The 72,089-nt window shown below is 36.6% G+C and overlaps 5 protein-coding genes and 1 pseudogene across 5 annotated transcripts; 3 read left to right on the top strand and 3 right to left on the bottom strand.

Annotated features, from left to right (window-relative positions):
- The first annotated feature begins 8,003 nt into the window (after positions 1-8,003).
- LOC106799969 (olfactory receptor 10R2-like) lies at positions 8,004-8,945 on the top strand. Its single transcript, XM_014797053.2, has one exon. It carries the CDS (start codon positions 8,004-8,006, stop codon positions 8,943-8,945), a length of 942 nt encoding a protein of 313 aa, XP_014652539.2.
- Positions 8,946-17,696: 8,751 nt separating this feature from the next.
- LOC101396159 (olfactory receptor 10R2) lies at positions 17,697-18,644 on the bottom strand. The gene has a single exon (XM_004442807.2). It carries the CDS (start codon positions 18,639-18,641, stop codon positions 17,697-17,699), a length of 945 nt encoding a protein of 314 aa, XP_004442864.2. The 5' UTR covers positions 18,642-18,644.
- A 14,725-nt stretch (positions 18,645-33,369) lies between these two features.
- LOC101405135 (olfactory receptor 10K1-like) lies at positions 33,370-34,311 on the bottom strand. The gene has a single exon (XM_004442755.2). The coding sequence runs from the start codon at positions 34,309-34,311 to the stop codon at positions 33,370-33,372; it is 942 nt and encodes a 313-aa protein (XP_004442812.1).
- Positions 34,312-47,073: 12,762 nt separating this feature from the next.
- LOC106799978 (olfactory receptor 10R2-like) lies at positions 47,074-48,015 on the top strand. Its single transcript, XM_014797013.2, has one exon. The coding sequence runs from the start codon at positions 47,074-47,076 to the stop codon at positions 48,013-48,015; it is 942 nt and encodes a 313-aa protein (XP_014652499.1).
- Positions 48,016-53,829: 5,814 nt separating this feature from the next.
- Positions 53,830-54,770, bottom strand: LOC101405387 (olfactory receptor 10K1-like). Its single transcript, XM_014797034.2, is given in 2 exon segments — positions 53,830-54,464; positions 54,467-54,770. Coding segments are annotated over 2 exon segments (939 nt in total).
- Positions 54,771-67,092: 12,322 nt separating this feature from the next.
- Positions 67,093-68,026, top strand: LOC106799965 (olfactory receptor 10R2-like; annotated as a pseudogene).
- The last annotated feature ends 4,063 nt before the right edge of the window (positions 68,027-72,089 follow it).

Raw genomic sequence — 72,089 nt, 5'->3', positions numbered from 1 at the left:
GTGCATCATATACTTCCTTTTGAAAAAGGGGAAAATGAGGCACATAGCAGTCACTGGTCCATAAATATTCTGAAATCCAGCTGGGCACACATTGCCAGTCCATGACTCAGGACCCAGTCCAATTTCCTGAGAATGATTCTCCATGGCTTTTGGCTCTAACCTGTGGAATCTTTTTCCAACTCTCTGATAAATCTTCCTTATCTATAATACATATGCAGTATTTGTAGAAGAATACTTTTCTGAGTCTGATTCCTGGATGTAAGAATGTTGGAGGACTTAAAGTCTTTTCCTTTTTGTTCTCTCTCTCCCCTTTACCACAAGTTGACATAATTTCTTTGAAGAACTTTGTGGATTTTCAATTTTATATACAGAAAACCCTAAAGAATCCACCAAAAAACTTTTAGAAGTAATAAATGAATATGGTAAAGTTGCAGGATACAAAATCAACATACAAAAATCAGTTGCATTTTTATACACTATAGAAAAACTATAACAAAATAGCAGAAAGAAAAATTAAGAATACAATCCCATTTACAATTGCAACAAAAAGAATAAAATACCTAGGAATAAACTTAACCAAAGAGGTGAAAGATTTGTACGCCAAAAACTATAAAACATTGCTGAAAGAAACTAAAGAAGACACAAAGAAATGGAAAGATATTCCATGCGTTGGATTGGAAGAATTAACATAGTTAAGATGTCCATGCTTCCTAAAGCCATCTATAGATTCAATGCAATCCCTATCAAAGTTCCAACAACATTCCTCATAGAAAGAGAACAAAGAATCCTAAAATTTATATGGAACAACAAAAGACCCTTCGTAGCTAAAGGAATCCTGAAAAAAAAGAACAAAGCTGGAGGTATCACGCTCCCTGATTTCAAAATATACTACAAAGCTATAGTAACCAAAACAGCATGGTACTGGCACAAAAACAGACACACAGATCAAAAAAATAGAATTGAAAGCCCAGAAATAAATCCACATATCTCTGGACAGCTAATCTTCAACAAAGGAGCCAAGAACATACAATGGAGAAAGGAAAGTCTCTTCAACAAATGGTGTTGGAAAAACTGGACAGCCACATGCAAAAGAATGAAAATAGACCACCACCTTAAACCATACACAAAAATTAACTCAAAATGGATTAAAGACTTGAATGTAAGACCTGAAACTATGAAACTTCTAGAAGAAAACATAGGCAGTACGTTCTTCGACATCCGTCTTAGCAACATATTTTCAAGCACCATGTCTGACCAGGCAAGAGAAACAATAGAAAAAATAAACAAATGGGACTACATCAAACTAAAACCTTCTGCACAGCAAAGGAAACCATCAACAAAATGAAAAGACAACCCAACAATTGGGAGAATATATTTGCAAACCATACATCTGATAAGGGGTTAATCTCCAAAATACATAAAGAACTGATGCATCTCAACAAGAAAAAACTAACAACCCAATTAAAAAATGGGCAAAAGACCTGAACAGACATTTCTCCAAAGAAGATATACAGATGGCCAACAGGCACATGAAAAGATGTTCAGCATCATTAATTATCAAGGAAATGCAAATCAAAACTACAATGAGATATCAACTCACGCCCATCAGGATGGCTATAATTAACAAGACAGGAAACAACAAGTATTGGAGAGAATGTGGAGAGAAGGGAACTCTCATACACTGCTGGTGGGAGTGCAAACTGGTGCAGCCACTATGGAAAACACTGTGGAGATTCCTCAAAAAATTAAGGGTAGAACTGCCATATGATCCAGCTATTCCACTGCTGGGTATTTATCCAAAGAACATGAAAACACCAATGCTTAAAGATACTTGCACCCTTGTGTTCATTGCAGCATTGTTCACAATAGCCAAGACGTGGAAGCAACCTAAGTGCCCATCAAGGGAAGAATGGATAAAGAAGATGTGGTATTTATGCACAACAGAATACTACTCAGCCATAAGAAACGATGAAATCCAGCCATTTGTGACAACATGGATGGACACTGAGGGTATTATACAAAGTGAAATAAGTCTGAGGGAGGTCAAATACTGTAAGATCTTGCTCAGTAAGTAGTAGATGATAACAACAAACAAACACATAGAGACAGAGATTAGATTGGTGGTTACCAGAGTGGAAGGGGAGAGGGAGGAGGGTGAAAGGGATAATTAAGCTCATGTGTGTGGTGATGGATTGTAATTAGTATTTGAGTGGAGAACATGAGAATATGATGTAATCCACGCAGAAATAGAAGTATAATGATGTACACCTGAAATTTATAGTCATAAACCAATGTTGCCACAATAAACCAAAAAAAAAAAAAAAGTACCATTTATAAAATTAATTCCATTACACAAAAGTCACGCTCACATTTCTTTTTTTATTGTGGGCTACCTGTAAGGCTGCTGTATGACAATTCCTCTAAGACTCTCATAAAGAGCTTGTTTAACTTAGAGGATTTATGCCTTTAGGATACTTAGTAACCTTACTTGGTATAGATGTAAATATATCTGAGTTCTAACCAAGAGTCTTAGAGTCACCGTCTTGAGATCTTTACCCTGAGGCAATGGCTTCCTGATATCATCTTGGATTTAATCTTCTCCCTGAAGCCATTTCTTACTTTGAGAATCTTTGTTGGGAGAGATGGGGGAAGGCATGAGAAACAACATTATTTTCAAATCCAGCAAGTTCTGGATTTTTTTATATTTCCTCTAAATTCCTCTCAAAAACCTAACAGCAGCTACTTTTGTTCATGTCTTTCTTCTCATATTTTATCATTGATTAGCACTTTCTATAATATTTCTAGAAATTTCTCTAGAAAGTTCCATGATTTCACTAAATGCTTTTTCTGTTTTCCAGGGTTGGTATACCAAACTTCCCCAACAGCATAATAAGTATCCTCTTTTTACCAAACTATAATAGCACTTTTCTCTCTATCGTTCAAATGCTTATCAAGAGTGGCCTCTAAGCTCTTCCACCTTTCAGTAACAAAACTTTAAGACTTTACACATTCTGTTACCATCAGTTCCAAAATAAATGCCAAATGTTTTAAGTTTTAATTACAATAGCATCCTGACTTTAGATACCAAATTCTGTGGTAGGTATTTATTGCTGCATAGCAAACGACCCATAACTTTAGTTGTTAAAATAACAACAGTTCTTTGTTTTGCACACAAATCTATAATTTTGGCGGGGCTCCGTGGGGACTGCTGGTCTTTGCACTTTGTGAGGTCAACTTAGACGGCTTACGTGGGACTGAGGGATCCACTTCCAAGATTGCTCACTTATGTGGCTGTAGCTCCTGTTAACTTTTGGCTGTTAGCTTATCTGGAGCTGTGTATTAAGAGTCTTGGTTTCTCACTATGTGGACTATCTGAGGGCTTTATGGGGTTCCTCAAAACGTGGAGAACGAGAAACCACCAAGTCCTGTTCATCGAGTTTTTACTTAATAGCTTGGGCTTTTCTCCTACTGTCCCATACCTGTAGCATCTCTAACATAATTCATCCAAGAGCAGTTCATATGATCATCTCATAGAGACATCCATGAGTGTCTATCATTTGCCCCATTTCTAGTCCAAGGGTCTAGACTCACTGGCAGAGGGAATAAATACAACCTGAAATTAGGAAGAAGTTCTACTGAAGGAAAAGTCTTGGCTAAATCCTATGCCAGGACACTATCACAGTTTTCTTCATAACTCTAATTTTCTTTCTTTATTTATCAAGCAAATATTTATCATGCTTACATTAAATTTCGGAAACAAATACGTTTCCCTGTATCTGAAGACTTATTCTGCCTCTTCCATTCTGATATACTGCCCTCTATTCTTTGTATCTTTCTTCCCGTTTTGGCTTTCAGAAATGAGAATGTGAAATAGATCTTTTTCTCCAACCTGAGAATAAAAATTGAGAGTCATTTCATAGGGAAACACAAAGGAGGTAGTTTCACTGATGTTTATTTTAACAAATGGTGCCCAGAAAACCTCCAACTCTCTAATGAGTACCCAGAGAATTTCTAAGAGCAAACCAACTAATTCCCTTGGTGTATTGGAAAGGGACTTCTCTTTGGCCAATTAATTCTGCTAGTGTCTTTCTTTCTCTCTCAAGCATAGAGTCTTGAAACACAACTTATATATATAGAAAACTGTAAGTATTTCAGTGCAATTCCTGTGTGATGAAGATTTTATTTTTTTCACAGGTAGGCTATAGTATTTCATTGAGAGGATGCAGAATACAAACTTAGAAGGAAAGAAAACAAAAATTTATAGAGAACCAGAAATGTACAGGGAACACAGAAAATATTTCTACTTAGAAGGCACATGGTGGTGCAACGGGGACCCATGTGCTATAAAATGAACTAATTGGAATCATTATTAACTCTTTAATGGACTATTTCATTTATTTATTCATGCAGTGCTTATATCTCACATATTTAAATATTTGAATAAGCTTTGAGGATACAGAGGGAATAGGGTATGGTCTTTATCATTGAGGCTCTCAAGTCTGTTGAGGAGACAAACAGGAAAAATAATTTTGATATAATATGTTGAGTATTTTGATAAAGACAAGCTTTGAATGTACTAAGCTTTAAATATATTAGGAACATAAAGTTCTCCCTAGACAGCTGAGAGAAAGTTTAACTGATGACTTTAAAAAATGTAAGGAATGGGTGGGCCATAAAAGAAAGAGATATTGGAGGCTGAGATATCTCTCTCCCCCTTTCTTTCTCTCTCAAGCATAGAGTCTTGAAACACAAGGTATATGTAGGAAACTGTAAATATTTCAGTGCAATTCTTGTGTGATGAAGATTTAGAGGATGAGGTTGTAAATATAGATGAGGATGAGAATTAGCAGTTTTATTAAGCAGCTTAAGGAAATTGAATTTACCCTATAGGACATGAAGAGTTAGTGAGCAGGATAATGAAAAATCAGTTCAAACTTTTCATTTGTTAAGAAGACAATTTAATTGCCCAATTTTTCCTTTTTTGTTTTTCATTTTTATCATTTTTCCAAATCTTTTCTCTGAACTTGTAATGCCCTCTTTTCCAAGCTCAGGATACTATCTCCTATTTACCAAATCTTTTATCCAGCATCCTACACTGGGTTAAGTGAAGTCAAAGTTTTCCATAGTGAATTTTTATTTTCAAACTTCAGTTCCCACAGAGATTCCAAGGATGAGCTTAAAAAGTAGATGGCACGTGGTGCAGTGGCAGGGGCAGGGTGGTCAAGGACTAGCCATTGAATAATGTGGCCTTTCTTTCCTTTCAGGAACTCCAACTTTCTTTGAATAACTAGTCACTATTCTTTCTGGAAATAATCTTATAAAAAAGAAAATACCCAAAGAAAGGAGACTGGGAAATTGGAAAGGTAAGGATGATATCTGAGGAAGAATGCTAGTGGGGACTTTGTTCCACTCAAATGCATGGTGTGTATTTCTTATTTATAAAGTTTAGCAATAAGGGAACTAAAGATATCAAAATAAGAGTTCAAGCCCTTGATTCTAGTCCCATTTTAAAATTTTGCTAAACTTTTGTCTAAGCAAAAGAGAAAACAATAATATACATTTTATTAATTGCAAAGAACTTCAACCAACAATGAAGTGTTTCTAAAATTAAAAAGTTTAGCTAAAAAGATAATGGAAGAGGCCACTTGATAATCAAAAATGAAAACGTGATAGCAGTAATTTTTAATGAATCTTATGTCTCTGCATTTGGAGACTGATGTCAGAGAGATTTTTCATTGCAAAATGTTGAAGCAGAAGGTTAATATTAAATGTTAGACTATTATTAAGGGCACAAGTTTGAAAAATCCCTGGAATCAAATGCCATCTACCTGGGATTTTGAAATAATTTAGAAGAGAAACTGAGATCATTGCTCATTTAGTTTTTCAACAAGTTTGCAATCACTTGGTGTATATTAGATACTATTGACTGTATTGAGATGCAGTTTCTGGTCTCTAGTAAGTTTTAATTTGTGGAGTCAAAGACAAATTTGTAACGTTAGTGGCAAAGCAAGTAAGAATTCTAGTGATTGCTCAGGAAACCCAGAGAAACTGATAAAGCACACTTAGGAAGTTGTGGAAAGGATTCAATGAGTATACTTTTTTTACCTGAGAATTTAAAGGAGGTTGCAAAATGAAAAGAAGAAGAAAAGCAACAACAAGCATAAAGCATGGACTATTTCCAGATTTAGGAGGTAGTATGAAAAATGACACCATTGTTCAAAATTTCTCAATGCTAAAGTGCATATGAAGAAATATATAATAGCAGTTATGAGTGGAAACAAACATTTGGGAAATTATTGGAGGAGGTCATCAAGAGGATGTGACTGCCAGTTGACCTGTGAGCTGGACCTAGGCAACTGGAGGCTCCTCAACCCCTCCCCTATCCTTAGAATGTGCATTCTGCCCATGGTTCCCACAGTGGGAGCTGTTTCAAGTGCATATCCTTGAGAGAGTAACGTGTTGTTGAGATCATCTGGACAACATACTTGATTGAACCCTGTTAAGGCCTCTACATAAACTTTTAAGATTCTGGTGGGCAGGTGAGGAAATCTACTCATCTTGCGGCCACCCAAGACAAATCTCATATGTAAGTTCCCTTGCTTATTAAAACTACTGTTTCCTAGTCTGGAGTCGTCTGTCTCCTTCTTTGATCTCTCCTTGCCCTCTGTACTGAGTCAGTTGGTAAATCAAGAGAAAAGTAGGAAAGACTGTGAATATAGTTGTTTTAACTTTATAGATAATTGAGGGGTTATATAATTTTTTTAATAATTTTGTATCTATATTTGCCTTATAGAAAGACAACTCTGCTACTATTGTGGAGAATGGCATAGAGAGGGAAGAGATAGAATCCAGGTAGTCTTCTTATAATGCTATTGTAATAGTCCGAGCAAGAGCTAATTTCTTGCAGAAAAGAAGAAATGGATGCTGGATGTATTGCAGATCAAATATAGATTGGATGCAGAGGATAAAAAAAATCATGCATTTAAACATGTCATAGAAATTTGTAGCCTGGATGACTAAGAAGATATTGAAACTTTTCATTGAGAAACAAAATCCAGGTGAAGGAAGAGTTTTTGACAGGAAGTGGAAGAGGATAAGAATGGTTGGGTTAAAATATATATAATCCAGTAACAATTATAATAACTGTGCCAGAGGCCTTAGGAAAAGTATCTGAGTCTCCCTACTAAGGAATTCAGAGACAGATCCTACAAACAATTGTTTATTGGGTCTCCAAGTCAGTTATATCAAAGGTAAGACATATAACCAAATGGACAACCAGTGAAGGCTGAAGCAAAACTGAATTATTCTAGCCTTGCATTTTCTGCAAGGGAAAATCAGGCCTTGTGTCCTATAAGAGTTTGTAGAGGAATCATAAAACTAGTTCTAAGGCCACAGCAGTAGTTCTAAACCAAATTAATTTTAATGAATGACTGCATGGAAATGGGGTATATGATTAGTAATATAAGAAAACTGTGTTCTTTAAGGGAAAGTAACACAAAGACAGATCAATGGATGCTTCTCTAAATGAGGAATGTACTAAAAGCAAGTGGGACGTAGATCTTCAGATATTGGTGCTATTGCTTATAGAATATATGTATCATTAATGTAGATAGAACTATGACTACTTAAAATCATAACTAATATAGATAAAGGTATTTTGGAGGATTAGGTTACCAAAAAATTAAGCAAAGACTACATAAGTCTGCAAGGAGGGCGCCTGAAGGATAGGCTTCATTTGAGCAGGTATCTGTACACTTCATATGAATACTCATCCTCAAATTTAATGTTAAAATCATTGGTAGAAAAGTAGCACTGTGGGTGCTTGCTAATTTAGATAATTTTTGGCTAATTTGCAATCCTTTTTTTCTCTCTCATGCCTGCTGTTTCTCATTCATACCAGATTGGTGCTATCTACTTTATGAAGGGTAAGTCTCCCTGATTTCTCAGCTCCAAAAGTTTTTGGACTTGATCATATTGGTTTTAACCCATAGGATCGGCTCTCCATGGCCAATTCCTCCTGTGTTACTGAGTTCCTCTTGCTAGGTTTCTCCAGCCTTGGGAAATTGCAGCTTGTCCTCTTTGTGGTCTTTCTCTGCCTCTACTTGATCATCCTGAGTGGAAACATCACCATCATCTCAGTCATCCGCTTGGATCGCAGCCTCCACACACCCATGTACTTCTTTCTATGTGTCCTCTCTACCTCTGAGATCTTCTACACAATTGTTATCCTGCCCAAGATGCTTATCAACCTGCTCTCTGCACTCAGGACACTCTCCTTCATGAGTTGTGCCACCCAGATGTTCTTCTTCCTTGGTTTTGCTGTCACCAATTGCCTGCTTCTGGGAGTGATGGGTTATGATCGTTATGCTGCCATCTGCCGGCCTTTGCACTACCCCATTCTTATGAGTTGGAATGTATGTGGACAACTGGCAGGCATTTGTATTGTTAGTGGCTTCCTAATATCTCTGGTGGGCACAACTTTGGTTTTTAGCCTTGCTTTCTGTGGCCCTAACAAGGTCACCCACTACTTTTGTGATATTTCACCAGTCATCCGTCTCGCTTGTGCTGAAACCTACATCAATGAACTAGTCATCTTCATCTGTGGGGTCTTGGCACTTATTATGCCCTTCATCTTCATCTGCATCTCTTATGGCTTTATTGTGCATACCATCCTGAAGATTCCATCAGCTGAAGGCAAACGAAAAGCCTTCTCCACCTGTGCCTCCCATCTCATTGTGGTCATTGTCCATTATGGCTGTGCTTCCTTTGTCTACCTGCGACCCTCAGCCAAATATACATCAGACAAAGACAGGTTGGTGACAGTGACCTATACTATCATCACCCCACTGTTGAACCGTATGGTATACAGCCTTAGGAATAAAGATGTACAGCTGGCCATTCAGAAAATGATTGGGAAGACAAGGTTTCCTCTTAAGACTTTATAATTAGAGCATTCTTCAACAGTACACACACGTTTCATAAATGTTTCTAGTCCATTTATCTGTATAACTGTGGCCTTGGATGAGCTTTTTGACTCTGTGGGGCCTTAACGTTCTCTTATGTAAAGAAGGCATAATATTATGTTCATCTCAAGGTTGTTGTAAAGATTAGGGGGGATAACAAAGGATCTGTCACTAAAGAATAACTCTCCTCCTCTTCGTCTTCTTTCAGACTTATAGTTCTCAAAAATGGTCTTAATAGCCATTATCTTTTGCCCTATGTTTTGTTTGCACAAAACTTCTGATTGTACTCTTTGTTTAAGGTTACATCCAGCTTGAAATGTAGTTCTCAGGCCTGAAGGTTGCTCAGTTCTAGGAGTATGACACAATGAGGAAAAAAGTTACTGTACTAATAATTAGAAGATTTAAGCTTGACATTGGTTAAGTCATGGCTTTAATAAAGCTACAATTTTTCTCTGAATCTAAATTTTAAAATACAGAAAATAGGGATAATATAATTTTCCTTTCTTACTTCACTGGGTTTTGTTTGTGTTTAATGGATAATATGAAAGAAAGTATATGTAAAATATAAAACCACACATAATGTAAGACTCATTATATTAATCAAGACTTTGCATATTTCTGCAAGGACCTTTATTTCTTTGATTCTCAAAAAAAATAATATTTCTGGATGCCGATTCTGACCACTGCTTTGAACTACACATTATGTAACATGGATGATATGCTATATAAATGAATAGAAAATAGTAACCATCCAGGCCCATGTCAGGCTAAAGATGTCTACATGGGCTTCCACACTGAGTTTATTAAGAAGAGGGGGGCCGGCTCAGTGGCGCAAGCGGTTAAGTGCGTGTGCTCTGCTGCAGCGGCCCCATGTTCCTCAGTTCGGATCCTGGGTGTGCACCCATGCACCGGTTGGCAAGCCATGCTGTGGCGGCGTCCAATGTAGAGTAGGAAGATGGGCACAGATGTTGGCCCAGGGCCAGTCTTCCTCAGCAAAAAAAGAGGATTGGCAGATGTTAGCACAGGGCTGATCTTCCTCACCAAAAAAAAAAAATAAATAATAAGAAGAGGGAGTTACCCAGTTTCAATTAATCATCAGACTATAAAATATTAGAGCGAGAATTACTTTGGTGGTCATCTTGTCCTACCTCACCTATACGGAAATTCCTTCATTTGTGGGCCCAAGTGGAATCAGCCTGCACCGACTGGATATCAGCGACTTCACAAAATGTACATTCTTGTTGTTTTCAGCTCTCATTATTATCTCCCCTCATTTTAGTTGATATTTGGCTCTTTGTGATTTTCCCACTTTCTGCCCCTTGTGTCATACTGTAAGTCTAATCTTGGTTCACAGATGTTTAGGACGGTTATGATGATAATCTGAACCTTTCCCATTACTCATGTGACCCGAATTTCAGACACCTCATCTTGTTGTGTGCAGTCTTCTGGATATGCTACAGCTTATCAATATTCTTTCTAAGGCATAATGAATAAAATAAAGTTCATATTTCATGCGCAACCTCCATTTCCAGGGTAAAATGTAACTGCTTTCTCCTTTGTTTGTTTTCTTTAGATTTTCAAATTAACTTGTATAAAATCATCAATAATGCTCTCCTATTTTTAAATTACTACCTCTATTCTTATGTTTGTCTCCCATTTATCACTTTCAGAGTTAAATACTTTAATATTATTTTCATTCTTACTACTTAAATAATTAAGGCATTTATTGCACTACATATCTCTTTAAGTACAGCACTGCCCATTTCCAATTTTGTTCTGTTCTCTTTTTGTTTCCTAACAGGTTTGCAATTGTCATTTATTGATCACATGTTTTGTGGGAATGAAAAATTTATTTATTATAGATATTTCCTTGCTCATATTTAAATAACTCCTGTTATTTACTTATAGAATCTTTTTTGTGTTAGTGAGCAAATGTGACTGGTGTAAGCTCTATATTTAGAATTTACTGAGTTTATTATAGGTTTACTCTGAATTCTTCCTGATGAAGTGTTTTCATTTAGATTAAAACAGTATGCATATTATAGATTTGATCTTAATTTTGTTACTAAACTATTTTAGTATGCAATATCATTATTTGTTTTGTGTGTATGTGGCCTGTCATGGTTTCATAGTGCTGAATTAAAATACTGCATGGCCTTTATGTTTATTAGCCTTTCATTATATTTCTAGCAATACTGACATTAATTTTGTTATTGAATCTATTTTTTTAGCTCTATGTAAACCTTTGGGATTTAATATATATATATTCTATCCATAAACCCACTAAAATGATAGCATGGGTAAAAAAACATAAAAACATTCATCAAGAAGGCAAATAGTAGAGGCCAGCACACAGGAGCTACAAAAAAATTACAGAGGCAAAAGTAAATGGTTCTAAGCAGAAGGGAGAAGGCTGAAAATACACCTGCAGAAGGTGGGAAACCACCAAAAGCAAACCAATTCACAGCTCAGAACCGTCTCTGGACATTCTCCTCACAACTGAGCCCCCCAAATGACACTGAAAAGAGCAAGACTGGTTTAATGTGTTAATAAGGAAGACAGCTTCTGGATCAGTGCTTCTCAAATCATCTGCAGAGAAGGACCAATTAGTTTTCTTTTTCCATTCATCACAAGCCCATATTTCAGTAAAATACAATAAAAATGCATTATTAGAAAAATGAAATGAAAAACACCTGAACTGTTCTATTTTCTGTTCCAAAATATATGTCCACTGATTGGATATCTCATTAATATCAAGTTCTATAAAAGTTGCCTAACACTTAACATTCAATTTCTATACCTGTCTCATCACCGGTTGATAACAAAGAGCACATAGATTGGCACCAGACTGCGGACTCTCCTCTGAGTAGCGTTGCTTTATATTTCTTCCACGCTAGGATAAGATTGGAGGCTTCTTTTATGGCAATTAAACCAGAGGAGTTCTGGGTTAGAGATTCCAGGCAGAACTGAGGCACGTGTGACCAGATGCACTTAAAACATAGGATTGCATATGAATGCTCTTATAGCATGGAGCATCACCAGTCTCTTTCCCACACTCAGCCCCTGGAAGGTTGACAGCCAGTCTTAAATAATTCCTTTAGGAAACAGGATGAATTTTTTCTGCAGGAGGTGACTGGAAGTTAGGCGTTACTTCAACAAAATGAGTAACCTTTCTCTACTTGACTCTCTGCATTGGATCCCACCAGTCTACAAGGTACACCCATGTACAGAGAGTTTCTAACAAGTTTCTTAGAACCACAGTGTAATGGCTTGCCAGACATTTGTAGAAGCCTTGAACATGAAACACAGAGATCAAAACATAAGAGCAAAATCTCTCAGAGGAAATATAAAAAAATGCATAGAATACAAACTATTATAAGATCCTCCTCTAAAATATATTGCATCCATGAAAGAAGAGTATATAATGTTCACTTTTTTATGGAAACAAAGCACACTGATAGAAAAGTGTACAAATCGTGATTGGGACATCAATACACTATCACAAAGTGAACAAAATTGGTCAAAAAATAGAATACAATTGTCCCTCGGTATCCGTGGGAGATTGGTTCCAGGAAACCTGCAGATACCAAATTCTGGGGAACATCGAATTCCTCTGTATGTCATCCATTTCTGCAGGTTCCGCTTCCGTGGATTCAACCAACTGAGGATCTTAATCACACAGGATGGCAGGATGAACTACATGATATGCAGTTGGTTGAATCCCGGGATGCAGATTCTGAGGATGCCTAAGGGTGAATGTATTAGAAGCACCTCATTACTCACTCCCTCTTCTCCAACAGAAACAACTCCTGTGGCTTCTAATATCATGCATGAGTATTCACCTGGTTTTAAACTTTATAACAATAGAACTTCAGAGGATGTATTCTAGAGAATTATTTTTATTCTTTTTCCAGTTTTTTCCTCTCTTCATATCTGCTTTTTCAATTATGGCCTTATCCATAATGTTCATTCAGTCTTGTGTTCCTCCAAGCTTAGATTTCATTTATGAAACGGTTTTAATTTCGTTTCTAACTTGCCTCCTGATCTATCTCCTCTCTTTCCAAAACTCCTCTTCCTCTAATCACTCATAAGGAAATTCTTTCAAATTCTTATCTTTGGTATGATTTCACATATTCTATTGCTTCTTTAATTTCTTTTAGGTTATTTGAAAATATTGGGTTAGAATTTTCACCCACTTGTGAGCATATCTTCCACGCTCTTACAGGTTTTGTTCCCTGGGAAGCACTCTCAGAGATAGCTGGGCATGTAGGATATTTATTAATAAATGCATGGGATTAACACTTGTGAAATAAGGGGGACGGTATTGGGCAGAGAGAGAAGTCAAGCTGAATGTAACACTAGTGACAGCCTCAGCTGGCCCAATAGTGAGCTCTGTAGTAGAATGACCATTCAGATGTGTTCTGAGTAGGGCCAAGATGGCCAGGACTTTATAAACCTGCATCAATCAGTGCTTGGGCGTGGGTTGCTACAGGAAATTGTGTCATATCTTGATCCTGGTGGTAGTTACATGGGTGTACATATTTTTCAAAACATATCAAACTATTCACTTAAAATGAGTGTCTCTTATTGTATATAAATTATGTCGCAATATATTTAGTTAAGAGATGAAACATAAACAAATGAACCTCACACCGTACATAAATCTAGTGCTATAAAGCTTCTAGAAGCAAATATAAGGGAAGGCTTCTTTAACCTTGCTTTAGGAAAATGTATCTTAGACAAGACACAAGAAGCACTAAACATAAAAGAAAAAAATTATAAGTAAATTTAATCAAAATTAAAAAGCTCACTCATTAAAAGACCCTTGAGAGAATAGAAAAGTAAGCTACAGACTTTGGGAGCATATTCACTATATCTATATGTATATATATATATATATATATATATATCTTAAAAACAACTTCAATCCAGCATTTATAAATAGCTACTAGAATTCAATAATTAATTCACATTCTTTCCAACTTTTGGTACTGCTAGTTTTTTTTTTAAATATATTAGTCATTCTAGTGGGGTAAGTAGTAGTATCTCATTGTCTTATTTTATATTACCCTGTCTAACCTAGTGCATAGACTATTTCCTATAGCAGCCTGACATTAATGTGATTTTTGATTTTTATTTATCTTACTGTATGCGTCTAATTTCCCATTATCTTCTTCAGGTGTGGCTCTCCTGAGTGACTTTTTTGTTAACAGAAGCATAAAAAATTTGAAATCATCTTTAACAAAAATATATATAATATAAGAGAATATAAATTAGAAGAATAATATGTTTACATAAAAATAGTTAAAAGATTAGAAAAATGGCCATCTTGGCCACGCTTTCATACTAGCGACATTCTTCACTACAGTTATAGTTACTTAAAAGTGTGGTAAAAGATAAACCTGAATTCACCACTTTTGGGAGGGCTTATGAGGATGACTTATCTCTGCTCCAAACAGTGTCAACTGGGCAGCTTGACTAAGGTGGATGGACCCACTTCCAAGACCGTTCACTCATATGGCTGACAGGATGGTGTTAACTGATGGTCAGGAATTGAGCTATAATGGTAGACTGGGAGCCTCAATTCTTCTCCATGTGGCCCTCTCCATGGAGTTCCTTAGAGTTTCTCACAGCATGGTAATTGGGTTCAAAGAGTAAATGTTCTAAGATCCAGGAAGTAGAGGCTGTTAGTCTTTCAAGGCATAGAATCATTATGGTGTATTTTACTGGTCAAGCAGTCATAATGGGATCATCTATATTCAAGGAGTAGGGGGATTAGGCACACATATCTCATTGGGAAGACGCTCAAAGTATTTGTGGTTATCTTTAGTTTTGTACATTCTGTGGAGCAGAGACAAGTCATCCTCATAAGCCATCCCCAAGTTGGAAATTAATCAGAAGAAAAAATAATTATTGTTGTTTAAATCACTAAGATTTGGGGGACATAAATATTGCTACACTTTCATATGTACTCTCAGGTGTTCTATTTAGCTAGGTAGAGCAGTCATTTATTCAAGCAAAGTTAAGAGACATTTATGAGTCATCTGCTGCATGCTGCATACTATATCAGGGGTATAGATAGTAATGGGGGCGCCAATACATGAGTATGACAATGTACTTCCTCTCATATTGCTGATGGTCTGATAGATAAGATATGGACTAAATACCTGAAAAAGTCAGAACTCAGAAAAAGGCATGGGTTTGGCCTAAGTTACTATGGTGTTTTGAAGAATGGAAATCAGGAAATACCTCATGAAATAGGTGAAAATGCAGGGATACTTTGATGGAGACAGGGTTATATATTGGACAAAGGGAGGTGATGGCCCTTCTGACTGAGAAATTATTTGGTTTCTAAGCCAGCACTGGCCCATCTCCCTGAGGATCCCACCTTAGAAGGACTAAATGGAGTAATCTGATGTCCAATGTGGTGAATTCAGGTTTATCATTTACTACACGTTTAAGTAACTAGAACTATAGTTAAGAAGGTAACTAGTATGTAAGCATGGCCAAGATGGTCATGTTTTTATCATTAAAAATTATTTTTATGGAAAAGTATTATTCTTCTAATTTATATTCCTTAATATTATATTATGTATATTTTTATTTATAATTAAAATAGTCACTTGGGAGAGCCACAGATGAAGGAGATAATGGGAAATTAGACCCAAACAGTAAGATAAATAAAAATCAAAAATCACATTAGTGTCAGACAATTGTAGGGAATATTCTATGCACTAGGTTAGACACATAACTCAGTCACTTTTTATTAAAGTTGGTTAAGGTGTTAAGCACATAGTGAATTTCTGGAGCTTCCTGCATATTTACTGCTCCTTCCTACAGAATAGATTTTATTTTCTTAATGTCTACATATGCTCTTCAGAAACCTTAATTCTAGACTGCATAGTAGCTGCTCCTCATTTTTTTAAAAATGAATGTGACATAATAAAACAGCACTACTCTAGTTAATTGTGGGTGCATCCTAAACGGAACAGCCTCTCTGTTTACCACGTGGTGAGTTTTCTGAAATTCAACACTAAGGGGAAGTTAAATCCATTAAGGAAATCCAGTAGGTAGCTGCAAGAATGCCAATTTCTTCTGCCATTATAATCAAACTGTAAAATATATAACTGTGTGACAGATGAATATAAGTAATTTCTCAAACAGGTAAAAAGGAACATTAGGACAAAATGTCAAAAGTTGGAAAGAAAGGGTAAAATGGTACAAATAGAGTGGCATGATTTAGATGAGATTGGCCATGAACAAGGAACCTCATGAATTGTGTCTATCAATGGGCTTCAGATAGTCTGTAACTCCTTAAACAGTAAGCAAGTTTCCCCCACCTAGGGAAAGGAGGCTAATTTCATGTTTGGATATTCTTTCAACAGATTGTGAAAGAAACATCTGTTGCAAGATGTGGACTAGAATGCTTAAGGTGATTAACCATGCTATATCACGGGTCAGGCAAACTGTTTGATTCTTTTTACAAAAAATCAATTTTTGAACTCAATGTTTAACAATAATCACCAACACAATACTTATTATAGAGGAAAAACAGGCAGCATTGTCACATAACGTAAAAAAGGGATTTTCTCTATCTTAGTTTCAATAGATGCACAAAAACAGAGAGAGGAAAATGTGCCAACTACTTTCAAGAAATAAAAAAGTTCAGCCAAAATAGAAGGAAAATACATTCTTTGGAGCAAGTTACTAGAGTTCTTGATATTTTATCTCCCCTCAAAAGGAGAACTACTTCAAGACTTTGACTTGTATCCCCGGAGTTAAATGTACAGAGTGGATTGGTATTTGATTGTACCTGAGAAATCTGCATGCAGGGGTCTGTGGCTATTGGAGTGAAGTACCAGAGCAGAAAGAGAGATGTCTGCCTTTCCTCTGAATGTGGGAGGGGCAAGGACGTACAGAATTTTCTTTTGGATCAGATATGGGTTAGTTTGAGAGAAAAAGTCAGTCACTTAGAATCACGTAAAATGGATTTACTCAATATGACCTCCAGAAGAGATGTGAACCCTCAGAAAATTGGTGAACCCTTAGAATTAAGAGGTAAATTGACAGGCTGTCAGCCAGAGGTAGCTTCCACCTTGTCACAAGAAAGATAGAAAAAGCTCCAAGTAGGAAATGCTTCCAGAAACACATGAAAGTTCAGTACATGAGAAGCACTCAGTCTTTCTGCAAAGCCCTGAGAGCACCATTGCCAGAGTGTGACAGTAACAGTCAGGGAAGAACATTCCTCCACCTATTCCTTCTCTCTCCCAGTGTAATCCTTGAGGATCATTCATAAAAAGTAATACAGAGAGAAGTGGTAGCTGGCAGAGCTAATAAATAAGTGAACCTCCTTGGCCCCAATGTAGGATTCATGAAATAAAGAATACTAACACCAGAGCAAAGGGAAACCTTTAGTATTAAATTAAATGTAGTGTTTTAGTCATTCCAGTGATCTGGGCATTTAGATTTGGGAACATCTTGAGATTCCATCTCAGAAGCTGAAAAATAAAACCCGACAGAATGAATATGAAGAGATTGAGAGGAGAAAAATATATTTTATGACACACATCTTATAGAGAACTATTATTTCAATGAATTGGTTATAGATATAACATGCATGTGAAATTGGGGCATTATTTGTTACAGAATCTTAATGTAATAAATATATAAAATATATTATATAATTATAATAAAATGATAAATAATAATAAAATAATAAAATACAATAATATTTCAATTATTTAGTTTTAGAGATCCTTTCTTCCCCAAAACTTGTCTGAGAGCAACGTGGACATCCTTGTTTCTGAGACTGTAAACCATGGGGCTTAATAATGGAGTGACAACGGTGTACATCACTGTTACCAGCCTGACCTTGCCAGACACATACTTTGCTGTTGGCCTCAGGTAGATGTAGGAAGCACAGCCATAGTGAACAATAACAACAGTGAGGTGAGAGGCACAGGTGGAAAAAGCTTTCTGTCTGCCTTCAGCAGAGGGAATCTTTAAGATCGTCCTCAGAATGCAGAGATAAGAAACACAGAGGCATAAAAATGGTACCACAACTGCAAGAACCCCACAGATGCAGACGACAAATTCATAAACATCTGTATTGGTGCAAGCCAGACGAATGACTGGGGTGATGTCACAGAAGTAATGGTTGACCTTGTTGGCACCACAGAAAGGGAGGCTGAAAACTAAATTCACTAATATAAGTGAGGCCGAGAAGCCTCCAATCCCACAGGCGGCTGCCAATTTTCCACAGACCTGCCAATTCATAAGGGTGGGGTAATGCAGAGGATGGCAGATGGCAGCATAGCGATCATAACCCATCACTCCCAGTACCAGGCAGTTGTTCATAGCAAAACCCAGGAAGAAGAACATTTGAATGGCACAACAGATGAAGGAGATTGTCCTGGCCACAGAGAGGAGATTGATGAGCATCCTGGGTAGGATGACAAATGTGTAGAAGGTCTCTGATGTTGAGAGAATGCCAAGGAAGAAGTACATTGGAGTGTGGAGATTCTGATCTTGATGGATGACACTAATGATAGTGACATTGCCACTGAGAATGACAATATAGAGGAGGAGAAAAACCACAAAGAGGGCCAGCTGAATTTCACCAAGGCTCGAAAAACCCAGCAACAGGAATTCAGTCACCACGGTGAGGTTTTCTGCCATGACCTGCAATAAAGAGGGAAGAAGTAAGAAGTGTTCAGTACATCGATATAATAATCCGACGTTTGCAGTTCTGTATTCCTTTCTGGAGGTGCTAGGAAAGAATCTTGCCTTTTACTTGCCTTTTCCAGTTTCTCGCAGCCTCTTACAACCATTGATTCATAGTCCCCCTCCTCTATCTTCAAAGCCACCAAAGTTACATCTTTTTCTCTGACTCTCTGATTCTTTCTTCCACTTTTTAGAATCCTGTGATTACATCAGACGCACTCAAATAATACAAGATAATCTCTCTATCAGAAGGTTAGAGAATTAGCAAACAATTTTATCTTGCAGCCTTAATTCTCCTTTTTCATGTAACCTAACATATTCACAGGTTCCACGAATTAGTATATGGACACCATTGGGGGGCCATTATTCTGCCTACTACAATTAGCAACAAACAATCCAAAAATGAAATAAAGAAAACAATTCTACCTGCAATATCAAAAATATGCATATATATTTTTATGATTAAATTTAACAAGAGAGGTGCAAGACATATACACAGAAAACCACCAAACCTTTTTGAGAACATTAAAAAAGACTGAAATAAAGGAAAAGACGTCCATGTTCATGGGTTGTAAGACTTAATATCAGTAAGAGGCAATTCTGAGTAAACTGATCCATAAATTCAACATAAATCCTATCAAACACCAGCTTTCCTTCTAAAAATTGAAAAGATAATCGTAAAATTTATATGGAAAGATACCAGAATAGACAAAATAATTGTGAAAAAGAAGAGCAAAGATTGAGGATTTATACTTTGTATATTCAAAACTATGTAGAGACAGTAATTAAGACAGCCTGGTACTTACATATAGTTACACATATAGATTAATGGATAGGATTGAAAGTTCAGAAATAAACACTTCAAAAGCTATCATTATGAGAATGAAGAAGCACACTGCAGACAGAAAAAAATATATTTGCAAAATATATATCTATTAAGGAATTTGTACTCAAAAAATAAGTTATTATTATAATAAAGTGATAAGGGAAACACACAGTTAAAATGAGCAAACACTTTAAATGGACATTTCAACGAAGTTTATCAACAGCTAATAGGTGGATGAAAATACGCTCAACATTGTTAGTCATTAGGGAAATGCAAATTAAAACTACAAAGAGATGACTGTTCACACACACTACCATGGCTATAACTAAACAGACACTAAAAGATGCTGGTAAGTGTAAGGAGAGACAAAAATCCTCACATATTGCTGGTGTAAATGTAAAATTATGCAGTCACTTTGGAAAATAGTTTGGCAATTTTTTACAATAATAATCATAAACTTAATTTATGACCCAGCAATCTCATTCCTAGGAAGCTACCAAAGAGAAGACTAGCCGCACAAAGACTTTTATGCAAATATCATAGTAGCATTATTCATAAAAGCCAAAAGAGGACTATATCCAAATACCTATCAATATATGAATGAATAAACAAAAGTTGAATTCTATTCAGCAATAAAAAAAAAAAAAGAACTAGAGGTACGTACCATATTATAAATTATCTGCAAAGATATTATACTGAGTAAAAGTAACCAAGTGCAAAAGGCTACACTGCAAATTCCATTTCTATGAAATGTCCAGTAAAAGAAAATCTATACAGGTAGAAAGTAGATTAGTTGTGACCACAGGCTAGGGGTAGAATGGGATTTGACAGAAACAGGCAAGAGGTCTGTTTTGGGGATAATCAAAATGTTCTAAAACTGGATTGTGGTGAGGATTACACAACTCTATCAACTTATACAATCAAAATACATGAATTTTTGCTATATTAAGCTATTTTTAAAAAGTTATTTTGGATGAAATTCATAGACAGCATATTGGTGGGTTTTTTTGTTTTTTTGTTTTTTTGGCTGAGGAAGACAGGCTCTGAGCTAACATCTATTGCCAATCCTCCTCCTTTTTTTTTTCCCCCAAAGCCCCAGTAGATAGTTGTATGTCATAGCTGCACATCCTTCTAGTTGCTGTATGTGGGACGCAGCTTCAGCATGGCCGGAGAAGCCATGCGTCAGTGCGCGCCCGAGTTCCGAACCCGGGCCGCCAGTAGCAGAGCGCGCACACTTAACCGCTAAGCCACGAGGCCTGCCCTTTTTTTTTTTTTTTGTATATATGTCTGTTTTAATCACTAACTAGAGGTCTTTGGGGCATTAGGATCCATTTAATATTCATTATTTTAGTCTTCCCTAGGATCTTTAAGTGTTCCTGGACACATCACAGATCTTCAAAAATATTTTGTAAAAATCATTAAAAATAATTAATTATTTGCATTTTCAGCCTGACAACATAGAGTTTACCATGCTAGTCATGCCCTATTCTGTCTCCACTCCCACTTAATATAGTCATAACTATGTACAAAAAAAGAAGAGAAGATTGTATACTTGAATGGAGAGTTGGGAGATAGGGTCTATCAAATTCAATACAGATAGATTGAGTTAAGATTGTGAATTATAACTGTCTCACTTGTTCCCTTTTTCGAACAACTACAATACTGATTTTCAACATATTCAAACTGATGGGACCAAATGACACGTTATCTGTATTTATATACAGAATAACCGCTTTCTGAAGTCACCAAAATTATCCCTACCACCTTTCTCTTTCATTTCTCTTATCCATCATCATCCCTATTTATAGATACACATGGTGTCCACCATACCTCATAGAAAACATAGTCTATGATAGAATCATTGAATTCTGATACATAAACTACTTTTAGAAAAAACAGCGTACATGGGTCATGGGGCCACAAAAAGCAATGTAAGTTGGGGTCAGGGATTTGAAAGTTTTTTTTTCTGTAGTAAAAAAAGCAAAGAAACATGAACTACTTTTGATTTTCTAGAAGAATAATTCAAATACAAATAGTCAGGGAAAACAAGAACACTTTTTAGCCATAAAGAATCCCATTAAGTAAATTATCTTAGATCAATTGTGTTCTATTTATAGCACATCTACACCTCCCCTCAAATTCTAAAAGGTAGGAATAAAGAATTTTTTAAATTTCCTTTTTATTCAATGTGTTAACAAGTATTCATGTGGGAGAAATCATTCTTTGATCAGGGTTAGGAAAACGGTAAAAGGCCAAAGCAACATAAGATAAAACATGCAGGAACAAACAGAAAGAGAGAATAAACCTAAATACTTGAAAAAGAATCAAATCATGCAAATATATAATAAAGTTCAGCAAATGACAACTGCACAACAAAATATAACAAAAGAAAAAACCAAGAGAAAAACAGCCACAAACATAAGAAAACTCTGGCAAAACTGATGAACATTAGTTAAATATATTTAAATGAAATAGAAAAATACTTTAATTAGGATTAAACAGAAAGTAACAGACATAGAAGAAATACAGAGCAGATTCAACATGCAACATACTGGAGTCCTTATTAGAAAAACCTAATATTTAAAAGCATTAAAGAAAGCTTCCTTGAAATAAAAGACCTGCAACTATACATTCAAATGATTATTCTTCCTTTATCCTTTTCATATTCTTGACTGTCCAAATATTCAGGAAAACTGATTAAAAACAGTCAAGTCTAAGACATATCCAAGTCCAACTATCATAATTAAATATGAAGAAAAATTACCTGTGCCTTTGAATAAAAATTTTCATCACTAACAATAAAAAGAAAATCAGGTGGAAATCATACATTTTGGCAGCAATATAAAATACATGATGAATGTTGGGATTTTTAAGAAATTCAAGGAAAGAAAATTTGACCAAGAATTTTTATAACAGACATACTGTCCTTGGGTATTAAAGATATAAAAAAAATAGTTTTAAATGTACTAACGCTTCGGGAATATGAAAACACTCTCTTTTCTTGATGACGTCACTAGGCGAAGAGTTCTATTTATCAAGAGTTGTCTGGAGGGTCTTGTAACCAAGGAACAGGTAGTGGACATGGAATAAATACACCTACTGGAGACCTAAGACCCAAACAAGTGGGAAAAAAGATGAAAACATACTACATAAATGGTAATATTTAAGTAACACATTTAAAACATAAGTTAGGGGCCAGCCTTCTGGCGTAGCAATGAAGTGTGCATGCTCCGCTGCTGGCAGCCCGGGCTCGGATCCCAGGCGTGCACTGACCCATTGCTTGTCAGGCCATGCTGTGGCGGCGTCCCATATAAAGTGGAGAAAGATGGGACTCCAGTATGTTGCCCCAGTCTTCCTCAAAAAAAAGAGGAGGATTGACATGGATGTTAGCCTAGGGCTGATCTTCCTCACACACACACAAAAAAACATAAGATAGGAATGAAGTGAGAAATTGGGAAGTAGGAAAAGCTTACTTCTTGCTGCATAAATAATAGATGAGACTCAATGGCCATCATTTAAAATTGATCAAATACGAAATGCCTATGAAAAACAGACTAAAGTTTTAAAAAATCAGGCATACTCTTAAAGCAGAACTTAACTCTATGCAATACATAAGACACAACTATAACAAAATAATTCAGAAAGGCTGAAAAATAAGGAGAAAGGAAATTATACCCAGCACACAGAAACCAAAAAAGCAAGTGTAATCTTGATGTTTGACAATTTAAAGTTCAAACCAGGAACATTACATGAACAACAACAAAAACAGTGGCTAAAGATACTTTTAATGATAACAGCAACAACTCATAATGAAATTGTAATAGATATGAATGTTCGTCCCCCCAAAAAACACAGGCGCTACCTTCATAATTAAGAAGCTATAAAGTATTTACAAGGAGAAACAGGCAGACATGCTAATAAACTTTAGTAAACCACTTAACTTTAACTTTAATAAACCACTCTGTTTACAACAGATTGAGAAGAAAATTATACCTAAGCATTTAAGAGACCAAACCAACAAAATCAGTAAAGTTATCCTGTAGGTATATATTGAACTTGTATTTCAATAAAAGAGTATTCACGTTTTTTTCAAGACACATAAAATATTTACGAATATTGAATATTAAGTCACAATGAAAACTTCAGTCAATGTCACAAAATGGAAAAGATACAAACAGTATACCCTAATCTCAATATAACAAATTATTAATGGGTAATAAAACAAAAAGGATCTTCCACCTGATAATTTTAATATATTATTAAACAACTGTTGGGTCAAGGGTAAATACAAAGTAAAATAAAATAAGTTTTAGAAAATAATATCGGGCCGGCCCCGTGGCTTGGTGGTTAAGTGAGCGCGCTCCACTGCTGGCGACCCGGGTTCGGATCCCGGGCTCGCACCGACGCGCTGCTTCTCCGGCCATGCTGAGGCCGCGTCCCACATACAGCAACTAGAAGGATGTGCAACTATGACATACAACTATCTACTGGGGCTTTGGGGGGAAAAATAAATAAATAAAATCTTTAAAAAAAAAAAAAAGAAAATAATATCGATTATACTCTACATATTAGAGCTAAGTTGAAAGCAGTGATGAGAGGAAATTTAAAGCTTAATTAAACATACAAATGAAAATTTAAAAAATAATAATCATTACAAAACATCAGAAAGTAAAAAATAGAACAACAAATTAAGGAGAAATACAAAGGAAAAAATAATAAAAATAAATTTTAAAATAATGATGTGGAAAAAGAGAAAAACAATGGAATACATGCATGCATGCACACATATGTTACCTCTTTGGAAAAACTAGACAAAATGTACAAACTACTACTAGTTTATGCAGAAAAAGTAAAAGAAAGTGTAAATATGCATAGTACAAAATGGCAAAGAATATAACCATTTCAAGGAAGAAATTTTGAAATTTCATAATAGAATCATTTGTACAAATCTTTCAAAGAAATTTGGAAGTCTAGATGAAATGAATAATTTTCTAGAAAAGTAATTCCCTGATGTGATTCAGTAAAAACCAAAATAGCTATATAGGGAATTTTCTTCAAAGAAATAGAGGATATTATCATAGAGCTACCCCTCAAATAAGACACTATGCCAGTACTTTTTCACAGAGAATTTAAACAAACCTTAAAACATGAGGTGATCTCAATGCCATCTAAACTGTTTTGACATATAATAGTAACTCAGTAGACCTTTTTTAAGAAATAGAAAGAGTTTAGATCATCAACTCACATAGTGTTGAGAAGCTCTTGTGGAGATGTCAGTAATATGCAAAATACTTTAAAGTATGAGAAAAAATATATCACCAGGTTGAAAACTTGAAAAACTAAGCTTCAAGATAATGACAGATTATCAAAGAGTAGTAAATAACCAGTAATTTGACTGTATAAAATTAAATATTTATTTGCAACAAAAGCACAGTCAGAAATATAAGAAAACAAACAAAATGGAATGTTACCAAAAATATTATCAAAATTTTAATACTAATATAAAACACTACAAACTAATCGAGAAAATAACTAAACTCTAAAGTAGAAAACAGCATACAGTTTATAAAATAGGAATAAGCATACAGTCTATAAAATAGGAATAAAGTACATTAAACATATAAAAATTTGTTTCAGTTCATTTAAAACGTACTCCAAATTAAAAGTAAACTGAGAGAACCTTTAGACTCATCAAATTAGCAGTGTTGATATGCACCATATTACGGGCAACTTGTTAGTTGGATCTTAAATTGGTTATAAACTTAGGTAAAGAAAATTAGCAAAATGTCTTTGGCTTAATTTTGTGGGTTAACTAGGAGTTATTCTAAAATCTAATGGTGTCTCAGTCATTGTTTAAAATTATTCCAAAATGGTTGACTAGTGCCTAGGGATTAAAATTGTGTTTTTCATTGTGGATCTTGCAATGCATCAAAGTCATAAATTCTGACTGTGCAGAGCTATGATGATAGGCATGGACTCTTGGGTAAATCTAGGATACCCTGGAAATAATTTTTTAAAAATAAACATATGATGAGGGGCAGGCCCGGTGGCGCAAGTGGTTGAGTGCACATGCTCTGCTGCGGTGGCCTGGGGTTCGTCAGTTCGGATCCTGGGCGCACACAGACGCACTGCTTGGCGGGCCATGCTGTGGTGGCGTGCCATGTAAAGTGGAGGAGGATGGGCACAGATGTTAGCCCAGGGCCCGTCTTCTTCAGCAAAAAAAAAAAAAAAAGAGAGAGAGAGAGAGAAGGATTGGTAGGTGTTAGCAAAGGGCTGATCTTCCTCACAAAAAAGAAAAAATGTATGATGTGGGGAAAAATGGAAACTTAACAAAATATGTCAAGACCCTTGAATATATTCATCCAATTTGTTCCAGTAATTCTATTTTTGGAAAATTACTCTACTAACAGATTTATGCATAAAGATGTATTTATAATAAGGAACATTTGGAACTCATAATACAAATTTTTGTTAGGTGTTTGTATTAGGTTGCAGAAATATAGTATTGTTTCATAGATGTGAGTATGGAACCTGGGGGCAGTAAACTTGGATTTGGATCTCAATTCTACTATTCACTGATTGTGTGGCTTTTAACAATTTACTTAACCTCTCCATGTTACAGTGTTCTCATCTGGGAAATGGGCTGTTGTGAGGATAAATGTGCTAGCATATGTAAAGTACTTTAAAGTACCTGCTACATAAGAAGGGTTGTATCAGTGGTATTATTTTCCACTAGAAAAACTATTATTTTTCTTGCTAGGCTCTTTTGTTTCTAAATGAATCAGTCATTATAAGACAGTGATTTTGAAACTTTATGCCTATTCCATCACTGAGATTATATAAGCAAGTTAGTGGTCAACACTAGCAGTTTTAAAACCCAAATAGAGTAGATGAGAGAAGGAGAGAAGATATTCAGGAAGAAGCACACAAAGTATGAGTAGCTCTTGCTTCAAGTGAGTCTTTCGTTTCAGTCTGTGTGTGTGTATGTGCCTATGCCTGCTGAGTGGCAATTAAATTATATTTCTCACTTTGTCTTGCAGGTAGAACTAAGAACATAGAATATACAACACAGTGGCTGACAGCTTTGTTGGAAAATGAACTTTCTTTACCTCTTCAAGCCCCCTGACTCCCATATCTGGTGTTTTTGACAAGACTAATTCTTCTCTAGAGGCAGAACTCTGGAATCTGAAGAGATTCAGTGTTTCTAAAAGAAAAATAAATATCCGTGGTACTCTTTTATTTTCAACAATGTTTGTCTTTCCTCTTTCATAGTAGGGCCTGAGAGGGGAAATTAGAAGAATCAAATCTGTTCAAGGCAAGAGTCTATAATATTTTTTTCCTCCAATGATTTGGTCTAAGAAGAGCAATTGGAAGAGATGATTCTCAAGAGTTATTTGGGCAGCAAGCATACGGAGGTTGAGAAAGAGAGGCATGGCAGTTCAGATACAGAGAACAGCTTGGACAAGGTGGCAAGAAATAGGAGAATAAATAGCAAAGTGAGTATTGACATAGTTCAACTGGGAAGAAGTGGTAAATGCAGGGACATTAAAATTTACATTTAACCAAGTATCTTTTACTCAAAACCCTATAAAATCTCTGAAAACTTTATAATATTCCAAAATCTTTATGAGAAAGAAAAAAGGCTCGTGACAATTTGGTTTCTCACTACACTCAAAACTCATCTCTTCCAGCTCCCAGATTTTATCCCGATATTTTAATCACATGGAACTTCTTTATGTATTTCACTGAGCATGCAGTGAGCCATGTCATATCACAGCAATGCCTTTTCCTGGGTTCAGGCCGATCTTCTGATCTCTTAGGAAAAAGCAAATCATTTGCTATCAAGGCAGGTTCCCATAGTCCTTCTTTCAATTGGACAAATATTTATTGGGTACACACTAAGTTGCAGCCACTCCATTAGGTGTTTGAGATATATGCATAAACAAAATAAAGATCCTTGCCCTTATGGAACACGTATGCTAGAACTTCTCACATTTTATATAATTCTGGATAACGTTCTCTGGTGCCTGGGAGAATTAGAGATCTTAGAAGGCAGACACCACGTTGTTGTTCATTTGACAAACTTTATGTGCCAGGCACAATGTATTCACAGGCATCTCTCTAACCTCGTCATCCTTACAGTTCCCAGCAAATAGCATATATTCAAAATGTATGTGAGAAAATCAATAACTGAACAAATTAATACATGAACAAATCGTTGTAACTGGTTTGTTGTCATTTGTCATGTAACTGGTAAAGATACTTCCAGTGAGCAAAGGAGGCCAGAGAAAGATTTATATTATGAAGAAAGCACTAGATATGAAGGCACAAATTCACATTCTCCTTTCAGCATTTTCTTTGAGTAAATAATTTACTCTTCCTGAGTCTTAATTTTCTCCTCTGCAATTTGGGATATTCTGAGGGTTAATGGGCAGTGTAAGTAAAAAAATGTAGCCCGGAAGTACACATAAGAGCCTTAATTTAATATTCCCTTCAGAGATTGATAGCGTGGATACTTATGACCATTCTGCAATATCTGTAATGTTTTCCTTTTTTCTTAACCTTAAGACCTCAACCTGAGCACTATCTTGTCTCCCCATGAGGCTACTTTGCATATTATCACCCCTCAGTCCTTCACTATCATGTACACTTAGACCACAATTCTCAAAATATCTTCAACAATTTCTAAATTGAACGTAAGATGAAAAGCATAACTAGTTATCATCTTTGAGATGACATAATGTGCTATAAGATTGTAGATAATTTAATGACTCTTTTTCTTGACTATGAAACAAAGAACCAAGTCATCAATGCGAGCGAGTTCTATGTTCCCCACAATGCAAGTCCTGGGGTACAGTGGAATGCAGTCATCCTGTCTCCTAACCATGGCCCAAGGCCTTTAAGGATATGTCCAAGTAATTTGTCACAAACAGCACCACTCTCAGTATATGACAGATATTCCTCTCATTCTCTTAAAAATTTTCAAACTAATAACAGAAGAATCACCTCACTCCTAGGAACGATGCTCATTGTGCCTCTTCTGAATGGCCTGCCCCAGCTACAACTCTAATGAGTCTTATTAAAAGTCATTTTTCTGGTCATTAGCATTAGTGTAGATGCCCTGCTGGGTAATTTCACTACCCAGCACCCTAGGGAGCCATTATCACATTGCTCTTGATAGATGTCCTGCCTTCCCTTAATTAGAAACTGATCCAAGGTGAAAATGGACCTGGAAGCTCTCTCTCTCTCTCTCTCTTTTTTTTTTTTTTTGTGAGGAAGATCAGCCCTGAGCTAACATCCGTGCTAATCCACCTCTTTTTGCTGAGGAAGACCGGCTCTGAGCTAACATCTATTGCCAATCCTCCTCCCTTTTTTTTTATCCCCCCAGAGCCCCAGTAGATAGTTGTACGCTATAGTTGCACATCCTGCTAGTTGCTGTATGTGGGCTGCGGCCCCAGCAAGGCCGACCAAGCGGTGCATCAGTGCGCGCCTGGGATCCGAACCCGGGCCGCCAGTAGCGGAGCACGAACTTAACTGCTAAGCCACGGGGCCGGCTCTGGAAGCTCTCTTGCAAAAAGATAAACCATGCAATAGGCTAGGGGAATTCGTTAGTTTCCTATTTTAGACACCCTAGTGAAGTGACTCATTAGAAACCTGGGGGCTACTGAACACTATCAACAGAAAAGTCCTTTTAGCCCCCTCCCGTGGGCCTCCTTCTGCAGTTCCTGCTTTTCATCCTTTGCTTGGAGTGCTTTTCCATCCTGCACTCCAGCCTCTATTTCAAATGAGAGGAGTATGTTTTGAGAAATGACAGAACAATGGACTGGCATAGATCCAGCAGTGAGAGAAGCAAAAATCAAATCTGGGGGATGCAATGCAGTGTGAAATTACTCAGTTGCAGGACCCAGAAACACCATGTATGTATTTACTCATTTAAAAAGCGTATATGAAGTTCTCACTTCTATCATGAAATGCGTTACAATCAGGTGGTGTGGGCTTAAAGAATGACATTCATCCTTAGGAAATTCTTTGCCTCCTCCCCATGGAGGAGGCAAAGAAAGCACTGACTCAGTATGCCATGATGGGGGGCTATGAGAGGATATGAATATGAGATATGCATGTCTCTGTGAGAGCATATGGAAAAGAAATGTGACTTACATTATAGAGGTTAATAAAACCTTCTTACAGGAGCTTATGCTTATGTGAATTCTTGAAATCTGAGTAGTAGGTAGACAAAAAAATGAGAAAGAATAAATTTCAGGAAAATATGGAATAATGTATGTAAAAGTGAGGAGGCATGAAACAGAACACCATTTGGAACAGCAAGTTCTTTGGTTAAGGAATTAAAATCTACCTTCAGATCTGTTAGCAGCTATTGGAGGATTCATAAGCTGGGACATTGTCTGATGAAATTTTCATTTAGAAAGATGATGATGATGACATTGATGATGATGATCAACTTTTACATAGTGCTTAGTGAATGGCAGATGCTGTCCTAAGTGTTGAACACACTTTATATAATTTAATCCTCACAACAACCCAAGACTTCCCTGACAGCAGTGTGGACAATGGATTGGGGTCAACCAGAATTGAAATTCTTACAATGATACAAAGGAAACAGAATGGTTATTTCTATGGAAATGGAGAAGGAATGTAATTGAAGAACTGTAGGCCAGTAGAATCTCTAGGACTTAGTGACTGATTTAATGTGTAGTGTGAGGAAAAAGAAATGTGAAGATGATGGCCATGTGCGTGGTTTGGATGCCTCGGTGAATGGCGTTAACATTCACCAAGATACAGCATGAAGAGAGCAGAGAAAATTTGAGGGCAGAAATTGGTGAATTTAATTTGGACTTTCTCATAACCCCTCACAACACTTACTCGAACTCTCTCAGAGAGTGGAGCCAGATAATCAACAACTGGCCTGGTGAGGGGTGACAAGCTAGTTTAAAGCAAAGGATACGGACTCAGGTCAGTCCACGGTTTGAGTCACAGTTCTATCCCTTGCATTTGGGTGACTTGGACAAGAAACAACTTCTCCAGTTTGCAATTACATCATCTGAAAAGTGAGACTGATAATAACTATTACAGGGAAGTGTTGTGAAGTTTAAACAAAATACTTTATTAAAAATGTTTGTGAAACATAAGACAACATAAAAATGTAAGTTATTATTACAGCTATGTAGAGTGATTCAGACAGGGTGCACCAATTGCCCAAGGATGTACAGCTGTCAGGACAGGACAACAAATTAGATTCTGAGTTCCATGTTGTCTGAAATAGAAATCTGTGGGAGTCCCTACCTTTACAGAAATCCAAATGGATAGTTTATTCTTTGAGTGATGTTATTAGTATTAAGATTGGATTTATGCAGATGCTTTCATGCTACTTCACTTTCTCTCTTGGTGAACAAAGGCACAATTTGGTGAAATGATGGAACAGATTTGGTCATGGAGACCATAGTTGTTGAATAGAGCTAAACTAAATGATTACAATGGAAATAAAATAGGATTTGGGAGTCTTGCTGGCTTTATCTTCCAACTCTTCTCTTGAAGGAAAGATTGCTTAAATCTCAGAACGGTTTCAGTGAAAGAATAGAGGAGAAAACTAAAGACCATTCCACAGATGAGAGTCCTAAGGAATGACATTCTGGTCATACCAATGAAACCTCTAAGCCAGCTTTAGTCCCTAGGATTGACACTAGAGTCATCCTCTAAAATGTTGTCCAGAATGCCTCTTGCATTTAGAGAACTGTGTTTCAAGGGAGACCAAGAACAAGGGGTGACAGCATTGCAAGGTGAGAGGAGAACCAGACTAAGAATAATAAGAGACCTGGGTTAATTTCAGCTATCCTACTTACTGCTGTTTTGAAATTCTTGAGCAGTGATACAAAGGAGACAAGATGAGACTGTAGAAATGGAGAAGGGATATGACTTAGAAACCTGTAAGCCAGTAGAATCTATAAGATTTACTGGCTGATTTAATGTGTGGTGCAAGAAAGAAAAAAAAAGAAAGGCAAAAGTCACTTTCAGATGCATGAGCTGGCTACCTGAAAGAATAGAGTTGAAAATCACTAAGGCAGGGCATGACGATGGCTACACAAACTTTGCGGCAGAAATGGCAGAATACGCAAGGCTATTCGTAGTACAACATCCTTTTTATTCTGGGCACTATAGAGGGAACAAGGCTGACAAAGTTGTATTTATTATAAAATCTGTGCCTTCAGGAAAGTCAAATTTGTTCTAGAGAGAGACAAAAAATGGTTATGTGGCCCTGCTTGCCTCCAATTCATCCAGCTCTTTCTTGCTTCAGTGCTATTGTACATGTTGTTCCTTCTGTCTAAAAGGATCTCCCCAAATAACTCCCTTTACGTAGTGACTCCTACTTAGCCTTCAGTTTATAGATTACGTTAATTCTCCAGAGAATCCAGATCCCAGCATTCAACACGAATTAGGTTTATTTTAGTATCCTCTCCTCTAGCCCCTGCATATACTTTTCCTTCAGAGAATAGATGTCAATTTGTGGTAAACTATGTTTCCTTGAATTTGTTTCTTCACTGGGTCTCTCCTAAACCAGACCATAGGTCTATGAGGACAGAGACCACATATATTTTGTTCATCATCAATTTGCAGTAGCTAAAGGAGTATCTGATACATATACATATGAAGCAATAAATAGTTATTTGTTGAAGTAATAAGAGATATAATAAAAATAAATCCTGGGTGCTATGAGACCACAAAGAAGGCAGAGACTAATATCAATGGCAGAGTGTGACAGGGAGACAAGAACGCTTTAGAGAGAAAGTGAGAGAGTATCTGAGATTGTCCTGAAATATGAGATAAGATATGAAAATTAAATAAAGGAGAGCAGCTACTCCAAAGAGAAGAAGAAGCACATGAGAAAACACGGAAGAATACAGAATCATGTCTCTTTGAAGACCCGTAAAAAATTGATTAGCTACAGAATGCATAATTAGGCACACATGAGAAATGGATAAGAACAATGTTAAAAATAATAATGCCAGAGAGGTAAACAGAAACTAGATAATAAATTCTTGCTAACAGAGGACACCTGGCTTTATCCTGTATAGCAAAGGGAGTCACTGAAGGATTTATCCATCGATTTTCTAGCCATTAGCAAACTTGAGCACTCCATACTATTAACGTTAACTAAATCCCTTTGCTTAGATTACTTAAGATACTTCAGCAATTAGTCAATGTTAGTAGCTGCCTTGAAGAGAAAAAAAAATAGGTATGGTTACCAGGGAATGAATATGAGAGCTACAGCAGGATAGTATGGGAAGGACATACCTATATATGGGAAGGAGACTCCGTAATGAGGTTCCAACCTCAAACAAAGGAAGGACTGAACAATCTCAAGTAAAGACATTTCATTGGTAGATTGAGGAGGGTGAATCAGGGACCAAAAAGGGCCATTAAGGTTTTGCTGTAGTATGAAAGGTTCCAAGAATTACCTGTCATTTCAGGAAAGGGAAAATAGATAGTAGGAGGGGTAGGGATAGTCATATTTTCATCTTCTGTTCCTTGTAACTAAACAGCTTGGATGCATCTTTGCTGTCATCAGTTGACATATTTGCTTTTGAACAATCAGTCTTTCGAGCAGTGAAATATGATGAAATTTGTTCTAAAAATGAATAATCCTTTCCCACATCTGCATAGCCGTCTTAGAGTATCATTGATGGTAGAAAGCCAGAATCTCTTAACTTCTTTGAGCCTCTTTCTCCTCCTATGTATAGTGTCCTTATGTTACAGTGTGTTTTACACTTAAAGGAGAAACTATGAAAGTACACATTTTACATCAAAGACATACAATTAACTGACTAGTTAAAACTTGACTCTTTAATTAATAGGATATGAAGTTTGGCCCATTACTCTTCGAAGGGCTGATTTGAATTCCTTGTTTCTCGTACTGTAAATCATTGGATTGAGCAATGGAGTGAGGATGGTATAAGACACAGATGTTAGGATGTCTTGATTAGAAGAGTAGTTGGACTTGGGCCTTAAGTAGATGAAAGAGGCACAACCATAATGAAGAGTGATCACAATGAGATGAGAGGCGCAGGTAGAAAAGGTCTTGTATCTTCCAACAGTGGACAGAATTTTTAGAATGGCAGAGATGATGCAGATGTAGGAGACCAGGATAAGTAACAATGGAATAACCAAGGCAAACACGGCAAGCATGAATATGACCAACTCACTGAGGCGAGAGTGATAAGATGCCAACTTGAGGACAGGAGAGGTGTCACAGAAGAAGTGATGGAGTTGGTTGGAGGAGCGGAAGGGCAAGTGAAATATCAGGCAGGTGATGACTAACGAGAAAGTAAAGCCACAGGTACAGGCAGCAGCCACTAGTCCCAAACATACCCCATGTCCCATGAGCACTGTGTAATGCAGAGGGTTACAGATGGCCATGTAGCGATCATAACCCACGGCTGCCAGCAGGAAGGAGTGAGAGCAGCTGAGGAAGAGGAAGGAAAACATCTGGATGGCAAATCCCAGGAAGGAGATGGTTTTCTTCTGGGCCAGCAGGTCAGCCAGCATCTTCGGTACAATGACGAAGGTGTGACAAGTCTCAGAGCAAGAGATAACAGCAAGGAAGAAGTACATGGGGGCATGAAGGGCTCTGTCCTGGACGATGGTGGAAATGATGATGGCATTGGTGCCCAGAGTGAACAAGTAGAGAAGCAGAAAGACAACGAACAACAGCAGCTGCAGCCTGGCCAGAGATGAGAATCCAAGGAAGACAAACTCTCTCACCAAGGTCTCGTTGACCCATTCCATGGAGAGCCCTTCTATATAGGAGAATGAGGGACAGAGACAGAGCTCAGGATCCAGGGAGGAGAGTCGAAATGTATGGGAAACTCAGCACAAAGTGTGCAGGTGGCAGGCATTTCCAGATGTTTGGTGGAATTCTCTCTCGAAAATGTCTGCTAAAATAAGAATCAAGGCTAAACACGTGACAGAATAACTGATAACCACTTAGGAAGCTTTCTCTAAGACTAAGAACATGTCATCTCACTAGCCACAGATAAAAGAATTGTCTAATAGTTTTCCTTTATATTTTACTCATAAAGTTTTTTCTTGCTCACTACTAGCCCAGGGAAACTAGTTCTCCAAAAGTGAAAAATATGGTTAACTTCAGCTATCTGAACTTGATCAGAACGTAGAATGAAAGAATGAGTAGTGTTCAGACACAAACATGTGAACCTCAGTTTATCCAACCATAAAATGGGGAGGGAGAGGAAGAATTAGATGATCTCTGAGCAAAAGTGTGAGTGGATTTGTGTTTATTGATGACTTATTATATGCTAAGTTGTGTGGTAAGCACATCATATACCTTATGTCAATTATTCATTGCAACAATCTTATGTCAACATCCAAAACAAGAGGGAAAAATGAGACTCTTTAATATTATTTCTGACAGACTAACAATAGATCAATTAGAAACATTATCGGAGGTTCTGCAAACTAGAGCACTGAGCTAAAGGTGGAACAGAAGATAACACTAGTCTAAAGAAAAGTTTTTCCTTTTTCAGGAAGAGAAGAGTCACCACAGTAGTAGAAAAGTACTAATTAATTTTAAGGCATTTTGCGCTACACTTCATTTTCCCCTTCTAAGTGCCTCCGAGAAACTCATTGAAATAGAGTTTCGCAAAAATGGCTCAGTGCTTGTTGCAGAGAGTGCGAGACAATCGGATAATTCCAGGTTCCATTTCCCTGAAATAAATCAAAAGCTTTATAACTTTTATATATTTTTATGTAAATAAGAATTTTTTTTTAATACTCCTCTACTAAACACAGTTTTCAAACTGCTAGAAAGAATTATTTCTAAAGTCATTTTTAGGCCTTACATCAGATAATTTTTTCATGAATGTATTTCCCAACTGCCCAAGCTTAAGAAGTAAAGAAATTAATTCTCTTGATGCAAAAATCATCTAGCATTTTTATGTATCCAGTCTTCATTTATATACTTTTCAGTATATTTATATACTTTTACATTATTTTGTGTTGAGGAATGATTTGCATTTGCTACCAGAATTGTTTGTTTTTACATTTTTGTAGTCAACAGCAAATCTTAGCTTCCTAGACTCTGAGTTAAATGATTAGAAATTTCTGAAACTCATTGTATCCATAGAATTTGGAGATTATAATTTTTGTTCTGTCTCATTTACTAGAAACTGATCCTAAACTTAGTAGGTATAATTATTTATTTGAAGTTGGTATTAGAATACTCACATGAGCAGATTTCAAAGCTCTTTCACACAAATAGGAAGTTTTCATTCTGTAACCATGAAGATATTTGTTTTAAATATAACTGTAAAGGATGTATATATCATGTAGAGCCCCATTATATACATATATGTGTGTACTAGTTATATGTTTTCTATATGAAGAAATAAGAAAGGCAAACCAATGAGACAGTTTTCCTACATAATACCTCTACCTAGACAGTCAATTTCTGTCTGTTTCAAGACAGAGGGAAATCTAATTCTCAGGCCATTACTTATCCTTGTCTTATTAATTTCCCAAGAACTTTTCTGGATCTCTTTTCAACTAATTCCTGTCTAATCCACTATACCCTCACTCCACTAATTATGAGGTATAGAGTAGACCACAGAAGCTGGAATTCTCTGATTCTGATTGAGTATGTGTATCTACCCAATACTCAAAAGAATTGCTTGGATTGTTTATCACTCAGACCCATGAGGACAGCTGATTTCAGTTAAGTGGATTTTTGTTTCTGCATGCTATTAATATAACCACACAGTCGAAAGGAACTGTGTGATTTATATTTTTGCCCTTTGCATTGCGTATGGAGACCTAGTGGTGCAGTTCATCTGAGAAGGCAGCCTCCATCTGCTCAAGAAAGCGTCAGAGAGCACTGCGATGTGTTATGTCTGTACCGTGGATAGAAAGATGAGAGCAAAAGGATAAAAATGATCCTCCAGCCAAATATCCACAGGCTATAAAATTAAAGTAAAATATCCTTCCATTTGGTGTGAAAAGATCTACATTTTAGGTCTAGTTTTATGTAAATTTGGGCAGGACACTTAGCATGGATGTTGTCCCCCAATTTTAAAATTAAAGGGGATAAGGTAAGCAATAACTGTAATAAACTGTTAGGATGCATGGAAAATATTTAAGCAGAGGCTCCTTGAATAACATCTTGCAGAAGGAATTTTGACTTTAGGTAAGAGTTGAATACTGACTCCTAAGAGCCGTGTCAACTCAGGGAGTCCAAGAGTCTCTAGTTAAATGATCCCTAAAGTCCCCTTATGATATTCTATAGTCTATGGATGGAATTCAGGTTATGATCCTTGAGATGACACCTCTGCACCTTATTTTTCTAACTTCATAGATGCTCCAAGTGGATTTTATGTAATCTGGATTTAAATAGTGGCCCAATACTTGAGGGTAGTGGGTACCTCCAATAGGGAGCAAATCCACATATTTTTCAGTTGCAAAACTTTTGATATATTCAAATAATTATATTAAGGAAAGCATCAATCAATTATTAGAAAAATTATGTAGATGGCCTCAGAGAGTAAAGAATTGGAATTTTTATCTTCTTAGATACACATTAAAATCCTGAATTTGCCTTATTAAAATGGGTTTAAGTATCAGATTTCAATTCTAGTTAAAAACATACATCCACTAGTACACAATAGAGAGAAAAGTGGAGAATTAGTAAATAACTGTTTCATTTAATCCATCAGTCAACCAATCTAAAAAAAAAAGAAAAGAAAAGGAAAGAATCTAGTTGGGAGCAAAAGTGACCCAGTCTAATCGTTAAGAAAAATTCAGAGAACTCTATGGACTTTGTCCAATCACTCTTAGTACTTTGAGTTAAAAGTGGCCCCTGATTTTCCTTCTTAACCTTGCCACTTACTGGAACTGCCTTGACTGATCTCCGTGGGGGGTTGAGGAGGAGGTATTCTCAAGCACTATCCTTCACTTAGGTCTAGGCCCCACAAAGCCCCAGAGTAGATCAATATTCCCCCTGCTCAGTAAGTACCTACATTGCTCTCTTCCTTTCAATTCAGACAGAAGCAGTCATTTGGTATCTGGCATCCCTTGACAAGTAGGTTCTAAGCCAAAGTTTAGAATCTGAAGGTATAAAAGTAGAAGAGAGTGAATCTGCCTCAGGATAGAAGCTTTCATCTGCATTAGTAGAGGTAGCCTCCCTATCCATCAGGACTCTCAGCTTCTCCAGCCAAAGTCACTCTCTTTAGAAGTTCTGGTGACCAATATGTTGTGTGGTTATTATAAGCATGTACTGTGATTGTTGGACTCCTGATGCTGGATCCACTGCCCTGGAGAAATTGTCTTGGGTTGATTAGAAGTCAGGTTTATTTTGGACACATAACGTCACCAGTTTCTCAAAGGTAGCCTTAATTGAGTAACCTGGGGAGTACAAGCCATTAGTATAATAGCCCATGTCCACACTGGATGTTTAGTCCATGTGTGATAGACTCTGAAGGAGAAATCACCACAATTAATACAGTGATGCAGATACCAAGTGGAAATTTTTCATTGAATTTTAAGTCACAAAACTGGTGTATTTGTCCAGTGTTTCTCAATTTTAGTGTTTATAAGAGTCAAATAGGGCTTAATTACAAACTCCTCTTTTCAGGTTCTTGTCCATAAAAATTCTAATTAGAAATATTGGGATGTTCTGCAAAAACCTAAATGTTTAGCAAGTACCTTAAAACTAGTTGAGCTCTATCATTAAATTGCTTGTATAATGCAAATTTTTTTTACTAGAATGACAAAATATAAAGTTGTCAATTTCATCCAAGCTAATCCAAACACAATATAATTCCAATCTAAATCCCAGTATGAATTATGAAGGCAACCTGACCATCAAATTTCTAAAATTTATATGGAAGAACAAGACAATTTTGAAAAAGGATAAGTAATATAGGACCTCACTCTTCCCCCTAGGAAGATGCCTTTGTTTTAAAAAGAACATGCTCCTGAAACAAGAAGAGATAGATAGTGCAAAAGTATAGAAAAGAGAGCTCACAAATTCATCTATGTATATTTGGGAATTTAGTCTTTGGTAGAAATGACCTCATAAGTCAAGAAGAAAACTGTGATTATTTAGTAAATAATACTGGGAAACCTGGCTTCATGTATGTACCTCATCACTCAGAAGGAGATGTCCGGATAGAACAATAAAATGGCTTACTGAAGGCTCAGTTTTAGTACCAACTGTGTGAAAACAACTCATGGAGCCCATATGTCTACTCAAAGCAAAATATATTCTGAACTAGCAAACAATGTATTGTGTCCATTCTTCAATAGCAAGAATATCTAAGTCTGGGAATCAATGTGAGTGGAGATGGAAATGATTCCTTCCATCATGATCCGTAATGACTGACTCATATAAATTTGAACTTTGTAGTTTAGAGGTGTTATTTCAAAAAGGAGTGTGGCTTCTATCAGGCAACACAAAAATGGAAATTGACACTTGCCCTTGTCCACTTCAGTCTTTGTTCCATCATAGAAGTAATTTACAGGCAGACAGGCTGATTACACTAGCTAGGGTAATTCCTTCTAATTTTTTTTTTTATGATTTCTACAGAATGGATTTTATTTTTCTGAAAGTATTTTGCTCAATATAAGAATTTAAACTTAAGTGATAGATCTGTAAGTTATAGAAAGATCAATCATTTTCAAGAATATCATTTAGAATAAGGAATAAAGCTAAATATTTTAATGAACACGTAGACTTTTGAAAAGTACACTTATTCCAAGTTTTTAGGTCTTTACTTCCAGAGGTTACATATCATTTGTTTCCCAATGAAAGATACTGATTTTCTTCATGACAATGCTGATAGTGTTTTTTTCTCTTCTTTAAAAATTTTTAATTTACTTAATTTCTTTATTTTTGAAATTTTTTTCCAAATTGATAAATAAAAATTGTATACATTTAAGGTATACAACATGATGTTTTGATACACATATACATTGTGAAATTATTGACTTGGAGTTTTAAACAGCATGGAAGTGATCTAGGAAGTGAATCCAGGAAGTGGATGCTGGTAGTCTTATAAAGTGTAGCACCATTATACTGTATTTCATTGGTCTAAACAGTTATAATGGAACTACCTATATTCTGGGAAGGGAAATAGAGTACACATATCTCATTGGGAAGATACTCAAGTATTTGTGGGTATGTTTGGTTTTGTATAATCTTCCCTCTAATCACAATTTATTTACATTCTTACCACTTGCAATATATATATACCCTCCCCCAAGACCCCACAAAAATCTCATCCAATCGCACCATCTTGCTGGGTCTGGCTCAAGGTCCGGGAACTTGTGATTTAAATCAAGTCTACGTACATATGGTGTAGTTTAGGTGTAGTTTCTTTCAATTTGAAGATCTGTGAGGAAAAGATGCAGATTATCTGTTCCTGACATATTCTAAATACAGTAATGAGATAGGCATAGGATAACTGCTATAGACACTGCCTTTTGAAATGAGACACATAGCAGTTACTGGTCCATAAAATTTCTGAAATCCAACTAGGCAAATGTTGCCAGTCCTTCGATTAGGACTCAGTCCTATTTCCTGAGAAAGATTCTCCATGGCTTTTGGCTCTAACCTGTGGAGTCTTTTTCCCACTCTCTGATAATTCTTCCTTATCCATAGCCAGTATTTGCAGATGAGTCGTTTTCTCAGTCTGATTGCGCAGTGTAAAAAGGTTAGAAGACTTAAAGATTTTTTCGTTTTTATTGTCTCTGTCCTCTTTAGCACAAGTCGATATAATTTCTTTAAAAAGCTTTGTGGGTTTCTAATGTATCAGTTTATAAAATTAATTCTCTTAGACAAAAGCCACACCCACGTTTCTTTCTTTATTATGGGCTACCTGTGAGGCGGCTGTATGATTATTCTCTTAAGTTCTTAAAAAGAGCAATTGTTTAACTTAGAGCATTTATACCATCAGGACACATAGAAACCTGACTTGGTAGAGACTTAAGTATTTCTGAGCTCTAACCAAGAGTCTTACAGCCACATTCTTGAAATCATTACCCTGAGGCAATGGTTTCCTGACAGCATCTTGGATTTAATCTTCTCCCTGAAGCTATTTCTTACTTTAAGAATCTTTGGTGGGAGAGATTGGGGAAGGCAAGAGAAACAACTTTATTTTCCAACCCAGCAAGTTCCAGAACTTTTATATTTCCTCTAAATTTTTCTCAAAAACTTAACAGCACCTTCTTTTGTTCTTATCTTTCTTCTTATATTTTATCATTGATTGGCACTTTCTATAATCTTCCTAGAAATTTCCCTAGAAAGTCCCATGATTTCACTAAATGCTTTTCCTGTTTTCCAGACTATGCTATGCCAAACTTCCCAACAAAGCATAATAAGTATCCCTTTTTTACCAAACTATAATGACATTTTCTCTCTGTCCTTCAAATGCTTACCAACAGTTGCCTCCAGGCTTGTCCACCTTTCAGTAACAGAATCCTTAAGCCTTTATAGATTCTCCTACCACCAATTTCAAAATAAATGCCATAAGTTTTGTTTTTATTACAACAGCACCTTAACTTTAGATACCAAATTCTGTTGTAGGTATTTATTGCTACATAGCAAACTACTCATAACTTTAGTTGTTAAAATAAGAACAATTCTTTATTTTGCACACAAATCTATAATTTTGGTGGGGCTCTGTGGGGACTGCTGGTGTCTGCACTTTGTGAGGTCAGTTTGGGTGGCTCAAGCAGGACTGAGGGATCCACTTCCAAGATTGCTCACTTATGTGACTGGTTAGTTCTTGTTAACTTTTGGCTGTTAGCTCATCTGGGGCTGTTTGCTAGGAGTCTTGGTTTCTCACTATGTGGATTCTCTAAGGGCTTTATGGGGTTCCTCAAAGCTTGGTGTCTAGTGTAGAGAAATGGATGCTCAAAGAGACAGGCAGTAGAAGACGCCAGACTTTAGAGTCCAGGCTTTACAAACTGATACAGCACCACTTTTGCTAGGATCTATTAGTCACAGTATTCACTCAGCCTACCTAGATTCAAGGGAAATAGGCATATACATCATCTTTCTAACTGAGAAGTCTAAAAAATTTATAGCTATATTTAATCTTCTGCACATCTAAAGGAAGGTAAAGCCTGTGGATGAATCTTCTTAGCAAAGTATTTCCTGAAGTTCTAGCCATAGTCTCAATCTCTGACATAACTGAATGTGAGAGAAACCACCAAGTCCTGTTCACCAAGTTTTTACTTGATAACTTGGGCTTTTCTCCTACTGGCCCATCCCTGTAGCATCTCTGACATAATTCCTCCAAGAGCAGTTCATATGAGCCCTTCATAGAGACATCCATGAGTGTCTATCATTTGCCCCATTTCTAGCCCAAGTGTCTAGACTCACTGGCAGAGGGAATGAATATAATCTGAAATTAGGTGAAGTTCTACTGAAGGAAAAGTTTTGGCTAAAACCCATACCAGGGCACTATCACAGTTTTCTTCATAACTCAAATTTTCTTTCTTTATTTATCAAGCAAATATTTATCATGCTTACATTAAAATTCAGAAACAAATACGTTTCCCTGTGTCTGAAGACTTATTCTGCCTCTTCTATTCTGATATACTGCCCTCTGTTCTTTGTATGTTTCTTCTCACTTTCTGGCTTTCAGAAGTGAGAAAGTGAAATGGATCTTTTTCTCCAACCTGAGAATAAAAATTGAGAGTCATTTCACAGGGAAACACAAAGGAGGTAGTTTCATTGACGTTTATTTTAACAAATGGTGCCCAGAAAACCTCCAACTCTCTAATGAGTACCCAGAGAATTTCTAAGAGTAAACCACCTAATCCCCATGGTATATTGGAAATGGTCTTCTCTTGGGCCAACTAATTCTCATAGTGTCTTACCAAGGTTCTACTTGCTAATTAGGGAAAATTATGGACAAGTATTGAGTACAATGGGGTAATTAGCTCCCTATGGAGATAGGGATCTCAGTTATCAACCAAGGCATTGAGGCCATGGCTGATGTAAAAAGGAAAGACCATTAGCGATACTCATTGAAGCAATGAATCACCTGCCGATGGAGAAATGCACAAGTAATATTTTTCTATGAAGTAGTGTAGATAGTTTTCTTATACTGGTCCAGAAAGTTTGTGGAAAACAGAAGAACCATCGGGCATTATGACAGGGAAGATAATTTTGGCAAGTTTCACCCTGAAAGCCTCATAGAAGTTTCTAGGGAGTGTCTGAGGGTGAAGACACCTGCATGTCACTAAAATATCACTTGAAGGAACATGAAATTTAATTTGTATTTTGGAAGTCTGATTTCTTTATTGAGAAATGCAGTGAAATCCAATCATTTGTTCATATGTCACATTTAAGAAATGTTGTGTTTTCCCATGAGCGAATGATCTGCTTACCTCTAGTTATCAGCAGTAGAAAGTAAGAAATGTGATCAAATGACAGAAAGGATGGTTGTATGGTGAAGAATGTAGGAATAAAGATGGAAACCAAGGCAAAATGAAAGCAGGGACACAGGATAAGCTTTTATTTTTTTCACAAGGAGGATATAGTATTTCATAGGGAGGATACAGGATACAGACTTTAGAAAGAAAGAAAATGAAAGTTGATAGAGAGTGTGGGATGTACAGGAAACATAGAAAGTATTTCTGCTTAGGAGGTACAAGACTGTTCAAAGGGGACCCATGTGCTATAGCATGAACTAATTGGAATCATTATTAACTTGTTAATGGACTACTTCATTTATTTATTCATGAATTGCTTTTATCTCATTTATTTAAATACTGGGTTAAGTTTTGAGAATACAGAGGGAATAAGATATGGTCTTTATCTTTGAGACACTCAAGTCTATTGGGCAGAGAAGCAGTAAAAATAATTTTTTATATAACTTTGAGTATTTTAATAAAGACACACAAAACAAGCTTTAAATGCACTAAGCTTTAAATATACCAGGAACAGCATACTCTCCCTAGACAGATTAGAGAAAGTTTACTTGGTGACTCTAAAAAATGTAAAGAATGAGTGGGCCGCAAAAGAAGGTAATATATTGGAGGCTGAGATCTCTCTCAAGCATAGAGTCTTGGAACACAAAGGCATATAGAGTATTTCATCGCAATTCCTGTCTGAAGAAGTTTTAGAATATGAGGTTGTAAATGTTGATGGGGATGAGAATTAGCTGTGTTATTAACCAGCTTAGGGAAACTGGCTTTACCCTATAGGAGATGAAGAGTTATTGAGCAAGATAATGAAAAATCAATTCACTATTTTCGTTTGTTAAGAAGTTAATTTAATTCCCCAATTTGTCCTTTTTTTTTTTTCCCTCTTTTTTATTTTTCCAAAGCTTTACTCTGAACCTGTAATAACCTCTTTTCCAAGCTCAGGACACTATCTTCCCTTTACCAAATATTTTATATCCTAGATGGGGTTAAGTGGAGTAAAGTTTTCCATAGTGAGTTTTATTTTCAAATCAGTTCCCGCATGGTTCCACGGATGAGCTTGAAAAAGTAGATGGCACATTATGGTGTGGTGGGGGGTGGGAGGTTGTCATGGAATAGCCTTTGAGTAATGTGGCCTTTCTTTCCTTTCAGGAACTCCAACATTTTTTGGATAGCTAGTTCCTATTCTTTCTTGAGATGATCCTATAAGAGAGAAACTACACAAAGAAAGGAGACCAGGATATTGGAAAGGTAAAGATGCTATCTCAGGAAGAACGCTAGTGGGGCCTTTGTTCTAGTCTAATGCATGGTGTGTATGTCTTATTTATAACATTTACAGGTAAGACAATTCCAAGATGCCAAAATAAGAGTTCAAGCTCTTGATTCTAGTCCCATTTTAAAATTTTGTTAAACTTTTGTCTAAGCAAAAGGGAAAACATAATATACATTTTGTTGTTTGCATAGGACTTCAAGACCAACAGTAAAGAGTTTAAAAATTAAAAAGTTTAGCTAAAGGGGTAATGGAGGAGAGCAGTTGATAATCAAAAATGAAAATGAGATAGCAGCAATTATTAGTGGATCTTTTGTCTCTGTATTTAGAGAATGATGTCACAGAGATTTTTCAATGCAAAATATGGAAGCAGATGCTTAATACTTGGGAGTTTGAAATAATTTAGAAGAGAAACTGACATCATTGCTTATTTAGTGTTCCACAAGTTTTCAATCACTGGCTATATATTAGATACCACTGACCGTATTGAGATGCAGTTTCCGATCTCTAGTAAGATATAATTTGTGGTGTCAAAGACAAATTTACAATTCTAGTGTCAAAGCAAGTAAGAATTCTAGTGATTGCTCAGGGAATCCAGAGAAATTGATAAAGCACAATTAGGAAGTTGTGGAAAGGATTCAATGAATATATGTTTTTTAAAGTGAGAATTTAAAGAAGGTTGCAAAATTAAAAGAAGAAAAGCAACAACAGATATAAAGCATGAACTATTTACAGATTTAAGTGGTACTATGAAAAATCACATCATTGTTCAAAATATCTTAATGCTAAAGTGCATGTGAAGGAATATATAATGGCAGTTATGAGTGGAAAAATATATTTGGGAAAATGTTGGAGGAGGTCACCAGAGGATGTGACTATTTGTTGACGTCTGTGCTGGACCCAGGCAACTGGAGGCTCCTTGCCTCCATCCCTGTCCTTGGAATGTGTTTTCTGCCTGCGGTTCCCACAGTGGGAGCTGTTCCAAGTACACAGCCTTGAGAGAGTAGGGTGTTGTTGCGACCATCTGGACGACATACATAACTGAACCACATTAAGGCCTTTATATAAACTTCTAAGATTCTGGCTTGTGGGTGTGGAGATCTACTCATCTTGCAGGCATCCAAGTCAAACATTATATGTAAGTTCCCTTGCTTGTTAAAACTGCCATCTACCAGGGCCGCCTAGTGGCATAATGGTTAAGTCCGTGCGCTCCGCTTTGCCTAGCAGGGGTTCGCGGGTTCGGATCCTGGGCGTGGACCTATGCACTGCTTACCAGGCCGTGCTGTGGCAGATGTCCCACATAAAGTGGAGGAAGAGGGGCAGAGATATTGGCTCAGGGACAATCTTCCTCATCAAAAAGAGGAGGATTGGCAATGGAAGTTAGCTAGGAGCTAATCTTCCTCACCAAAAATAAATAAATAAATACATAAAGGAATAATAGAAAGTAAATAATAAAACTGCCATCTACCAATCAAAAGTGGTCTTCCTTCTCTCTGGTCTCTACCTGCCCTAGGTGTACCAGGTCAGTTTGCAAATCAACAGAAAAGTATGAAAGATCTAAAATATTGCTTCAACTTTATAGGTAATTGAGGGTCAGTTATTTTGTTAATATGAAAGAATTTGTCTTATAGAAACACCAGTGTCCTGCAATTGTGGAGGATGGCTTATAGTGGGAAGAAATAGAATCCAGGGAGACTGCTTGTAATACTCTTGTAATAGTCTAGGCAAGAACTAATTTCTTGCAGAAAGGAAGAATTGGATCCTAGAACTATTGCAGAACAAAGATAGATTGGATATGGAGGATGAGAAAAAACACACGCTTAAACATGTCTCAGAAATTTACAGCTTGGATTAGTAACAATATTTTGAAACCTTTGTTGAGCACCAGAATCCGAGTGAGAGAAAAGATTTTGACAGGAGGTGGAAGAGGATAAGAATGGTTGGATTAAAGTATATATAATCTAGTAGCGATAATAATAACTGGGCCAAAGGCCTTAGGAAAAGTATCTGAGCCTCCCTGTTAAGGAATTCAGAGACAGAACCTACAAACAACTGTCTATTGGGTGTTCAAGTCGGTTATATCAAGGGTAAGACATGTCACCAATTGGGCAACCAGTGAATGCTGAAGCAAAGATGAATTATTCTAGCCATGTGTTTTCTGCAAGGGGAAATCAGGCCTTCTTTCCTATAAGAGTTTGTAGAGAAATCATAAAACTAGTTCTAAGACAGTAGCAGTAGTTCTAAACCAAATTAATTTTAATGAATGACTGCATGGAAATGGGGTATATGATTAGTAATGAAAGGGAACTGTGTTCTTTAAAGGCAAGCAACACAAAGACAGATCAATGGATGCTTCTCTAAATGAGGAATGTACTAAAAGCAGGTGGGAGGTGGATCATCAGACATTAGTGCCTTTGCTTACAGAATATATGTATCAGCAATATGGATGAAACTATGACCACTTAAAATCATAATTAATAGAAGCAAAGATTTTTGGAGGATTAGACTGCCAAAAATTACTGCAAACTACATAAGTCTGCAAGGAGGGGGCCTGAAGGGTAGGCTTTATTTGAGCAAATTTGTGTGCACTTCATGTAGACCCCTGTCCTCAAATTCAATGCTAAAATCATTGGCAGAAAAATAGAACTATGTGTGCATATTAATTTAGGATAATTCTTGGTTAATGTATAATCCTTTTTTCTCTCCCATGCTTGTTGTTTCTCATTCATACCAGAGTGGTGCTAGCTACTTTATGAAGGGTAAGTTTCCCTAATTTCTCAACTCCAAAAGTTTTTGGACCTGATCATATGGGCTTTATTCCACAGAATCAGTTCTCCATGGCCAATTCCTCCTGTGTTACTGAGTTCCTCTTGCTAGGTTTCTCCAGCCTTGGGGAATTGCAGCTTGTCCTCTTTGTGGTCTTTCTCTGCCTCTACTTGATCATCCTGAGTGGAAACATCACCATCATCTCAGTCATCCGCTTGGATCGCAGCCTCCACACACCCATGTACTTCTTTTTGTGTGTCCTCTCTACCTCTGAGATCTTCTACACAATTGTTATCCTGCCCAAGATGCTTATCAACCTGCTCTCTGCACTCAGGACACTCTCCTTCATGAGTTGTGCCACCCAGATGTTCTTCTTCCTTGGTTTTGCTATCACTAATTGCCTGCTTCTGGGAGTGATGGGTTATGATCGTTATGCTGCCATCTGCTGGCCTTTGCACTACCCCATTCTTATGAGTTGGAAGGCATGTGGACAACTGGCAGCAACCTGTATTGTTAGTGGCTTCCTATTATCTCTGGAAGGAACAACTTTGGTGTTTAGCCTCCCTTTCTGTGGATCCAACAAGATCAACCACTACTTTTGTGATATTTCACCAGTCATCCGTCTCGCTTGTGCTGAAACCTACATCAATGAACTGGTCATCTTCATTTTTGGGGTCTTAGTGCTTATTGTACCCTTGATCTTCATCTGCATCTCTTACGGCTTTATTGTCCATACCATCCTGAAGATTCCATCAGCTGAAGGCAAGCAAAAAGCCTTCTCCACCTGTGCCTCCCATCTCATTGTGGTCATTGTCCATTATGGCTGTGCTTCCTTTGTCTACCTGCGACCCTCAGCCAAATATACATCAGACAAAGACAGGTTGGTGACAGTGACCTATACCATCATCACCCCACTGTTGAACCCTGTGGTATACAGCCTCAGAAACAAAGACGTACAGCTGGCCATTCAGAAAATGATTGGGAAGACTGGGTTCCCTCTTAAGACTTTATAATTGGAGCATTTTTCAACAGTACACACCCATTTAGGCCAAATGTGTCACTTACTGTTTAACTCATAAAAATTTCTAGTCTATTTATCCATACAATTGTGTGGACCTGGATGAGTTGTTTGACACTGTTGGACCTTAATGTTCTCTTACTTAAGGGATGCATACTAATATATTCATCTCAGGGTTGTTGTAAAGATTAAGAGTGATAGCAAAACATCTGTCACTAAAGAATAACTCTTCTCCTCCTCTCCTTTCTCCAGATTTATCATTCTGAAAATGGTCTTAACCATTACCTCTTTCCCTGTGTTTAGCTGTTTGCCCAAAATGTCCAATTATACTCTTTATTGAATGTCATGTCCAGCTTGCGACGAAGTGCTCTGGCCTGAATGTTGCTTAGATCTAGGAGTACGACATAAAGGGGAAAATGTTACCGTACCAGTAATTATAAGATTTAAGCTTGACATTGGTTAGGTCATGACTTTAACAAAGCTATTATTGTTCTCTGAATCTAAATTTTAAAATTCAGAAAATATGGATAATATAAATTTCCTTTTTTTTCTTCACAGGGTTGTTTTTGTTTGTAATGCATCATATGAAAAAAAGTATAATAAAATATAAAACCACATAACGTAAGACTCTTATTATATTAATCAAGACGTTGCACCTTTCTCCAAGGAGCTTTTACTTCTTTGATTCTCCCAAAATAATATTATGGGATGCCAATTCTGACCCCTGCTTTGAACTACACATTACGTAACATAGATGATATGCTATGTAAATGAATAGATAATAATAAACATCCAGGTCCATGTCAGGCTGAAGATGTCTGCATGGCCTTCCACACTAAGTTTATTAAGAAGAGGGAGCCACCCAGTTTCAATTTATCGTCAGACTATAAAATTTTAGAGACAGGATGACTTTGGTGGTCATCTCGTCGTACCTCACCCGTACGGAAATTCCTTCATCCGTGGTTCCAAGAGGAATCAGACTGCACCGACTGGATATCAGTGACTTCACAAAATGTACATTCTTGTTATTTTCGACTCTCATTATTATTTCCCCTCATTTTAGCTGATATTCGGCTCTCTGTGATTTTCCCACTTTCTGCCTCTTGTGTCACACTATAAGTCTAATCTTGGTTCACAGATGTTTAAGGCAGTTATGATGATAATTTGAACATTTCTTGTTACTTGTGTGACCTGAATTTCAGACACCTCATCTTCTCATGTGCAGTTTCCTGGATATGCTACAGCTTATCAATGTCCGTTCTAAAGCATAATGAACAAAACTGAAGTTCATATTTCATGTGTGACCTCCATTTCCAGGGTAAAATGTAACTGTTTTCTTCCTCGTTAATTTTATTTACATTTTCAAATTAAAGTGCATAAAATCATCAATAATGCTCTCTGATTTTTAAATTACTACCTCTATTCTTATTTTGTCTCCCATTTTTCAGTTTTTGTATTACATTCTTTTATATTATTTCCATTCTTACTAGTTAAGTAGTTAAGGCATTTTTGGCACTACATATCTCTTTAAGTACAGCACTGCCCATCTCCAATTTTGTTCTGTTCTTTTTTTTTCCTAACAGGTTTTCAACTGTCATTTATAGATGACATATCTTTTAAGAATGAAATATTTATTATAGATATTTCCTTGCTGATATTTAAATAACTCATTTTACTTATTTATAGTTTTTTTGTGTGTGTGTTAGTGAGTAAATGTGATTGGTGTAATTTCTGTTTTTAGAATTTATTGAGTTTTCTTATTGGCTTCTCCCAAACTATTCCTGGTGAAGTATTTTCATTTAGATTAAAATAGCATGCATATTATGGATGTGATCTTAATTTTGTTATTAAATGATTTAAGTATGCAACATCATCTTTGTGTGCATTTTTGAAATCTGAGTAGTGGGTAGATAAAAAGTGAGAAAGAATAAATTTCAGGAAAATATGGAATAATGTATGTAAATGTGAGGAGGCATGAAACAGAACACCATGTGGAACAGCAAGTTCTTTGGTTAAGGAGTTAAAATCTACCTTCACATCTGTTAGCAGCTATTGGAGGATTTATAAGCTGGGACATTATCTGATGAAATTTTCATTTAGAAAGATGATGATGATGACATTGATGATGAGCATCAACATTTAAATAGTGTCTAGTGAATGGCAGACACTGTCCTAAGTGTCGAACATATTTTATATAATTTAATCCTCACAACAACTCGAGACATGCCTGACAGCAATGTGAGCAATGGATTGGGGACAATCAGACTTGAAATTCTTGCAGCGATCTAAAGGAAACAGAATGGTTATTTCTGTGGAAATGGAGAAGGAATGTAATTGAAGAACTGTAGGCCAGTAGAATCTCTAGGACTTAGTGACTGATTTAATGTGTGGTGTGAGGGAAAAGAAATGTGAAGATGACGTCCATGTGCGTGGCTTGGATGCCTGGGTGAATGGCGTTAACATTCACCAAGATACAGCATGAAGAGAGCAGAAAATTTGAGGGCAGAAACTGGTGAATTTAATTTGGGCTTTCTCATAACCCCTCACAACACTTATTAGAACTGTCTTCTTAGAGAGTTGAGCCAGATAGCCAGACGGCCTGGTGAGGGATGGCAAGCTAGTTTAAGGCAAAGGATATAGAACCAGGTCAGTCCATGGTTTGAGTCACAGTTCTATCCTTTGTATTTATGTGACTTGTACAAGAAACAATTTCCCCGGTTTGTAATTACTTCATCTGAAAAATGAAACAGATAATAACTACTTTAGGGAAGTGTTGTGAATTTTAAACAAAATATTCTGTTAAAAATGTTTGTGGGGGCCGGCCCCGAGGCGTAGTGGTTAAGTTCGCGTGCTCCACTTAGGTGGCCCAGGGATCACAGGTTCAGATACCCAGCGTGGACCTATGCACGGCTTAACAAGCCATGCTGTGGCGGTGTCACATGTAAAGTAGAGGCAGATGGGCATGGATGTTAGCCCAAGGCCAATCTTCCTCAGCAAAAAGAGGGGGATTGGCAGCAGATGATAGCTCAGGGCTAATCATCATCACACACACACTAAAAAAGTTTGTGAAACATAAGACAATATAAAGATGTAAGTTATTATTACAGCGATGGAGAGTGATTCAGACAGGGTAGACCACTTGCCCAAGCACATACTGCTGTCAGGATAGGACAACAAATTAGATTTTCAGTTCCATATTGTTTGAAATAGAAATTTTTGTGAGTCTTCCTTTACAGGAATCCAAATGTGCAGTTTATTCTTTGAGTGATGTTATTAGTATTAAGATTGGATTTATGCAGATGCTTTCATGCAACTTGACTTCCTCCTTTGGTGAACAAAGGCACAGTTTGGTGAAATGACTGAACAGGTTTGGTCAAGGAGACTGCAGCCGTTGAACAGAGCTAAGCTAAGTTACTGCCATGAAAATAAAATAGGAATTGGGAGTCTTGCTGGCTTTGTCTTCGCACCCTTCTCCTGAAGGAAAAATTCCTTTAGATCTCAGAATAGTTTCAGTGAAAGAATAGAGGAGAAAACCAAGGTCCATTCTACACATGAGAATCCTAGGCAATGACATTCTGGTCACACCAATGAAGCCTCCAAGCCAGCACCGGTCCCTAGGATTGACACTAGAGTCACCTTATAAAATGTTGTCCAGAAAGCCTTTGCAACACTGACCCTACACCACATTTAGAGAACTGTGTTTCAAGGGAGACCGAGATCAAGGGGTGACAGCATGACAAGGCGGGCGGAGAACCAGACTAAGAATAATAAGAGATCTGTGTTAATTTCAGCTATCCTGCTTACTGCTGTTTTGAAGTTCTTGCAGTGATAGGAATGAGATAGAATGAGACTGTAGAAATGGAGCAGGGATATGACCGAAAAACCTGTAAGCCAGTAGAATCTATAGGACTTACTGGCTGATTCAATGTGTGTTGTAAGAAAGAAAAAAAAAGAAAGGCAAAAGTCACTTTCAGGTGCATGACCTGGCTACCTGAGAGCATAGAGTTGCCATTCCCTAAGGCAGGAGATGATGATGGTTAAGCAAGCTTTGGGGCAGAAACGGCAGAATACCCAAGGCTATTCATGATACAACATCCTTTTTATTCCAGGCACTATAGAAGGAACAGGACTGACAAGGTTGTATTTATTATGAAATCTGTGCCTTCAGGAATTTCAAATTCATTCTAAGGAGAGACAATAAACAATTATGTGGCCTTTGCTTGCCTCCAACTCATCCAGCTCTTTCTTGCTTCAGGGCTATTGCACATGTTGTTCCTTCTGTCTAAAAGGATCTCCCCAAATAATTCCCCTTATATAGTAATTCCTACTTAGCCTTCAGTTTATAGATTACATGTTAATTCTCCAGGGAGTCCAGATTCACAGCATTCAACATAAATTAGGTTTATTCTAGCATCATTTCTTCTAGCTCCTGCATGTACTTTTCCTTCAGAGAATAGTTGTCAACTTGTGGTAAATTATGTTTCGCTGAATTTATTTCTTTACTGGGTCTCTCCCAAACCAAACCATAGAACTATGAGGACAGAGACCACATATATTTTGTTCATCATCAATTTGCAGTAGCTAAAGGAGCATCTTATATGTATTAAGCAATAAATAAATATTTGTTGAAGTAATAAGAGATATAATAAAAATAAATGCAGGGCGCTATGAGAACACAAAGAAGGCAGAGCCTAATATCAACAGCAGAGTGTGACAGGGAGACAAGAAGGCTTTAGAGAGAAAGTGAGAGAGTATCAGAGGTTGTCCCTAAATATGAGATAGAGTATGAAAATTAAATAAAGGAGAGCAGCTATTCCAAAGAGAAGCAGCAGCCCACGAGAAAACATGGAAGAATACAGAATCTTGTCTGTTTGAAGACCAGTAAATAATTGATTAGCTTCAGAGTGACTAATTAGGCTCACATGAGAAATAGATAAGAATAATGTTAAAATAATAATGCCAGAGAGGGAAACAGAAACTAGATAATAAATTCTTGCTAACAGAGGTCACTTGGTTTCATCCTGTATAGCAAAGGGAGTCACTGAAGGATTTTTCCATGGATTTTCTGGCCTTTAGTGAACTTTAACACTCCATCCTATTAAGATTAACTAAATATCTTTGCTTAGATTACGTGAGATACTTCAGCAATTAGTCAATGTTAGTAGCTGCCTTGAAGAGAATAAATAGGTATTACTTTCAGGGAATGAATATGAGAGCTAAAGCAGGATAGTATGGGAAGGACATATGTATATATAGGATATGTATAGGAAGGAGACTCCATAATGAGGTTCCAACTTCAAACAAAGGAAGAACTGAACAATTTCAAGTAAAGACATTTTAATAGGTAGATTGAGGAGGGTAAATCAGGGACCAAAAAGGCCACTAAACTTTGCAGTAGAATGAAGGTCCAAGGTTGCCTGTCAACTTCAGGAAAGGGAACACTGGTAGTAGAAGGAGTACGGATAGATATGCAGATTTTCTTCTTCTCTTCCTTGTAACTAAACAGCTTGGATGCATCTTTGATCTCATCCATTGACTTATTTGTTTTTGAACAATCAATCTTTAGAGCAGTGAAATATGATGAAATTTGTTCTAAAAATGAGTAATCCTTTCCCACATCTGCATAGCCTTCTTAGAGTATCATTGATGGTAAAAGCCAGAATGTCTTAACTTCTTTGAGCCTCATTCTCCTCCTATGTAAAATGTGCTTATGATACAGTGTGTTCTACACTTAAAGGAGAAAAATGTGTGAAAGTACACATTTTACCTAAAAGATATACAATTAACCAAATGGTTAAAACTTGACTCTTTAATTAATAGGATATGAAGTCTGACCCATTACTCTTTGAAGGGCTGAATTGAATTCCTTATTTCTCATACTGTAAATCACTGGATCGAACAGTGGAGTGAGGATGGTATAAGACACAGATATTAGGATGTCTGGACTTGGAGAATAATTGGACTTGGGCCTTAAGTAGATGAAAGAGACACAACCATAATGAACAGTGATCACAATGAGATGGGAGGCACAGGTAGAAAAGGTCTTGTATCTTCCAACAGTGGACGGAATTTTTAGAATGGCAGAGATGATGCAGATGTAGGAGACCAGGATAAGTACAAGTGGAATAACCAAGGCAAACATGGCAAGTATGAATAGGACCAACTGATTGAGGTGAGAGTGATGGGATGCCAACTTGAGGACAGGAGAGGTGTCACAGAAGAAGTGATGGAGCTGATTGGAGGAGTGGAAGGGCAGGTTAAATACTAGGAAGGTAGTGACCAATGAGACAGTAAAGCCACAGGCACATGCAGCAGCCACTACTCCCAAACATACCCCATGTCCCATGAGCAATGTGTAGTGCAGAGTGTTACAGATGGCCGTGTAGCGATCATAACCCATGGCTGCCTGCAGGGAGGAGTGAGAGCAGCCAAGGAAGAAGAAGAAAACTTCTGGATGGCACAGCCCAGGAAGGAGATGGTCTTTTTCGGGGCCAGCAGATCAGCCAACATCTTGGGTACAAAGACGAAGGTGTAGCAAATCTCAAAGCAGGAGAGGACAGCAAGGAAGAAGTACATGGGGGTATGGAGTGCTCTGTCCAGGACAATGGTGGAAATGATGATGGCATTGGTGCCCAGAGTGAACAGGTAGAGAAGCAGAAAGACCATGAAGAGCAGCAGCTGCAGCCTGGCCAGAGATGAGAATCCAAGGAAGACCCACTCTTTCAGCAAGGTCTCGTTGACTCGCTCCATGGAGATCCCTCCTATGTAGAGGGGCAGGGACAGAGACAGAGACCAGGATCCAGGGAGGAGAGTAGAAACATGTGGGAAACTCAGGACAAAGTGTGCAGGTGGCAGGCATTTCTAGATGTTTGGAGGAACTCCCTCTCAAAAACGTCAGCTAAAATAAGAATTAAGGCTAAACATGCAACAGAATAACTGACAATCACTTAGGACGCTTTCTCGAAGACTAGGACATGTCATCTCTCCAGCTATGGATAAAGGAATTGTCTAATCATTTTCCTTTATATTTTACTCATAAAGTTTTTTCTTGCTCACTACTAGCCCAGGGAAACTAGTTCTCCAAAAGTGAAAAATATGGTTAACTTCAGCTATCTGAACTTGATCAGAATGCAGAATGAAAGAATGAGTAGTGTTCAGACACAAACATGTGAACCTCAGTTTATCCAACCATAAAATGGGGAGGGAGAGGAAGAATTAGATGATCTCTGAGCAAAAGTGTGAGTGGATTTGTGTTTACTGATGACTTATTATATGCTAAGAGGTGTGGTAAGCACATCATATACCTTATGTCAATTGTTCATTGGAACAATCTTATGTCAACACCCAAAACAAGAAGGAAAAATAAAAGTCTTTAGTATTATTTCTGACAGACTAACAATAGATCAATTAGAAACATTACCAGAGGTTCTGCAAACTAGAGCACTGAGCTAAAGGTGGAACAGAAGATAACACTAGTCTAAAGAAAAGTTTTTCCTTTTTCAGGAAGAGAAGAGTCACCACAGTAGTAGAAAAGTACTAATTAACTTCATGGCATTTTGCACCACACTTCATTTTCCCCATCTAAGTGCCTCTGAGAAACTCATTGTAATCGAGTTTCGCAAAAATGGCTCAGTGCTTGCTGCAGAGAGTGCGAGACAATCGGATAATTCCAGGTTCCATTTCCCTGAAATAAATCAAAAGCTTTATAACTTTTATATATTTTTATGTAAATAAGATTTTTTTTAATATTCCTCTACTAAACACAGTTTTCAAACTGCTAGAAAGAATTATTTCTAAAGTCATTATTAGACCTTACATCAGATAATTTTTTCATGAGTGTATTTCCCAACTGCCCAAGCTTAAGAAGTAAAGAAATTAATTCTCTCGATGCAAAAATCATCCAGCATTTTTAATGTATCCAGTCTTCATTTATATACTTTTCAGTATATTTATATACTTTTACATTATTTTGTGTTCAGGAATGATTAGCATCTGCTACCAGAACTTTTTGTTTTTACATTTTTGTAGTCAATAGCAAATCTTAGCTTCCTAGACTCTGAGTTAAATGATTAGAAATTTCTGAAACTCATTGTATCCATAGAATTTGGAGATTATAATTTTTGTTCTGTCTTATTTACTAGAAACTGATCCTAAACTTAGTAGGTATAATTATTTATTTATCTGAAGTTGGTATTAGAATGCTCACATGAGCAGGTTTCAAAGCTCTTTCACACAAATAGAAAGTTTTCATTCTGTAACCATGAAGTTATTTGTTTTAAATATAATTATAAAGGATGTATATATCATGTATAGCCCCATTATATACATATATGTGTGTACTAGTTATATGTTTTCTATATGAAGAAATAAGAAAGGCAAACAAATGAGACAGTTTTCCTACATAATACCTCCACCTGGAAAATGAGTTTCTGTCTATTTCAGGACACTGAGGGAAATCTAATTTTCTGGCTATTACTTATCCTTGTCTTATCAATTTCTCAAGAACTTTTCTGGATCTCTTTTCAACTAATTCCTGCCTAATCCACTATACCCTCACTCCACTAATGATGAGGTGTAGAGTGGACCACAGAAGCTGGAATTCTCTGATTCTGATTCAGTACATGTATCTACCCAATACTCAAAAAAATTGCTTGAATTGTTTGTCACTCAGACCCATGAGGACAGCTGATTTCAGTTAAGTGGATTTTTTTTTGCATACTATTAATATAACCACACAGTCTAAATGAGTTGTGTTATTGATATACTTTCCCTTTTCATTTTGTGTGGAGACCCAGTGGCACAGTTCATCTGAGAAGGCAGCTGCCATCTATTCAAGAAGACATCAGAGACCACTGCAGTGTGTTATGTCAGTACCATGGATAGAAAGATAAGAGAGTCCAAGAATAAAAATGATCTTCCAGCCAAATATCCACAGGCTATAAAATTAAGGTGAAATATCCTTCCATTTGGTGTGAAAAGATCTACATTTTAGGTCTAGTTTTGTGTAAATTTGGGCATGACATTTAGCATGGATGTTGTCTCCAAATTTTAAAATTAAAGGGGATGAGGTAAGCAATAACTGTAGTAAACTATTAGGATGCATGGAAAATATTTAAGCAGAGGCTCCTTGCATAACATCTTGCAGAAGGAATTTTGACTTTGGGTAAGAGTTGAGTACTGACCCCTAAGAGCCGTGTCAACTCAGGGAGTCCAAGAGTCTCTAGTTAAATGATCCATAAAGTCCTCTGATGATATTCTATAATCTATGGATGGAATTCAGGTTACGATCCTTGGGATGACATCTCTGCACCTTATTTTTCTAACTTCTTAGATGCTCCAAGTGGATTTTATGTAATCTGGATTTAAATAGGGATCCAGTACTTGAGGGTAGTGGGTACCTCAAATAGGGAGCAAATCTACATATTTTTCAGATGCAAAACTTTATATATATTCAAATAATTATATGAAGGAAAGCATCAATCAATTAATAGAGAAATTATGTAGATGGCCTCAGAGAGTAACGAAGTGGAATTTTTATCTTTTTAGATACACATTAAAATCCTGAATTTGCCTTATTACAATGGAGTTTAAGTATCAGATTTCAATTCTAGTTAAAAACATACATCCGTTAGTACACATTAGAGAGAGAAGAGGAGAATTAGTAAATATCTGTTTCATTTAATCCATCAATCAACCAATCTAAAAGAACAGAAAAGAACAGGAAAGGACATCTAGTTGGGAGCAAAAATGACCCATTGTAATCATTAAGAAAAATTCAGAGAACTCTATGGACCTTGTCCAATCACTCTTAGTACTTTGAGTTAAAGGTGTCTCCTGATTTTCCTTCTTAACATTGCCACTTACTGGAATTGCCTTGACTGACCTCTGTGAGAGGTTGAGGAGGAGTTATTCTCAAGCACTACCCATCACTTAGGTCTAGGCCCCACAAAGCCCCAGAGTAGATCAATATTCCCCTAGCTCAGTAAGTACCTACATTGCTCTCTTCCTTTCAATTCAGACAGAAGCAGTCATTTAGTATCTGGCATCCCTTGACAAGTAGGTTCTAAGCCAAAGTTTAGAATCTGAAGATATAAAAGTAGAAAAGGGTGAATCTGCCTTGAGATAGATTTCATCTGCATTAGTAGAGGTAACCTCCCTATCCATCAAGACTCTCAGCTTCTCCAGCCAAAGTCACTCTCTTTAGAAGTTCTGGTGACCAACATGGGATGTGGTTATTATAAGCATGTACTGTGATTGTTGGACTCCTGAGGCTGGATCTACTGCCCTGGAGGCATTGTCTTGGGTTAATTAGAAGTCAGGTTTATTTTGGATACATAATGTCACCAGTTTCTCAAAGGTAACCTTAGTTGAGTAACCTGGGGAGTAGGAGCCATTAGTATAATTAGCCCACGTCAACATTGGACGTTGAGTCCCTGTGTGATGGATTCTGAAGGAGAAATCACCACAATTAATACAGTGATGCAGATACTAAGTGGAAACTTTTCATTGAATTTTAAGTCAGAAAACTGGTGTATTTGTCCAGCGATTCTCAATTTTAGTGTTTATAACAGTCACAAGAGGGCTTAATTACAAACTCTTCTTCTCAGGTTCTTGTCCATAGAAATTCTAATTATGAATATTGGGATGTTCTGCAAAAACATGAATGTTTAACAAGTATCTTAAAACTAGTTGAGCTCTATCATTAAATTGCTTGTTATAATGCAAATTTTTTTTACTAGAATGACAAAATATAAAGTTGTCGATTTCATCCAAGCTAATCAAACCCAGTATAATTCCAATCCAAATCCCAGTATGAACTATGAAGGCAACCTGACCATCAAATTTCTAAATTTTATATGGAAAAATAAGACAATTTTGAAAAAGGACAAGTAATATAGGGGCTTACTCTTCCCAGTAGGAAGATGCCTTTGTAATAAGAGCATGCTCCTGAAACAGGAAGAGATAAACAGCACAAAGGTATAGAAAAGGGAGCTCAGATATTGATCTATGTATGTTTGGGAACTTGGTTTTTGGTAGAATTGACTTCATAAGTCAATAAGAAAACTGATTACTTAGTAAATAATGCTGGGAAACCTGTTTTCACGTATGCAGCTCATCACTCAGAAGATGTCCTTGTAGAACAATAAAATGGCTTACCAATGGCTCAGTTATGGCACCAACTGTGTGACAACACCTGATGGAGCCCATATGTCTACTCAAGGCTGTATATACTCTGAACTGGCAACTTTATTGTGTCCATTCTTCAATAACAATAATATCTAAGTCTAGGAATCAGTGTGAGGGGAGATGGAAATGGTCTCTTCTGGTATTACCCTTAATGACTGACACACATAAGTTTGAGCTCTATAGTTTAGAGGAGCTATTTCCTAAAGGAGTGTTGCTTTTATAGGAAACATAAAAATTAAAATTGAGGCTTGTCCTTGGCCACTTCAATGTACTTTGTTCTGTCATACAACTAATCTACAAACAGAAAGGGGCTTATTATACCAGCTAGGGTAATTCATTCTAATTTATTTTATGATTGCCACAGAATAGATTTATTTTTCTGAAAATGTTTTGTTCAATATAAGAATTTAAACTTAACTTCTAGATCTGTAAGTTATGGATAGATCAATCATTTTTAAGAGTATCATTTAGAATAAGAAAGAGAGCTAAATATTTTAACGAATACGTACTTTTGAAAAGTACACTTATTCTAAGTTTTTAGGGCTGTACTTCTAAAGATTGAACATTATTCATTTCCCATTGATATATATTGACTTTCTTGATGACAGAGCCAATAATGTTTTTTTTTTCTTTTTTAAAAAAAGTTATTTGTTTTTTTTATTTTTGAAAATGTATTCCAAATGGATAAATAAGAATTGTATATGTTTATGGTATACAACATGATGTTTTGATATACATATACACTGTGAAATGTACTTACCTTGGAGTTCCAAACAGTGTGGAAACTGGGTTCAAAGAGTAATATTCTAAGATCTAGGAGTGGATGCTGCTAGTCTTTTAAAGTGTAGCACCATTATGGAGTATTTCATTGGTCTAAGCAGTCATAATGGGACCACCCATATTCTAGGGGAAGGGAAACAGAGCACACATATCTCACTGGGAAGAGGCTCGAAGTATTTGTGGTTATCTTTAGTTTTGTATAATCTTCCCTCTAATCACAACTTATTTACATTCTTACCACTTGCAATATATATATACTCTCCCCCAAGACCCCACAAGATCTCATGCAATTGCAGCATCTGGCTGCCTCTGGCTAAAGGTCCATGACCTTGCAATCTAAATCAAATCCATGTACATGTGATGTAGTTTAGGTGTAGTTTCTTTCCATTCGAGGATCTGCAAACTGAAGATGCAAATTATCTGCTCCTGACTATATTCAAAATACAATGATGAGATAGGCATAGGATAACTGCAATAGACACTCCCTTTTGAAATGAGGCACGTAGCAGTTACTGGTCCATAAAAATTCTGAAATCCAACTGGGCACATGTTGCCAGTTCTTTGATTAGGACTCAGTCCTATTTCCTGAGAAAGATTCTCCATGGCTTTTGGCTCTAACCTGTGGAGTCTTTTGCCCACTCTCTGATAGTTCTTCCTTATCCATAGTCAGTATTTGCAGGTGAGTAGTTTTCTCAGTCTGATTCCTCAATGTAAAAAGGTTAGAAGAATTGAAGTCTTTTCATTTTTATTATGTCTGTGCCCCTTGGCACAAGTTGATATAATTTCTTTAAAAAACTTTCGGGGTTTCTAACGTATCAATTTATAAAATTAATTCTATTAGATAAAAGTCACACCTACATTTTTTTCCTTATTATGGGCTACCTGTGAGGCTGCTGTATGATTATTCCCTTAAGTTCATAAAAAGAGCTATTGTTCAACTTAGAGCATTTATACCATCAGGATACTTGGAAACTTTACTTGGTATAGAATTAAGTATTTCTGAGTTCTAACCAAGAGTCTTACAGTTACCTTCTTGTGATCTTTACCCTGTGACAATGGTTTCTTGATAGCATCTTGGGTTTAATCTTCTCCCTGAAGCCATTTCCTACTTTGAGAATCTTTGTTGGGAGAGATGGGGGATGGGATGAGAAACAACTTTATTTTCAAACCCATCAGGTTCTGTATTTTTTACATTTCCTCTAAATTCTTCTCAAAAACTAAACAACATCTTCTTTTGTTCATATCTTTCTTCTCATATTTTATCTTTGATTTGCACTTTCTATGGTCTTCCTAGAAATTTCTCCAGTAAGTCTTATGAGATCACTAAATGCTTTTTCTGTTTTCCAGGCTATGGTATGCCAAACTTCCCAGCAAAGCATAATAATTATCTTTTTTTTTAACCAAACTATAATGACATTTTTCTGTCTGTCCTTCAAATGCTTACCAAGAGTTGCCTCCCAGCTCTTTCACCTTTCTGTAACAAAATTCTTAACCCTTTTTAGATTCTCTCACTATGAATTCCAAAGTCGATGTAATATGTTTTAAGTTTTAATTACATTAGCACTCTGACTTTAGATACCAAAATCTGTTGTAGTTATTTAATGCTGCATAACAAACTACCCGTGATTTTAGCTGTTAAAATAACAGCAAATATTTATTTTGCATACAGTTTGGCAGGGTTTCATGACAGCTGCCTATATTTGCACTTTGTGAGGTTCTCCTTCGTGGCTCAAGCGGGGCTGAGGGATCCATTTCCAAGATTGCTCACTTATGTGGCTGGATAGTTCATGTTAATTTTTGGCTGTGTGCTTATCTGGTCTAGGAGCTAGGAGTCTTGGTTTCTCACCGGTTGGATTCTCTAAGGGCTGTATGGGCTTCCTCAAAACATGGTTGCTAGGGTCCAAAAATTAATGTTCAAAGAGACAGGATGAGAAGAGAAGTAGAAGATGCCAGACTTTAGAGTCCAGGGTTTATAAACTAATACATTATCAGTTTTGCTACAGTCTATTGGTCAAAGTAATCACTCAGCCTACCTAGATTCAAGGCAAAGAGGCATGTACATCATCTACCTAAGTGAGAAGTCTGAAAAATGTGTGACTATATTTCACCTTCTGCACATCTAGAGGAAGATAAAGCCTGTGAATGAATCTTCTTAGCAAAGTATTTCCTGAAGATCTAGCCATAGTCCTAATCTCTGACATAACTGAAGGAGAAAGAAACCACCGAGTCCTGTTCATCAAATTTTTACTTGATAACTTGGGCTTTTCTCCTACTGTCCCATGCCTGTAGCATCTCTGACGTAACTCGTACAAGAGCAGTTCATGTGAATCCCTCATAGAGACATCCATGAGTGTCTAGCATTTGCCCCGTTTCCAGCACAAGTGTCAAACTCACTGACAGAGGGAATAAATATGCAACCTGAAATTAGGAGGAAGCTCTACTGAAGGAGAAGTCTTGGCTAAAACCTATATAAGGGCACTATCACAGTTTTCTTCATAATTCAAATTTTATTTATTTATTTGTTAAGAAAATATTTATCATGCTTACATTATATTCTGGGAACTGTTTCCCTGTGTCTGAAGACTTATTCTGCCTCTTCCATTTTGATATGCTGCCCTCTGTTCGTTGGATCTTTCTTCCCATTTTCTGGCTTTCAGAAGTGAGAATTTGAAATAGATCTTTTTCTCCAACCTAAGAATAAAAATTTAGAGTCTTTATGTAGGGACACTCAAAGGAGACAGTTCCATTGATGTCTTTTTTAACAAATGGTGCCCAGAAAACCTCCAGCTCTCTAATGAGTACCTAGAAAATTTCTAAGAGGAAATCAACTATCCCCATGGTGTATTGGAAAGGGCCTTCTCATAGTGTCTTACCAAGGTTCTACTTGCTAATTAAGGAAATTATGGCCAAATATTGGGCACAATGTGATAATTAGCTCTCTATGGAGATAGGGATCTCAATTACCAACCAAGCCATTGAGGGCATGGCTAATGTAAAAAGGAAAGACCATTAGTGATACTCATTGAGGTAATGAATAACCTGCCCATGGAGAAAGGCACAGGTAATATTTTTCTATGAAGTAATGTAGATAGCTTTCTTATACTGCTTTAGAGAGTTTGTGGAAAATAGAAGAACCCTGGGGCATTATGACAGGGAAGAAAACTTTGGCAAATTTCACCTTGGAACCTTCATAGAAGTCTCTAGGAAGTGTCAGAAAATTGAAGACATCTTCATGTCATCAAAACTTCAATTTGAAGAAATGTGAAATTTTGATTTTTATTTTGGGACTTTGATTTCCTTATTGAGAAATGCCATGACAATCCAGTTGTTGATTTGTATGTCATATTTAAAAATTGTTGGGTTTTCCCATGAGCCAATGATATGTTTACCTCTCGTTATTAGCAGTGGAAAATAAGAAATGTGATCAAATGACAGAAAGGACAGCAGTATACTGAAAAATGTAAGTATAAAGATGGAGACCAAGGCCAAAAAGGAAAGCAAGGCTATGGGAAAAGCTTTTATTTTTTTCATAGGGAAGACATAGTCTAAGAAAGAAAGAAAACAAACATTGATAGAGAACATGGAATGTATGGTGAACATCAAAAGTGTTTCTGTTTAGAAGGCACATGGTTGTGCAAAGGGGACCCATGTACTATAAAACAAACTAATTGGAATCATTATTAACTCTTTAATGGACTATTTCATTTATTTATTCATCAAGTGCTTATATCTCATTTATTTAAATATTGGGTTAAGTTTTGAGAATATAGAGAGAATAAGATATGGTCTTTATCATTGAGGCTCTGAAGTCCTTTGGGGAGACAAACAGGAAAAATAATTTTGATATAACATGTTGAGTATTCTGATAAAGATGCATGAAACAGTCTTTGAATGTACTAAGCTTTAAATATGCTAAGAACAGCAAACTCTCCCTAGACAGATTAAAGAAAGTTTAACTAGTGATTTTAAAACATGTAAAGACTGAGTGGGCCACATGAAGGTGAGATATTGGAGACTGAGATCTCTCTCTTCCTTTCTCTCTCTCAAGCATAGAGTCTTGAAACACAAAGGTATATATAGGAAATTGTATTTCAGTGCAGTTCCTGTGTGATGAAGATTTAGAGGATGAAGTTGTAAATGTAGATGAGGATGAGAATTAGCTGTCTTAATAACCTGCTTAAGGAAATTGAATTTACCCTATAGGACATGAAGAGTTAGTGAGCAGGATAATGAAAAATCAATTCAATCTTTTCATTTGTTAAAAAGACAAATTGATTGCCCAATTTTTCCTTTTTTGTTTTTTGTTTTTCCTCTTTTTCATTTTTCCAAAGTTTGTCTCTGAACCTGTAATATTCTCCTTGCCAAGCTCAGGACACTATCTCCTATTTACCACATATTTTATGCAACATCCTAGACTGGGTTAAGTGGAGTCAAATATTTCCATAGTGAATTTTATTTTCAAACTTCAGTTCCCACATAGATTCCAAGGATGAGCTTGAAGAGTAGATGGCACATTGTGGGGTGGAGGGGGCTGGATGGTCATGGAATAGCCATTGAGTTCATGGAATAGCCACTGAACATAAGAGTTCAAGCTCTTGATTCTAGTTCCATTTCAAAATTTTGCTAAACCTTCGTCTAAGCAAAAGAGAAAACAGTAATATAAATTTTGTAACTTGCAAAGGACTTTAATCAACAATGAAGTATTTTTAACATTAAAAAGTTTAGCTAACGAGATAATGGAGGAGAGCAGTTGATAATCAAAAATGAAAATGAGATAGCAGCAATTTTCAATGAATCTTTTGTCCCTGCATTTGGAGACTGATGTCAGAGAGATTTTTCATTGCAAAATGTTGAAGCAGAAGGTTAATGTTGAATACTACATTAATATTAAGGGCACAAGTTTGGAAAACCCCTTGATTCAAATGCCATCTACTTGAGAGTTTTGAAATAATTTAGAAGTGAAACTGAGATCATTGCTCATTTAGTTTTTCAACAAGTTTTCAATCACTTCGTATATATTAGATACTATTGACTGTATTGAGATGCAGGTTCTGGTCTCTAGTAAGTTAAAATTTGTGGAGTCAAAGACAAACTTATACTACCAGAGGCAAAGCAAGTAAGAATTCTAGTGATTGCTCAGGAAACCCAGAGAAATTGGTAAAGCACAATTAAGAATTTGTGGAAAGAATTCAATGAGTATATATTTTTTTAAACTAAGAATTTAAAGAAGGTTGCTAACTTTAAAGAAGAAGAAGAAAAGCAACAACAAACATAAAACATGGACTATTTCCAGATTTAGGAGGTAGTATGAAAAATCACATCATTCTTCAAAATTTCTCAATGCTAAAGTGCATGTGAAGGAGTGTATAATGGCAGTTATTTATGAGTGGAAAAGTACATTTGGGAAAATGTTGGAGGAGGTCATCAAGAGGACGTGACTGCCAGTTGACCTGTGAGCTGGACCTGGGCAATTAGAGGCTCCTCACTCCCTCCCCTGTCCTTGGAATGTAAGTTCTGCCCATGATTCCCACAGTGGGGGCTGTTTCAAGTACATAGCCTTGAGAGAGTAAGGTGTTGTTGAGACCATCTGGACAGCATCCTTTACTGAACCTCGCTAAGGCTTCTATATAAACTTTTAAGATTCTGGTGAGTTGGTGAGGAGATCTAGTCACGTTGTGGCCATCCAAGACAAACTTAATATGTAAGTCCCTTTGTTTATTAAAACTGCCATCTACTAATATGGAGCGGTCTGTCTCTTTTTTTGGTCTCTCCTTGCACTCTGCGTACTGGGTCAGTTTGCAAATCAACAGAAAAGTATGAAAGACCGTGAATATAGTTGTTTTAACTTTATAGATAATTGAGGGTCAGTTAGTTTTGTTAATGGGATAGAACTTGTCTTATAGAAAGACAACTTTGCTGCTATTGTGGAGGATGGCTTGGAGTGAAAAGAGATTGAATCAAAGGAGTCTGTTTATAGTTCTCTTGTAATAGTCTGGGAAGAGCTAATTTCTTGCAGACAGGAAGAAATGGATCCTAAATGTATCACAGAACTAAAACAGATGGGATGTGGAGGAAGAGAAAATTCACATGTTTAAACATGTCTCAGAAATTTACAGCTCGGATGAGTAAGAATATTTTGAAACTTATTATTGAGAAACAGAATCCAGGTGAGGGAAGAGATTTGGGCAGGTGGTGGGAGGGGATAAGAGTAGTTAGATTAAAATATGTACAATATAGTACCAATAACAATAATTGTTCCAGAGGCCTTAGGAAAAGTATCTGAGCCTCACTACTCAGGAATTCAGGGAAAGAGCCTAGGAACAACAGTTTGTTGGGTCAGTTATATCAAGGGTAAGATCTATAACCAAATGGAAAACCAGTGAATGCTAACGCAAAACTAAATTATTCTAGCCATGTATTTCCTGCAAGGGAAAATCAGGCCTTGTGTCCTATAAGAGTTTGTAAAGGAATCTTAAAACTTGTTCTAAGGCCATAGCTGTAGTTCTAAACCAAATTAATTTTAATGAATGACTGCATGGAAATGGGGTATATGATTAGTGATGAAAGAGAACTGTGTTCTTTAAGGGCAAGCAACACAAAGACAGATCAATGGATGTTTCCTTAAATGAACTATGGATTAAAAGCAGGTGGGAGATGGATCTTCAGACATTGGTCCTATTATTTATAGAATCTATGTATCATTAATGTAGATAGAACTATGACTACTTAAAATCATAACTAATATAGTTAAAGGTTTTTTGGAGGACTAGATTACCAAAAAATTAAGTTGAGATTACATAAGTCTGCAAGGAGGGGGCCTGAAGGATAGGCTTTATTGGAGCAAATACCTGTACACTTCATGTGAACACTTGCCCTCAAATTCACTGGTAAAATCATTGGCAGAAAAATAGCACTGTGGGTGCATGATAATTTGGGATAATTTTTGAGTAATTTGCAATCCTTTCTTTCTCCCTCATTCCTGGTGTTTCTCATTCATACCAGACTGGTGCTAGCTACTTTATGAAGGGTGAGTCTCCCAGATCTCTCAGCTCCAAAGGTTTCTGGACCTGATCATATTGGCTTTGTTCCATACAATCAGCCCTCCATGGCTAATGCCTCCTGCGTTGCTGAGTTCCTCTTGCTAGGTTTCTCCAGCCTTGGGGAATTGCAGCTTGTCCTCTTTGTGATCTTTCTCTGCCTCTACTTGACCATCCTGAGTGGAAATATCAACACCATCTCGGTAATCCACTTGGATTGCAGCCTCCACACACCCATGTACTTGTTTCTTTGTGTCCTCTCTACCTCTGAGATCTTCTACACAATTGTTATCCTGCCTAAGATGCTTATCAATCTGTTCTCTGTACTCAGGACGCTCTCTTTTATGAGTGGTGCCACCCAGATATTCTTCTCCCTTGGTTTTGGTATCACCAATTGCCTGCTTCTGACAGTGATGGGTTATGATAGTTATGCTGCCATCTGCTTTACACCACCCCATTCTTATGAGCTGGAGGGTTAGTGGACCACTGGCAACAATTTGTATTCTTAGTGGCTCCCTAATATCTCTGGAGGGGATAAGTTTGGTCTTTAGCCTCTCTTTCTGTGGATCCCACAAGATCAATCACTACTTTTTTGATATTTCACTGGGCGTTCATCTCACCTGTGCTGAAACCTACATCAATGAACTGGTCATCTTCATCTTTGGGGTCTTAGTGCTTATTGTGCCCTTGTTCTTCATCTACATCTCTTAACAGCTTTCTTTTCCATTCTATCTTGAATATCCCACCAAAGGCAAGGAAAAAGCCTTCTCCACCTGTGCCTCCCATCTCATTGTGGTCATTGTCCATTATGGCTGTGCTTCCTTTGTCTACCTGCGACCCTCAGTCAAATATACATCAGGCAAAAACAGGCTGGTGACAGTGACCTATGCCATCATCACCCCACTGTTGAACCCTATGGTATACAGCCTCAGGAACAAACATATACAGTTGGCCATTCAGAAAATGATTAGGAAGACTGGGTTTCCTCTTAAGACTTTATAATTAGAACATTTTTCAACAGTATACACACATTTCATAAATGTTTCTAGTCCATTTGTCTGTATAACTGTGTGGACTTAGAGGAATCCTTTGATACTGTGGGACCTTAATGTTCTCTTATGTAAAGAAGGCATAGTATTATGTTCATCTCAAGGTTGTCGTAAAGATTAAGGGAGATAGCAAAGGATATGTCACTAAAGAATAACTCTCCTCTTCCTCTTTTTCCTCTGGATTCATCATTCTCAAAAAGGGTCTTAACTCAAAAAGGGCATTATCTCTTGCTCTATGTTCGATGTATTTGCCCAAAATCTCTGACTGTACTCTTTGCTTCATGTTATGTCCAGCTTGAAATGAAGTCCTCAGATCTGAAAGTTGCTTACTTCTGGGAGAATGACAGAAAGAGGAAAAAAGATACTGTACTAGTAATTAAAAGATTTAAGCTTGACATTATTTAGGTTATGACTTTAATAAAGCTATAATTTTTCTCTTAGTCTAAATTTTTAAATACAGAAAATAGGGATAATATAAATTTTCCTTTTTTACTTTACAGAGTTTTTGTTTTTGTATAATGGTAGTATAAAAGAAAGGATACATATAACATAAAACTGGACAGAAAGTAAGACTCATATTAATCAAGACATTGAACATCTCTGCAAAGACCTTTTATTTCTTTGATCTTCCACAAAAATAGTATTTCTGGGTGCCTTTTCTGACTACAGCTTCGAACTACACTTTATGTAACATAGAAGATATGCTACGTAAATGAATAGAAAATAATAATCATCCAGTCCCACGTCAGGCTGAAGAAGATGTCTGCATGGCCTTCCACACTGAGATTATTAAGAAGAGGGAGCTATCCAGTTTCAATTTATCATCAGACTATAAAATTTTAGAGACAGAATGACTTTGGTGGTCATCTCGTCGTACCTCACCTGTAAGGAAATTCCTTCATCCGTGTGTTCAAGCGGAATCAGCCTGCACGGACTGGATATTGACGACTTCACAAAACGTTGTTTTCAGCTCTCATTATTGTTTTAGCTGATATTTGCCTCTGTGATTTTCATATTTTCTGTCTCTTGTGTCGTACACAAGTCTAATATTGTTTCACAGATGTTTGAAACACTTATGATGATAATCTGAACCCTTCCGATTACTCATGTGACCTGAATTTCAGACACCACATCTTCTTGTGCGCTGTCTTCTAGATATGCTGCAGTTTATCAATATTCTTTTTAAAACATAATGAATAAAACTGAAGTTCATATTTCATGTGTGACCTCCAGGGTAAAATCTAACAGTTTTCTCCCTTGTTAATTTTATTTAGATTTTCAAATTAAACTGTATAAAATGCATAATGCTGTCTTATTTTCAAATTATTGTTACCTCTATTCTTATTTTTGTATCCCACTTTTCACTTTTGGGGTTAAGTTCTTTTACATTATTTCCATTCTTACTAGTTAAATAATTAAGGCATTTACGGCACTACATATATCTTTAAGTACAGCACTGCCCATCTCAAATTTTCTTTTGTTCTTTTTTTTTTTCTAACAGGTTTGAAATTGTCATTCATTAATCACATATTTTTTAAGAATGAAATACTTACTTATTATAGATATTTCCTTGCTGGTATTTAAATAACTTCTATTACTTATTTATAGTTTTCTTTGTTAGCGAATGTGATTGGTGTAAGTTCTATATTGAGAATTTATTGAGTTTTATTTTTGGTTTCTCGCAAATTATTCCTGGGGAAGTATTTTCATTTAGATTAAAATAGCATGCATATTATGGATGTGATCTTAATTTTGTTATTGAACTATTTTAGTATGCAATATCATTTTTGTGTTGTATGTATGGGTCCTGTCATGGTTTCACAGCGCTGAATTAAAATACTTCACTGCCTTTGTGTTTATTAACATTTCATTCTATTTCTAGCAATAGTGACATAAGTTTTGTTGTGAAATCTTTTCTTTAAAGCTAAATAAACCTTTGGAGATTTAACATATATATTCTATCCCTAAACCCACTAAAATAACAGCAGAGGTACAAAAACAAAAAAATTCATCAAGAAGGCAAATAGTGGAGGACAGCACACAGGATATATCTAAAAAAATATAGAGGCAAAAAAAAAAATGGTTCTAAGCAGAAGAGAAAAAGCTGAAAATACACCTGCAGAAGGTGGGAAACTGACCAAAAGCAAACCAATTCAAGGCTCAGAACTGTCTCTGAAAATTCTCCTCACAACTGAGCCTCCCAGATGACGCTGAAAAGAGCAAGACTGGTTTAATGTCTTAATAAGGAAGACAGCTTCTGGATCAGCGCTTCTCAAATCATCTGCAGAGTAGGAGCAATTAGTTTTCTTTTTCCATTCATCACAAGCCAATACTTCAGTAAAATACAATAAAAATGCATTATTAGAAAAATGAAATAAACATCTCAACTATTCTATTCTGTGTTCCAAAAGATGTGTCCACTGATTGGATGTCTCAGTAATATCAAATTTTATAAAAGTTGCTTAATACTTATGTTCAATTTCTATACCTGTCTCATCACAGGTTGATAACAAAGAGCTCATAGATTGATGCTAGACCGCAGACTCTCATCTCACTAGCGTTGTTTTGTGTTTCTTCCATGCTAGGGTAAGATCGGAGGCTTTCTTTTATGGCAGTTAAACCAGAGGAGTTCTGGACTAGAGATTCCAGGCAGAACTGAGGCATGTGTGAGGAGATGCACTTAAAACAGGGGATTGCATGTGAGTGCTCTTATAGCATGGAGCATCACCAGTCTCTTTCCCACACTTAGTACCCAAAAGGTTGACAACCATTCTTAAAAAAATTCCTTTAGGAAACAAGAAGATTTCTTTTTTCAGTAGGTGAAGGGAAGTTAGGGGTTACTTGAACAAAATGAGTAATGTTTCTCTGTCTGACTCTCACACATTGGAGCCCACCAGTCCACAAGGTACCCCCATGTACAGAGAGTTTCTAACAAGCTTTTTAGTGCCACAGTCTGGAATATGTGTGAACTTCCAAGGCTTGCCAGACATTTGAAGAAGCCTTGAACATGAAACACAGAGATCAAAACATAAGGGTAAAAAACTCTGAGAGGAAATATAAAAAATGCATAAAATACAAGATATTATAATATCCTCCTATAAAATGTATTGCATCCATGAAAGAAGAGTGCATCACGTTCACTTTTTTATGGAAACAAAATGCACAGATAGAAAAGGGAGCAAATCATGACTGGCACATCAATAAATTATCACAAAATGAAAAAAATTAGTCAAAAAATAGAACACACTTGTCCCTTGGTATCCACGGGGGATTGGTTCCAGGAACCCCCCATGGATACCAAATTCCGAGTATGCTCAAGTCCCTTTCTTGGCCTTTCATATTTGCGGGTTCCTCATCCCCGGATTCAACCAACAGAGGATCTTAAACACACAGTACTGTAGTATGAACTACATGATCCACTGTTGGTTGAGTCCTGGGTTGAGGATTCTGTGGATACCTAGGGGTGAATGTATTAGAAACACCTCACTACTCACTCCCTCTTCTCCAAAAGAAACAACTCCTGTGGCGTCTAATATCATGCATGAGTATTTACCTGGTTTCAAAGTTTATAACACTAGAACTACAGAGAATGTATTCTAGAGAATTATTTTTATTCTTTCTCCAGTTTTTTCCTCTCTTCCTATCTGCTTTCTCTATATGGCCTTATCCATAATGTTTATTCATTCTTATGTTCTTCCAAGTTTAGACTTTATTTATGAAATGGGTTTTGTTCCATTTCTAACTGCTTCCTGATCTATCCCCTCTTTTCAAAACTTCCCTTTCTCTAATCACTCAGAACAGAATTCTTTTAAATTCTGATCTTTGCTATTATTTCACATATTCTACCAGTTCTTTAAATTTTTTTCACTTATTTTGAAATATTTAGTTAGAAGTTTTATCTATTTTGTGAGCATATCTTCCAGCTCTTGCAGGTTTTTTCCCTAGGAAGTACATTCTGAGATAGCTGGGCATTTAGGATGTTTATTAATAAATGCATGGGATTAACACCTGTGAAA

This window comes from Ceratotherium simum, chromosome 2 (assembly GCF_057802395.1).
Source record: "Ceratotherium simum simum isolate JZ-2026a chromosome 2, ASM5780239v1, whole genome shotgun sequence".
Taxonomy (NCBI): domain Eukaryota; kingdom Metazoa; phylum Chordata; class Mammalia; order Perissodactyla; family Rhinocerotidae; genus Ceratotherium; species Ceratotherium simum.
The sequence above is the reverse complement of the archived record's forward strand: the minus strand, read 5'-3'. Positions and strand labels throughout refer to the sequence as shown.

Coding starts and splice junctions, on each gene's coding strand:
- LOC101396159 (XM_004442807.2), bottom strand. CDS start 18,641: ATGGCAGAAAACCTCACCGTGGTGACTGAATTCCTGTTGCTGGGTTTT.
- LOC101405135 (XM_004442755.2), bottom strand. CDS start 34,311: ATGGAATGGGTCAACGAGACCTTGGTGAGAGAGTTTGTCTTCCTTGGA.
- LOC106799978 (XM_014797013.2), top strand. CDS start 47,074: ATGGCCAATTCCTCCTGTGTTACTGAGTTCCTCTTGCTAGGTTTCTCC.
- LOC106799969 (XM_014797053.2), top strand. CDS start 8,004: ATGGCCAATTCCTCCTGTGTTACTGAGTTCCTCTTGCTAGGTTTCTCC.